Raw genomic sequence first — 70,290 nt, forward strand, 5'->3', positions numbered from 1 at the left:
AGGAAAACAGTCCCTAAACAACACAACTGTGCTGGCAGAAGACCCTGCTGTAAAAATTACATCTGCAGTGTTTTTAGTGGGTAACTTATTTTTCTCCTGAGAGGTTATTTTATTCTACCAGGGCAGAGCACACACCCCCCAGGTGCACCCAGGCCATGCTTTTCTGTTAACATCCTGTGCTGCTTATAATAGTAAAACATGTGATACATGGAGCCTAGAATTCACAAAAAATTAAAATATACATCAAGGAGCGACTCTTTCATGCCTTTAAAAGCCCAATAAATACAAAAGTATCCCATGAAAACAATCCCAGGGCCAGCTAGGACTTGGCCAAGAAAAATAATCCAAGGTTATATATTGCTGATCTGTCTGCCTCACAATAAACTTTGAACCCAAAGCTCCATAAATAATATCCACTTCAGTTCTCCACACATGAAACACTTCCAGCATGAAAACATACAACCATGCAAAGGCTGTAAGAGTTCGTTCACCACAAGTTATGCTGGTTTAGAGAGAACATGAGATGCACCCCCTGAGCAAAAGCCCAGCATTTCCCTTCCCTGTGCACCACTGAGCTACCACAGAATTATGTACAGAAATTCTTCTTAATAAAAACAGGCAGGGGTTTGGACTTATTAATCCACAGGAATTCATGCATTTATGAACACTAAGTTTGATTCAGGCAACGAACTTTTTTCACTAAACTGGGGAAAAGATCCAGATAGTAGGAAAAGACCATTCAAGAAGCATCATCAGGAGCTCGCTCCCCCATGTCACATCCCTTTTTCTGCTCTCAAAAGGGATGCAAATAATGATTACTAGAAAGGAAACACCTTGCTGTTTACTCATCATAACAAAACATATAAAACCAGAAGTTTACACTCAAATCTTAGAAGTCAACATATGAACAGAACTGAGAGAAATAATAATACAGACCGAAACCAGACAGATGTATTTTCTCTGAGAGATTTTTTTTCCCCCAAAAACAAATTATCCAACAAAAACAACATGATTTTTTCAAGGCTGACAAAGTTCAGGTGTTCCAGCATAAGAAAAGTTCCGAAACCATCCAAGAAATCATAAAGTGAATCTGAAACAGGGGACTGAGTTGAGCAGTTCCTTTGCAGAAGCCCTGCCAGTTGCACACCCTGTAAATACTATTTCATGTCGAAACGGGTGAGAGAAATTAAAAATAAAGTCGGTACTTTTGAAGAAAAATGGGCACATTTTTCAAGGAAAATTCGCCACCTAGCTCAAAAACAGAGCTGAACAATTCCTTTCTGACAGATTCAGACAAACACACATGGGGTTAGACCACCAAACTGCAGGCAATGCAGCGAAAGAGGATGAACATATTTAAGACAGTCGGACTAATATGAATAAAATCAAGTCCTCAATGGTATGTGAAGGGTCTGTTTTATTCCTCCCATATGATAAGAGTTTGCCTTAAATGAGACCATTCACTGGTCTAATTAGGATGCAGCAAATGTTACCTTCTTTGTGAAGGCTGATGAAGGCAGCCTCAGTGAAAGTGCTGTCGCCCACAAATAACCTCAGGAACTTCTGCAACTACAACAGTTCCCCATATTCTCAAAATTCTCTTCTCTGCAGGTACAGAGCAGTCAATTTTTGATTCCTTAAGAAGTAAAAACGTTTTTAATCATACTTTTCTGATCTCTCCATTGCCAACAAAGTTAGAGCATAGTGGTAAAAGCCAGCCAGCATCTCTTAGAGGCCTTAAATAGTCTTCAAAAGAAATTTAGATAAGCTTTAAAAGTTTAATTTTTCTTCTCTTACTGGTAGTAGCTTAAATAGCCATTACTTAATTGGCATAAGAAATACAACAAAGGTTAACACACCTGGCTTTATTCAGGCTCTGAAAGTAGATTCTGCTTTTTAACTACAAGAAAGATTTAGAACAATATTGATATAGGAACAAACACTACTACACAGAGAAGTGACAGCTCAGAAATAAGGAATTCAGGAATTCTGAAGCTATGCAATGTGTCATTCCCCCAGTAAACAAACTTTCATTAACTTCTGTCAGTATGAAGTACAAAAGCACAGTCTCAGCACAGCAGTCTGGCCACAAGTGTTGTATTCGTTATGGACAGGCTTACTTATTTTTTATACTGCCTTGATAAGCCTAAAAAAGTAAAAAGGTACTGAAAATAGCTTCTTAATACAATAAAAGTGATGAACAAAAAATAAAAATCTTGGACTCTTTCTGAATTAATGTAAGCACTGTATGCTTACTGCAAAGATTCCCAGCTTTCCAATATTTTAAAATTCTATTTCCACCCTGACAGTATCAGATCTTAGATGCTACTGGTAGCAGAATTAACAGAGGTAATCTCACATCCCAGACCACTAAAACTTTACTGTACTTTATCAGCAAGAGGGTCAGAAAAGTTTCCAGTATTTTGGGACCAGAAGGATTTAAGAGGGGCAGCCATTCTACACTGCTCACAGATGTAAAGTGTTCAAATAATGTCCCACATGAGAGAGATTTCGGAATGAGGTGCAGGTGATACAGTGAAAAACACAAGAGAAATTGCAGAGCTACATAGTTTGTATTTATCACAAAAGCAGCACCATGTGTGAACCAAATCTAACCATCTACCTGTTACAATAATGATTAATACTAAAGTAAATTATCAAGATACCCACTGTCAAACTGTTACCTTGCATGGTTTCGCCATGTTCAGACATGTTTGCTTATATACAAATCCTCACTGCAACTAACTACATACATTGGATACTGGGAATGCAGCTCACTAAATATACAAAGCATTTCAGAAGCTACACAGGTTCTATTCTGAGAGTTGTGCTCAAAGCAGAGCTTAAGCTTTAAGTCTTTTCCCCTGGTTTCATACAGCTGATCCTCAAGTTTATGGGGATGCAAATGAGACATGGGAGTGACAGACATCAATTTTAAAAGAAAGAATGAAAGAATACAGCTGCTAACTGTATTTTAGTAGTTAAGAGGAGAAAAGTAGGTTGCTTCACCTGCTGGTGAAGTTGGTTCACTTCCACTAGATCAGGTTGCTCAGAGAGTTATTGGGAAAAAAGTTATGAGAGAGAAGAATAAAATAGGAAAACATCTATTTATTGTTTATAAAAATTAAACGGCCAGTTATTCAAAACAACTTTTATATCACAACACAGATATTTGAGATAAATTATATCCACATTCCCCAACCTTTTGCATCAGTATGACAACAGCTGCTAATGCTGAAGTTCTGCACAAGAAATAAAAAAGAGACATGATAACTTCTCACACATAAATATATGCAGACCAAAAGCTCACTGGAGTAGTGACTCATCTTTTAAGAACTGATTAATAGTAACTAATACACAGCTTCACTCCTGGCTTAGGTTCTTCATTGCTCAGAAGTAAAAGTGCCAGGAAAATAAAAAAAGAGAAGTCCAATTAACAAAGCATTAAACAACAATTATTTCAAAGAAACAATCTAAAACATTAAAATATAAAAGTAATATACAAAGCCACATTACAGCTTCTGGATTTTCTTCAGCATTTGAAGAAAATTAAGCTGCTTGCTCTGGGCATCCCTTTCAAAAGCCTTTAACAGGCCTCTTTGGACCTTCACAGAGCAGAAAAATTAGAATCCCAGTTTGACTAATTGGTTGTGATTATCAATACAGTTTTGTGATAAGATTTTGGAAAAGCTTTAAGAAAAACTTTGCTTTGGGGAATCTGCCTGCCTGGACAGAACAAACACATTTTGCCCTTCCATGGGATACTGAAATATTACTTATACTTCACTACTCACAGTCACCACTGGTTAAATGCAACTGCACCCAATACAAAAACCAGAAAATATAGTAGTCTCAAGGTCATACAGCTACATAACCCTTAAAATCAGACAGAAATATTTATATAAGTCAGAAAAATTACACAACTGTCTCTCTGGTATTAAAACCAAGTTAAAGGAGGGGTTTTAAATGTTTTACTTGAGGAGACTGCTTTCACATACAGCTGAAAACATCACACCTCTGTATAAAATTAAAACCTAGATGAACTGCTGATACGCTTTTATAATTTCAAATTCTAGCCCTAATAATTAAGAACGCAAACAACAGAATTACAGGAGCAGTTACAAACAGTGGGGGGAAAAAAAGCACCAGGTCGCTTTTGTTAAGTATTTTCAAAGAGCAACACAGACCTCTAGTGGAAACATTAGTGAGCACAACTTCACCCATACCAGCAGCAGGCTGGGGAAGAACTTTTTGTAACCGAGATCTTTAAACAGAAAAACAACCCACAGAAGTGCCCATTATCTTCAATTCCTCAATAATAACAATAATTCCTCAATAAGTCTTACTGATTTTAAGAGAACAAACTGACACTACTCATGTTTAAATACACATGAACAACGTGATTTTAAAACCAGAGGGACTGACAGTGCAAGACTAAACTATTCAGTAAGTCTGTCTTACTCTTTTTACTACACCATCTTAGCCGTGATCAAAAGTCACCTCTAATTCAAGTGCAATATTCAGATTAAAATTCTGATTGAGTTTAAAAAAAAATACACAAGAAAAAAAACCCAAAGAATAGTTGGACTGCACAGTCAGAAGAAAAAGCTTTCAAAATAAACAAATAAGAAAATATTTTACTAATAACTCCTGATCTGCTGTGATTATATTGTAAGAAAGAAATAACTCATTAATTTTCATTAGCAACTTGGAAAAGGTTAATGAAGTGTTTATAAATCTTTTTAGTACTTTTTTTCCCCCCTCCCACTTTTCACTGCAACTTTAGGGATTAAGTTAAGAAAGTGGGTATATAATCTAGGACATTCTCACAGTCCACAGTCCTAATCAGTAATAAAAAGAACCACCACTAAGCAGCTAATTAGAATCTCTCAAATACTCACCAACTATAGAAGCAATACTATGTAGGAGATACCTGAACAAGCTGGGTGTCTGAAAAGATTTATGAACCTGGTAGACAATACAACTAACAGGGATTTCTAAGGGTCATAAATCATATTTCTTTGCCATAAAGGAGCATCGAGTAAAACATTCTGATACAAGTTCATCATCAAATTCACTTGAAAGTACCTTCAGTAATAAAAATTCCACAACCTCCTTGGAAAAATCTTTACCTGAGTTCACTTGCTGCCCGTAGGAAGTTTTTTTCAATACTTTACCTGAACTCCCCTGCAGCCTTACAAACCTTACTCCTTGTCCTAGCCACCAAGATCGTAAAAAGAAATTTCCCTCCTCTTTCACAGTCATCCTTCATACATTTACATAATGTAAAATGCCTCCCTCGATATTTTTCTAGACACAAATCAATTGTTTCAGCACTTGATGTCTTTCCTGTAGCTCTCCTGTAAGCTCCAAATTCTCCACACCTTTTTTTTTTTAAAAAAAAAAAACAGTTTTCTAACTAAGGGTTTTACATGAAAAAAAAGTGCAAATCAAGTTTGAAAACCAAAAGTACACAGATAGTTAAACAACAAAGCAGTCAGTAAGACAAAGCTTGTCATATTTTACCTTATGTGTCATGTTAACCTACCTATTCCTGAATTTGCTCCTGTGATTATAACCACTTTCCCACTCAAGTCACGACCCTGGAGTATTTCCATTGCAGTACTGTTTCCATCATATTTTTGTCTAGTAGCAGGTTTTGCTGGATTATCTTCAACTGTAAAGGCCAGTCTTGGGTCAAGGTAGGTAGTCCTTTTGTTTATGTGGCTGCAAAAGAACACAAAAATTCAACTGCTTGAACCCCTCTGTACTCTGCCTGTAGATTTTAAATGTATTTCAACCACTCTTGTGTACAATTCCAGTGGATCCTTTAAATTCAAAAAACTCAAGTTATTTTTTTCAGTTTTGTTAAAATCATCTCAATTACTTTTTTTAATCAAACATTTTTCCAGGTGTGACAACATCCATTACTAATTGTATTCACACACATCACAAGCCATTCTGAACTTCATGTGAACCCCTGACATAAAAGGCAGAATTTTGTCAGGGAAAAATAAAAAATCTCATTATATTAGGGAAGATCATGTTCTCTTAGGAGGTCTACAAAAGGGGCCTACACTACTCCTTGAAACAATACACCAAGGGCAAATGCAGCTCAGCACTTTTTGCTCAAACAACTGAAAAAAAGCAGCTCCACATCAGCTCAGCAAACAGCACAATTTGGACCAGGCTCACCTCTATAAAACCATGTTTTAGTTTTCTTCAGACAATTATCAGAAAGACACAATAAGCAACAACTTTCAGTCTTCAGCCCTGAGGTACAGGACAGAGAGGCTACACTTGCTATTTTGGCCTGGGAATATTCTTTATTCTAACAAGTCAGTTTAAGATAATTACCCCATTTTCACCCTGCCATTAAACAGACACAAACAGAAACATGCCCAGAAATATTTTTCTGCTTCTGTGAACTTCCTCCCCTCCCACTTCTCTAAAAGTCTTTGCTAGACCTGTCCTCTTCTCTGTCCGTGCTTTACATTCCAGGCGAGTCAGAGCTGCAACAATTTTGGTTTTGCCCTGTATGTTTAAAGCATTACTGCAATGTTAACAACCAGACGCAAAGTTCTGGGCATGTTTTTAAAGTTCCTGATACAGAGTTTATCCCTAAAGGTACACAAACAAAATGAGCCTACAGAAACACTGCCTGAGGGTCAGCTCACATCCTGAGATGTGGATGTGCAAGCACTTCACCCAAGTGACTATTTCTGTGCACGTGGAAGAATTCAGAAGACCAAAAATGGGTGTTTAGACACTGCTAGAACTCTAATATGTGCATGTGGATTCTGAAGCTGTACTTATTAATCTCTTTGCCTTCCCAGCTGATACTGTCACAGCATCATAACTCAAAAGGCTACTCAGCATGTAACAGTTGTCCTCCTTGAACATATTCTACAGTTTGAGATACTTACTCTACAAAATAGACTTGTCCATTTTCATCAGTCTCCTGCTCCCATCCATACGGCAGATCTAGGAAGCACATAAAATACTAACTTTATTTTCAGGCATTACACTACACTCCAATATGAAGTTTAAGTGATTTCCCAGACAGATGTGACACAATTCTGCATTATTTCTGTAGATGGTGTACTACATGCTGCACTTGAATATCAGAACTTGAAAGAAGGATTGCTTTCCTAATCACACACAACTGCTCTCTCATAAAAGTACAACATACAGGAGATCCCATACAAAAATAACAAGTAGCAGGTTAAGTATAATCTAAAAAAAAATCTTCATATAGATTATTTCGTGTTATAGCACAAACCAGCAAAATGCAGTCATGATTCCTAGTACCTACACATCTACACTGCTCACAGTTTAGTATCTATCCCTGACAAAGTAAACAGCAAAAACCATTGAACTAAATGTAGGAAAAATTGAAAGATCACAACCCTCAAGTGGGCACGAGATACATTAAATCAAACATAAATGATTCTATGATTCTATGAAGTTGGAAGGACAGATAAAAGAACAAAAATGACAAATCTTTACAAAACAAATTCTTACATAAAAGATCCTACAGAAATACTTAACAGATGGCACTCTCAGTATTCCTAACCCCGGCTGAAAAGTACTCATTTTAATTTGATCAACACAAGATCTGCTGAAAACATTCCACTTATAGTCAGACTACCAATGCCAAAAGAAATATGGTTTGCCAATAGTATAGTACCCCCAGGTGCACCACATAGAAGCTTCTGGGAAGATCTAATTCAAGGCACTGATCCAAGGCCCTTAAGAAGCCATTTTCCTCTGGAAGTGTCCTGCAACAGTGTCTGCCTCCTGTTCCGGCACAAACATTCAACTGGGTTGGGGAAAACAAGTAAAATGAAAACTAACAAGACTTCCTTCTGTGCCAGGGATATTATTTAATGAAATACAGTCTTTGAAGAATATAATTCAACTATAAATATTATCTGATAGACACCAGGAAATCAGAATCCAATCAGAGAACTCCAGACTCAGACTATATGCTTTACAAGCCACACTAAAACAAACCCTCTAACCTAGAAATGGTACTTTGACTTTATGGAGCAATCCAAGAAAGCCATAAAACTGCAAAGTGATCACCCTACTTCAATCACAGAAGCAAAACCCCACTGAAATCATCTGTATTTTGCCAGCTCAGTTTGCCTTGGTGATTAGTGTCAACTAATGATCAGCTGAAGTTTGTGGAGGAAATTATGTCTGTAACATAATTTCAGTTCATTACAAAAGCTTAACACAAACCTCCTGCAACACGTTTCCTCTTCCCAGATTTAGGATGTTCCCACTGTGTTTTTTCTTCCAGGTGGCTGCAGGAAAAGAAAAGTTCAAGATTTTAGAAAATTGCCTAATAATCTTTCAGATGGAATCCAAAATATTGCCACAGTTCTGAAAGTAACTAACCAGAAATCTATAAAAAGCACAGGAATCTATAAAAATTCAAATAAATGTTTGACTTCCAATCTAAGTTTTGTTACTTATGAGAAGAAAGAAAACCCAAAACTTATTAAAAACTAACATTAACAGACTCAGAAAAGAACTCAAAAAGATGGTGAAATTTGGCAGGAATAAGGAAAAAAAAAAGCCTAAGCTAGTAATAATAATACCAGAAAGTTTTCAAATTACAAAAGTACCTTTCTAAAACTCTTGCCTAATAATACTGATTTGCAGGCTATAAGCTAAGTAAGTCGGATTTCTACATCAGCAATTGCAGCTTTGGACAGTTAAGTTTATCCACAGGCCTTGAATAGAAGGATATTTATTTAATATACTTGATAATGGTATCACGTTACTCTCTCATAAGGTTTTGTGGACTACAGACTAATAGGCAAAGTGGTCTGCACATAAACAAGGTCTTAAGATATGCAACCTGATTTTAGCACTTTGGATATTAAAATCTTATCTTTCATTAAATATTTTTAAATAAGAACCAAGTTGTAATATTAAGAGTCAGGCAGGGATTATTTGAGTGTCCAAAATGACAGCTGCCCAAGTGTGAAATAAAGACTGACAACAGCACTGAATAATATACATAAATTACCTCTAACCCCCAGGCCTAGTACCAACAGCAAGTTACACACAACATAAGCAACTTTCCCTTCTTACAACAACCCCACAGTGTCAACATCAGGTATTACAGGAATCACAGCTGGGGATCTGAGACTAAACAATTGCACCTGTGTGACCTGCACAAGCTGCAAGATATTTAACCACATTACTGCAGCCTGACAAATAAATGACTGTCCACCTGTGTGCACACCGAACTCATCATAAACACCTTTAAAAGTCTAAAATCAAAATCATGCTATTCCAGCTAAGTTCATATTGTTGATGAGGTTTAAAACAAATGTCCAGAATATGCAGAGGTATCACAGATACAGAGCATACATTAAAGGTAGCAACATCTGTTCGTGTCAAATATATTTTTAGACACACTGGGATAGATTCTCAGGCAGTAAAGATACATTCATTTCATGTCATTAAATTGAATCTGTCCAGTTTCACAACAGTTAAGAAACTGGCCTGTTGAATTAATTGTGTAGAAATCACACCTAGTAGTATCTCATTATTTTGTAGGTATGCTACTTTCAGCAAGTGATTCCTTTGGACAAGAGCTTTTGAAATCAAAGGAAACATACAGGCACTCGGCCTAAGAAAAACAAACATCTAGAGAATTTGCAGGGTTTACAAACAAAGTGTGGATAAACAAAAACATTCTCACCAGTGTTTGTAAAGCAGAACTCAGGAGGGAGATGCCAACTCACCACAGGTGAGAATAAACTATACTTTCCCCCCTTTTTGTGGAAGGGAATAAATTTTGTAGCTCTAAACAGGCCAAAACATATCCCAAGATCAGCATGGCTACAGAAACTACACGAGAGGAGAAAGTGTATAAATATACATTCCACTGAGTTAGGTCCCTCTGTGGCACAACCCTTTGTAACCTCCGAGGACACAACCACCAGAGACAGCGGTGCTAAACGCGAAACCTTCTCTCTTGCTCAAGTTGTGACATATGAAGAGGCGAGGGACTGCACCTACAGCTCCTAACTTCCATCGGACCTGCTTCTCCTCTGCTCCTAGACGGAGGAAAACTAAGAAACCCACAACACTGTGTGAGCTCAACACGGAGAGCCCCGAGGTGCGCTGAAAACAGCTCCGCGAGGGCTCCCTCCCGCATCCAGGAGCGGCTCCAGCATCATTCCCACGCGGGGCGGGCGGCGGTGGCTCCGCATCGCTCCGCACGGACCGCCCCGGGCTCAGCAGGGGCGGCTGCCGCTGTCCCTGCGGCTGTCACAGCCCAGCCCACACACGGAAACCGAGTCCCACGGACGCCGGTCCCGCCGCCCGAGCCCCGGCAGCTCGTCCGCGCTGCACCGGGCGGGACGCGGCGGGTCCTGCCCCGCACCCGCACCCGCACCCGCACCCGCACCCGCACCCGCGCTCCGGGGCGGCAGCGCCGGCGGCTCCGGGCGGTCAGAGCGCTCCAGGCGGGCTCGCCCGCCCTGCCTCCCCTTACTTGGCGTAGTAAACCCAGCCGTCCTTGGTGGTGCGCTCCTCCCAGCCCGGCGGCAGCTCCTCCTCGCTGTCCGTGTCCTCCAGCCCCGCGTATTTCAGCGCCGCCATGGGCACGGCGCGAGCTCCCCGCGCGGCCCCCGCAGCGCCCGCGCTTCCGGCCGGCCCGGGCACCATGGGAGCTGTAGTTCCACGGCCCGGCCGTCACACCCCGGCCCAGCCGGCACACCCCGGCCGCAGAGGGGCTTGGAACATCCAGGGGGTCCCGGCCGAGCTGAGCTCTGGGAATCTCGGGGTTCTCTGCCCCTCTGCTCGGGCCGCGCCTGGAGCGCTGTGTCCAGTGCTGGGCTCTCCCCAGTACGAGAAAGACAAGGAGCTACGGGAGAGGGTCCAGCAGAGGCCACAGGGATGATGAGGAGTCTGGAGCACCTCTCTTACGTGGAGACACTGAGAGAAGAGACAGAGAGGGGATCTCATCAATGCATATAAATATCTCAAAAGCAGTGCCAAGGGTGCTGTGCCAGACTCTTCAGTGGTGCCCAGAGACAGGACAAGGAGCAATGACCATAAACTAAAACACAAGAAGTTTCACCTCAATATAAGAAAGAATTTTATGTTGAGGGTGTCAGAGCACTGGAACAGACTGCCCAGGGATTCTCCCTCTCTGGAGACATTCACAACCCTCCTGGACATGTTCCTGTGCCACACGTTCCTCTGGGTGACCCTGGCTTGGCAGGGGGGTTGGACTCGATGATCTCCAGAGGTCCCTTCCAATCCTAACAGCTCTGTGATTTTGAGGGCATTAAATGCTTCCAGCCCTCTCTTTTCAGTGGTGGGCATGAATGTAGTAAGGCCTTAGAAAACCATGGGAAATGAACTGTTCTTTAAGCTTTTTGCTTTTGGGTGTCACCACCTGATCTCGGGGATGAGACTTTTCCTCGTGGCCGTGTTAGTCAGAGCTCCCCCATGGCATTTGCTGAAGGCCTGTCTGGAGAGGAATGCCTGGCTGTGCTAACACCCACGGGGGAGGCTGTGGGCTGCCTCACCTGCCCGGCAGCACAAACACAGTAACCTTTGCCAAGCCTGGCTCACCTGGCGACACAAACACAGTCAGCTGTAAAGGCTGAAGCATTCCTGGCCAGTGAATTGGCAGGAATCTGCAGTAACTCTGTCCTGGCAGCCCCTGTGCAGCTGTGACAGATGGAGAGGGAATGACTGTTCCCATTGCTCAGCTGCTTTTGATTCCCATACTTGTATGCTGACATATTCCTATCTATTTACATAACCAGACGCAATTATCAGCATTTGTATCAGCACTGTTGTCCTTTGGCAGGTGTTTTAAACCAACGAGGCAAAGGCAGTGCTGGGTAGAGGCTGTGAGCACTGCAGACCACACCAGGTGGCAGTGCAACCCCACAGAAGCACCACAGGCTCTGACCCTTTGAGTCGCATTTTCATGCACTATTTGAGGCACTGACCTATATGGCTCCCTCACTCCTCACTAATGGCATCCATATCTGGCCAGAAAAAGCAGCCTGAACTTTTTTTTTCTGCCCTGCTGCTCCTGTCCCTTTGCAGGTTCCCCTGAGGAATTACATGTATTAAATTATCTCCTCCTGCTAGAAATAAAAACCTGTGCATCATCAAGAGCCAGTTTTCATGTGAGTATTACTGGCAGTATTAAAAAAAGCTGTGACCATACTTTCTTGGGTAAACATAAGGGAAGAGAAACTTCAGTGACGTGCTCACTTCTGGTCCAGAAAGCTGCTAAGATACTCCATAGTTGACTGAGTGGTGAGACGTGCCAGATCCCAAGAAAATAGATTATTTAAGTCAGTATTTGAAGTACAGAAGAGGAGTTTTAATCTAGCAATAGTACTGTAGGAATAGATGTTAGTTTTCTTTCTGTTGCAGTCTGTTAGCATTCAGCATCCAGTGCTCTGTGAATTGCATTCAGTCAGAATGTGGAAATCATTTGTCTGACAGTTATCCCATCCCAGCCATCTGTATAGCACAAAGTATGTCCTGAATGTGTCCAGCAGCATTACAGCATTTCAGTGATAAGGGTGTACAGTGTAACACCCCCCAACCCACAGATGAGGCTCACCCTGGCCATGGGGGGCAACCAGCAGACCCCTCCAGGCAAGCCAGCCAAGAAAGGCTCCTGGGCTGCCTGCCCAATTCTCAGCTCAGTCTTGGCAGTCTGCATTCCCTCCCCATGTGTCCAGGCTCTTCTCTGCCCACCCCAGGCAACCATGAATGTGAAGAGGCTCTGGGACCCTTTTCAGGGACTGGGACCAGTCTGGACCTGTACAAGGCAGACATTGACACACTGGAGCAGGGACAAGGACTAGGATGAAAGGAAATGATCCTTCCCAGGGAAGGCTTCATGCATTTGGAAAGGGCTATGGCCTGGAACATTCAGACCTTGATGGGGAGACAAACAGGAAGCCTGCAGTCCTGGTAGAGGACAGTGAGGCTGGATCTCCCAAGGATTCTGCTCATCCCCTGAGTTGTGCAGCCATGTGTCTTTTTCCTCCCCAGTGGGCACCCCTTGGAACCAGTCTCACTGGGCTACAGGTGGCAGCTTTCCAGCCTCCATCCACTACTGACATATGGGGCATCCCAAAGCCAAAGCACCCCACAGCTTCCCCACTGTGCACTGTGGGGTGCTGGGCTTTCCTCCATGGGCATCCCTAGTGAGGTTGGTGGACAAGGTGTCCCCTCTTCTCCTCCCTGCCTGCCAGATCTCTGCAGGCAGGCCCCAGGTGGGCTCAGACCCATTTCCCTGCAGCATGTTACAAAGAGCACAGCAGGTTCTCAACATCTTTATTAGTTTGTTGGTTTATTTCCAACACAGTAAATCCTCTCTACAGCAACAGGTTAGTTAAATCTGGTTTACATATTGCTGTCTCATGAGTGCTGCAGCCTTGATGCCGCTGTGACAAAATCAGGCTGCACTCAGACAGGAAAATGCATTAAATTCCGCTGTGACTGGGAAAAAAGGAAAACCAACAAAAATCAAAAGAACAAACCACCAGGGAAAAACAAACAAACCCACCAACAAAACCAAGGTGAGGAACTGAAGGCGAGCACAGCCACACCACCTCCAGGGAAACCACACGGCACTGCTTGGACAAGAATGCGAGGAGGAGTGAACCCAAAAACGTCAGGGACTGGGCAAACCCTTATATATATATTATGTATAGGTATTTATATATATATATCATCTGGAAAGACACGCTGAAAAAACAAGAGATCGCAGCAGTATCTACCATAAAAAGGAGCTACGCAGCTTTCAGAGTCACACCAAGGAGGAAGCACACAGCAGAACAAAGTGGGGGACAAACGGGGACACTGGTGTTTTGGGGTGGCCTTTTAATTTGTGAGGGGTCGTGTGGGGCACGGGTCTCAGGGCCAAAAGCCCTCCTACACCCGTTGGGAGCCCCAGGGCCTGTGTGTCCTTCACTGGGGAGCACAGATGGGGTCGGGGTGGGGGGGGACACGAATGCTTTTGTATGGCTGGGTGGGACCTGCTTCCAGCGGGCTGGTTCTGCTCGCCCAGATGGTGGCACCCAGTGGGTTCCCTACAGGTCCCTGCTCAGGTTCCCCATGGAACACCTACGAAGACCTGAGCACCCATCACCAGAGCCAGGGCCTTACCTGTGCCTTACACCGGGCGCAGGAGGGGCTGGGCTCTGCTGCTCTGGCAGCTCGGGCCAATGGTGGGTTATGGGATGACGTGGATCTCCGTGCCGACTGTGAGAGACCAGATCCACCCGGAGTCCGGATGGGGCCCCACGGCTCGGGGGGAGCCAAGCCCTTGAGAGACGCCTCGCTCAGCGCGCAGGCGGAGTGCCGGAGGTGGGGGGTGTGGATTTAGAGGGCCATGGTGGGTCTGGCCAGCTCTGTAGGCAAAGCCAGACACTGGTGTGCTCCCCATGTCCCATGGGTCACCCCACACTGCCAGCACCTTGCGGGGATGCACCCTGTGGGGCAGAGGGTGCTGAGGGTTCCCCAGCATGGCAGGGGGAGTGTCTCATCTTATTGCTAATGGCTCCAAGGTGGTGACACCCACAGGCTGTGGCAAAACTGGAGGTGGGATTTGCTGTGTGACATCCCCAAAACCAGTGGTCTCTGGGCCCTGGCAGCCTCAGCCCAAGAGCTGGGAGGAGAACTGACAGTGTGACAGGGACCAAGCAAGCTCACTGCCCCCTTCCCGGTGCATTTTTTGTGGCAGGCGGTGATTATCCTTCTTGTAACAAGGGACCAAGGAAGTGCCATCACAGGCAAGGGCGTGGGCAGAGGCAGGGGGACACTCATGCCACCCTCCTGCCCTGATGGCTTATGGAGCAGGGCTGACCCCTCTCCATTTGCCCTGGGGCAGCCCTCAGGGTACATGACTAGGGCAAAGAAAGTTTGGGATGTGATTTCTCACAAGGCTCAGCCAGCTCTGGGGCAGCAGGTCCTGGGTGTGTTGGGGGATCCTGTGCTAGCTCTCCCCAGAAAGGGCCATCAGGGAGAAATGGAAGCTGCACCCCTAAGAGTGGACCAGTGACCTCCCAATAATCGCTGCTCCCTGTTCCTGTCTTCCTTTTGACTTGGTCAGCCATCAGTTGACCTTGGGGGACCAACCTACCTCCTGTGTCCTCTCCACATCCTGTTCCATCCCACCATCCCGTCCCATCCCCACATCCTGTCCCCATCTCACCACCCTGACCCTGCTGTCCCATCCTGGCCCTGTCCCCCTGCCACCCACCCTCCCAAGCCGGGGCCAAGCCGATGCTAGGGAGGGTGAGGACCAATGCAGAACCATGTGTGACTGCTGGACAAAGCCCCTCTCCTTCTCCTGTACCAGACAAGGGGGTGAGGCCAGCGGCAAAGAAGACAAATTGACCCCAAAGAAGCGAGGGCCCTGGTGGAGGATGTCCACGGGGCGGGTGGGTGCTGGCGGGATGCTGACGGATGGGAGATGGCTCTGAAGGAGACGTCGGTGGCGGGCGTGGACCTCAGCACGATACCTCCATGGTGTGGTTGATCTGCCCCATGGCCTCGGTGCTCTCCGAGTGGGTGCAGGCACGTGGGCGGGTGCCATCCACAGAGCTGGCGCTGGTGAGGGAGGCCGTGCGGGAGCGTGCCAGGCGGGTCATGCTGGCAGATGGCACTGCACGGGCACAGAGAGACGGCCAGGGTGCTCAGCTCCCTCCGAAAACCACCAGCACCTGAGCCAACACTGCCACCGGTCCCGCTCCCCAGTGCGAATGAGCCCGGGCACAAGCTTGCAGCAAGCAGTGCTGTGGCAACATGAGCAGCTCCAGGCTGGTAAGGGATGGCAGGGCAGGGCCGGGTGGCCCTGGGACAGGCTGCACACCAGACCCACTCCTGGGCATGCAACCTCCAGGCATCAGGCACTGGGGACCCCCGGCTGTCACACTCCAGGGAAGGAGCGAGCTGGGATGGGAACTCCCCCGGCTCCCCAGGGTGTGCAGGGAAGGTGACACCCTCCCCCAGCCAGGATGCCCGACAGGCACAGCTCCTGGACAGCTGGAGGAGAGCACAGTGGACACGCTGCTGAGGCTGTGCCTGCATGGAGGGGGGCTTCTCCAAGTGCCATTTCTCAGCCCCCAGCCCTGGCTCAGGCAAAGCGGAGCGAGGCAGTGGGCATCTGGCTGGGAAGGGCCAGTCCTGCACCCAGGCTGCTCCCAAAGGTGCCCAGGCAGCTCGAGGGCACAGGCCAGGCAGGCACCATGCAGCAGAGGGCATGGGCTGAGCAGCTCTGAGCAGTACCTGTGCCTCCACTCAGCCTCCGATCCTTCAGGTGGGTGACTTGCAGGGGTGGAGCGGGAGAAGGGCAGGGAGGGCAGAGAGAGAGCATCAGCCCTCTCTGGGCTCCACTGAGCCAGGAGCCCCCACCCAGCCCCAAGTGTGCCTGCACATGGACCTGCACATGGGCACACAGAACTGCACACACACACACACACACACACACACACACACACACACACACACACGTGCAATGGACCTGCAAACACACACGTGTGCACATGGACTTTTGCATGCACGCACAGGTATGCACAGACCCAAACACATACACACACGTGGTCATGGACCTAAGCAAACACATGTTCACACAGACTTGTGCACACCGACTTGCTCGTCTTTGTTGCACACACACAGCCCCTGCTTGTGCTCACACAAACACACACACGTGTGCACACTTGCACAGAGACCCTGTCCACACACGTATGTACACACAGAGCCCTTGTACACACGTCTGTGTGCACACAGAGCCTGTACATCCCGTGCCCCTGCAGACACACAGACAGACATGATCCACACCTGTACATACAGAGTCACAGACACATGCAGCTCTCCATCAGGATGGACACACAGCAGTGCCAGGCTCCTCTCTGGCAGCAGGGTCAGCACACGTGCACACAGGCACACACACATGTGCACACACAGCCCCACGCCAGCCCCACGCCCAGTCCCGGCACTCACTGTAGCCCATGCCTTGCAGGAAGTACTTGAAGGCTTCGGTCAGCTTGCCTGGCTGTAGGGAGAGAGCTGGCTGAGCTGAGGCAGCACCAAGGCTGAGAGCCCCGCTCAGCCCCAGGCCACCCCTGGCAGCCCCTGCACAAGACCCCTATGCCCTCATCAGCCCGTTCCCAGCTAGCCAGGGACAGCACCAGTACATGTCTCAGAGCCCAGTATATCCAGTTAACTGGGGAAGTTGTGGGGGCTCACCTGTGTGACCTGAGGCAGCCCACCGGAGTCAGCCATCTGCAGAGAGAAGGTCCTGCTTAGTTTGGGAGGGTGTCTGTACCATCCACCATCCCCTGGCACCCACGACAGAATGCCACTGCTGGGGCCACCCTGCTCTCCCCGTACATCCCCAGCCCCAATGGCCAGGAGGGACCTGGAATGGGGAGATGGGGACATTCTGCAGCCCTGGGGCAGAGGGCAGTGGGGCACTTCATGGGCAGCAGGGACCTCCTAGCTGCCCCTTGCCACTGGCCTACCTTCAGGAAGGTGGTGTTGGTGGGATCCAGCTTGGAGTTACACTCCACCTGTGGGTGAGAGAAATGACATTAGCCCTGAGCCAAGCAGAAGTTGCCCACATGTACCCCCAATGGCCCACAGCATTCCAGCTGGCATATCCCACCCTAGCCAGGAGGAGACAGGACACTAGGCGAGCCGTGAGCCTGCAGAATGACCATCCTGTGCCATGGGACAGAGGGGACTTTCCTTCTACCAGGCAGTGTCTGGGTGAGGGCTGGAAAGGGAGCTGAGGGTGGCTGGTGAGGCATTCCGTGTGTCACACACGTGTGTACACACACACAGGGGTGCTCATGTGCACGTTCACAGAGGTTCATGTGATGGAGGAGGGGGGCGAGTGTGCAGTAACACCTCCCATACAAATGTGGCCACCTGCACACTACTGTGGCTGACTGTGCAAGGGTGGACAACCACGTGGATGTGTGGAAGGACCCCAGCAGCTGTTTGGGTGCACGAGGCCAAGCAGGGAGTGTGCCCGTGTGCCGACACATCTGAGTGGGCACACTGTGAGCACGTCTGGGCATATGAAAAAGGGGAGGTTTTCCAGGTGTGGCAACCATGCACAGATGCATGTGCACAGGTGCCCACACGAGCACGCTCCCACGCAGCTCCCATGGGAGCTGACATGTGTCTGAGCAGGCAGTGAACATGTGCGTGCCCACGCATGGGCATCATCTGTGTGCCACCCGACAGGCACTACACCATCACTCACCACCCCCTCTTCAGCAGGCGCGTTGTCTCCGACCACCAGCATCACGGGGCAGCTGGAAGTGAGAGGAGGAAGGGGCACAGTCAGGGTTTGGGCTGGGTGAACTCCACTGCCCTGGGACCCCTCCATGCCAGCACAACTCTTACCGCAGCGTCTTGGCATTGGGTACAGTCCCAGGCCGGTTGATGTCCAGGTCCCTGCGGCTGATGGAGGAAAAAGAGGGCCAGCGTGAGCCCATGGGCAGATGCCACCACCAATGCCATAGCACAAGAACTGTGGCACTGCCAGCCCTTGGAAGCAGCACCCAGCCTCGCTGTCCCAGCACCTTGTGGAAGTGTCACAGTCATCCCAAGCAGAGCCCATGCCATGGGATGCAGCACCCAGCAGAGTGGCAGGGCTCTCAACCCCCTGCACACATGGGACAGCATCTCTGCCCCCTTTCCCAGGCCTGTGCCAGCATCCAGTGCGAGAGGAGACCAGGGGATGTGCACCCATTGTGGTGGGCTCTGGGACATGGCAAGCCTCTGGCACAGGTACCACTACTCTCACATCCCCAGCCAGCAGTGGCAGACAACTTTGCACTGCTGCCTGCCTATGCTGGAGGTGACAACAGGGTGATGACAGCACCCAACACAGGTCTGGGTCCCCACAGTGACCTCAGAGCCACCCACCAGCACCGCACCCTGGCACAGACAGGGGCTGCCTGCAGCACTCACCTGTTATACATGTTGAGGAAGAGCTGGAGGTTGAACTGGTTCACTACGCTGCCAATCTGCTGCCGGTAACTCTGCACCAACTCCGTGTTGTTCATCAGCTCTTCCTGTGCCAGGAGGGAATGGAGATCAGGTGTCAGGGGCATACCCTGCTCCCCCAGTCCTGCTCATGCCATGCTGGTCAGCAGGGACAAGGAGGAGGATGCTGGGCAATGCAGCTGGGCACAGGGGTGCTGCACACCCAGGCAGGACATGGGCATGAGTCACAAATTCTTCAAGGCTAATCCCCAGGTCAGGCAGGTCTTGACTAACCCTGACCCTGAGCATGGGTCAGGTCCAGAGGCACTGCAGCACCTGGAAGGGCACAGCCCAGGTGACCCAGCCGGGTGCTGGGTAGGGGGCTGGTGGCAGGGAGCTGGCAGGATGCACAGCCCTTACCTGGCTGAACAGGTGGGACAGGACGATGTCCGGCAGTGTGCTGGTGAGGCCAGAGAGCTGTGGAGGGAGCACAGGGAGTTACAGCACTGCCATGGCTGGCTCCTGCCCCAGGGAGCCGCCAGGGCCAGCAGGAGGGGTCAGGTCCCTGCCCACCTTGGCAGCTGCCCAGTCAATCCAGCCTTTGCCATTGGGGTCGATGTTCATGAGGACCAGTCCTTCAACCAGGTCAGGGAAGATGAGCTGCAGTGAGCAAGAGAAGAAAGGCTCAGAGGGGAGGAAAGATATGCCCTGGGCAGCCCCCACCAGCGTCACTGCACAGGCATTGCACAGAGCTGATGTGGTCCTTGGAGCGATGGGAGACCTGTGGCGAGACTGCCCAGACACCACGGCCATGGCACTGCCATCCTGGCCCCACATCCCTCCACGAGCCTTTGCAGCAGCAGAGACTGCCTGGAGGTGTCAGCTCCTGCTTTTCCCCATGCCCTTGGCTGACAGCAGGTACCAGCAACTCAGGGCCAGCCCATCCCAGCCCCAGGCTCACCGCAAACTTGGCCAGCACGTAGGCTCCTGCCCCAACACCGATCCCGATCACGTACTTGAACCTGCAAATATGGAGAGGTGGGTAGGGTGGGACAGTCAGCTCCAGTACATGTTCCCTGGGACATCCCTCCACCCACAGCATTGGGCAGAAGAAGATTTGCAGGCTGCCAGCTTACAGGGACAACTCCCAACCCCAAACCCTTGCTTTCTACCCCTCTCCCTGCCCAGGACTCTCAATCAGCAGCCATGGAGGAGAGGCTGACTCACCCGAAATGCTGCACCACACTGGGTAACATGGCAGCCAGCTGGTCCATGGATGGATACTGGTACCTGGAGGCACAGAATATTGGTTATGGACCCTGTTCAGAGTGGGGTATCTGGGGCAGCTTGCCTGCCTGAAGTGGGCAGGGAAATGCCACCCACTTGCAAACCACCCCATTGCTCACCCTGGGCCAGTCGTCTGCCATGGGCTTTGACACAGTCTGGAGAGACCCACAGGCAGGGCACGACTGCCAACCCAAAGGACAGGGAGGTGACATCCTGGTGGGCACAGTGGGCCACTGAACAAACTGGCACCTACCCCTGAGGGAACTGTGAGGCTCCTGCCTGCTGGCCCGGCGCATCCACATGGCACACCACAAAGTGCTTCGTGATCTCCTGCATGTCCTCGTAGTTGAAGAAGGTGTTGAAGCAAAGCTTGTCTGTCAAAGGGCAGGCAGAGATCAGAGACCAAACACCCTGGCACTGGGGCCTGGTGGGTCAGGGGAGCATGGAGAGAGGCTGCATGCCCTCCCTCTGCCCTTCAAGCAGGAGGTGAGATGCCACCAAAGCCATCCCATCCCCTTCCCTCCACGCTCCTCATCCCTGCAGCAGAGACCACAGCTGCTGCAGCAAGGGCTGCATCCCTACAGGTGTCGGGAGGCACAGAGATGGACAGACACAGCCAGGAGGATGAGGAGTTTGGGGTGAGCCTCACTGATGAGCCTTGGAGGGATGGGACTGGGGGATTCAAAGCCCAGGGCCGCAAGACCACCCAGCAGGCAGTGGGATTAGCAGCCTGGAGTATTTTTGGCCCCATCCAAAATCCCCAGAAAGGGCTCAAGCAAACATGGGATTTAAGAAACAGTTGCAAATCTGCCTGCTTGGAAACGGTCAAAGAAACAGGCACAGTGCTGCTGTGGACAGGCCCCTGCCATTGCAGCAGGATACAGACACTGCTGGGGCTTGGAGGGGTCCTGCCCTATGGCATCAGTGCCAGGATATCCCTCCCAGAATGTGGGATGAGGCAGTTGTAGGGCCCATTGCAGCCAACGTGACGTGTACCTGGACACGACAGAGCTGCTGTGATGCTGAGGCAGCTCACGTTGTGTGTCAGTGACTCAGCCTCAGCTGCCAGCAGAGCAGGAAATGCTTCTCCCTGCTCACAGGGAATTGGGCTTCCTGGCTCAGCTGGAGGGCACAGCCCAGGGCAGGGGTCTGGGGTGCAGGACCAAGGCTGCAGGCTGATAGAAAGTACAGCGTCTCCACATCCAGAGCCTCTGCCCAGGGTCACTCCTTCCCCTCCTGACAAGGTCCCTCCTTCTCTGCCATTCCCAGTCTCTTTTGTCCCCCACTACATCCTGCTGCCAGCTGGGTCCATGCTCTGAATACCAACAGGCTGGTGGTGGTGGCAGCAGTGGGGACCAACCCTGCACCCCCCTTGTGCCATCCCTGCCTGGTGTGGGCAGGCAGACAGACAGCACCAGGGCAGCCAAGCACTCCTGGCTGTGCCTGGCCTGGGCTTTGGGCTCTGAGCATCCAAACTCTCCCCATGCTTCCAGATGCCTGGGGGGACCGAATGCAGCCGGGGAACCCTCCATGGGAGGAGGCAAAGGAGCTGAGCCAGGGGTTTTGGCCCTATGTCCTGGCACCCCATGCAGCCTTGGGCTCACTCCCACCTGCCCTTGCACCCTGGGCCCAGGGAGCAGCACTCACGGTTGAGCCCCACGTCGTGGTACGTCAGGATGGCCGGGCGGTTCCCCTTGGGAGAGCCCCGGATGACCACGTGCAGCAGCCCATAGGGGGTCTCAATGTCATGTTCCTGGGGGAAGAGGAGAGATGGGGTGATGCCCACCTGCCCTAAGACATCCTCTCCTGCCCTGCCATCACACCCTTCGCTGGGTGCATGCTTCCCCACATGGCTGGTCCCATGGGAGGACAAGGGAAAGAGGGGCAGCTGTTCCAGGGAAAAAAAAACCACCTTTGGGCATCCCAGAGGTGGTAGAAAGCAGGACAAATCACATACAAATGCTCCCAGCTTCCATCAGCTCCCAAAGGGAAGGGAAGGGATGGGAAGGGAAGACTTTGGATAAGATCATAGCATTTAGGATTGGACATGTGTATCATGGGATGGGATCGCAGGGTGGGATCAAGGGATGGGATCCAAGAGGGCTTGAGAAAGGAGGATCATGGGATGGGACAGGTGGACCACAAGACAGGACAGGAGATCTTCGAGGGCCTGGGACTGAGGAAATTTTGGCAACAGGGTGGGGCTTCACAGCATGGCCTAGCTGGGAAGTGATTCGCTGTGCCTGGGACAAACAGGCAGAGGTCAGAACCCAGACACCATTCCAGGAAACGCTGCAACCAGCTCCCAAAATTACAGCTAAAGTAACTTTAGAAACCTTTGGTCTGAAATGCCAGTGCCCTCATACAGAGAACAAGACTACCCCGTGTCTCAGTTTCCCTGTTTAGGAGGGCTCCAGCCTTGCTGCCCTGGCCCTTGTTCCCAGCCAGCAAGGGAAACCAAGGCTGTGAGCCCAGGTGCTGCCCAGGGACAAGGGACCAGAGGTCCCCTCCAGATGCTCACACCTGCCAGCCAGTCCACTGGCAGTGACCTAGAGGCTGGGATCTGGTGGGTGCAGGAGCATCATGTGCTGGGCAGGGCCAGGCAGGAGATGATGGCAGGGTGCCCAACCATCACAGACCTCACTGCTGGCACCAGCAGCCCCACGGATGGGCTGGTGGGAGGGGAGCAGGTACGTGGATGCTCACGCGGGTCACGCGCCACCAAGGACTCTGAAGGACACAGGCCTCGGGTGGGAGGAACCGCCTCAGGACAGGGTCTCCTCACTGCAGTGCCTCCCCTCACCGAGATCTGCTGTCCCTGGGGGAGCACAGCACCTGAAGGCACCTCAAGGACTGTGGAGACAACTCTCGGCCCCCAAGGGCACCTTGACCCCACCAGCCCTCATCCACAGCTGTCCTTCCACCCCCTGCAGCTGCATCGTGCAGCAGTCCATGAGCAGGGACATCCCTCTGCAAAACAGATTAGGAAACTGAGGCAGAGGAAGGGCCTGGCCCAAGGTCACAGAGCAGGAGGCATCCATGTGTTCTGATCCTGGGCACAGGGCTGCCTCCTTGCCATCACCATGCTCACGGTCCCCATCAGAGCCCAAACAGCTCAGCCTTCAATCCTACCCCAAAATCACATGCCCAAGGTAGTGGATCCATCCTCAGCACTGCTACCTCCTGCTCCCCACCCCCCGCCAAGCCAGGCACATCCTGCCCATGGTGCAGCCTCTGCAGCACCGCTGGGTACCACAGCCCTGCCCTTTGCCGCAGGGATGCTCTCTGGAGGGGAGAGGCTGGGGATGCAGGGGATGCAGGCAGCAAGGAGAGAGAGGCATAGAAAACCCACAGCCCCAGCGAGGAGGGGCGTGCAGGTCTCAGCACCAATAGGTGTCTGACAGAGCCCACCCATGTCCAGGTTACCTGCTCACCGCTGCAGTGCTCCCACCTCACTCACCAGCCTGTTGCCATCGGGTGTTGCCATCACCCAGAGGCCGGAAAGCAACCGAGGGATTGCTTCAAAACAGCAAGAGACCTTCTCCCTCTGCAACCCAGGGGGTGGGGAAGGGGCAGTGAACCCCCCCATCAGCACACAGCCCCAGCACGGGACGCAGCCACTCACCCTCAGCCTCGGCGCAGCATCTCCGCCAGGCTCGGGGAGGACACGCTCAAGGACAATGCGTCCCCAAAACCTGCGGCACGTCAGGGATGCGGCAGCAGGGCTGGGGGAAAGAAGGGCTCCCCAGCAGTGGGTCCCTCCTGCCTCAATGCCTGACTGACCCACAACGAGCCCTGCTGGGTGCAAAGGCCCAGCCTGGGCAAGCAGGAGAGACACTGGGGCAAAATTCCCTGGGAAGGGAGGGCAGCGAACACGGGGACGGCAGTACCTACCCCATCCCAGCACTCCGGCATGGTGAGGAAGTGGGTGGATGAGGATGCGCTGGCAGTGTGGGCCAAGCACGGGCTCCCGGCAGTGCAGAGGGCTGGGGCGAAGCAGAGCTCTGCGCTGGCTCAGCCTCTCGCCTCGATTTATAGCGGAGCCCCAGCCCTGCGCTAAGCCCTCCCTCTCCCTTCCCCCTCGGCAGGTTTGGCCTCCATTGCAGGCGAGCGCCGCGATGGAGCCAGCACTCAGCCATTGGCTGCCGCGGGAATTATTCATGCTCCAATTGGCCCCAAATACCCTTGTTTATGAAGAAAAAACGCCTGGCACCGTGCGGTACCTTCTCCATCTTCCCTCTTTCGGCAGACAGACACAGGCGGGGTGTCTGGACCGGGCTGCACTCGCACCTCTCACGACAGACCCAGCACGGTCAGGGAAGAGCCCATCCATGCTCCCTGCACCCACTGCACACACATGGAACCCAGCCCCACACAAACATGCACAATCATGGTCGAGCCCACAGCCAGCCAGGCAAAGGCCCTGCAGCGATGCACAGGCAGCACACACAGATGGACATGGGTACACATGAAACAAGCAGGAGGAGGATGAGGCAGGCGTGCTCCATGTGTGCACGTGACCACGCATGTACATGCACAGGAACACGTACCAACATGGGCACACAGGGACCAGGCAAAACCACATCTGTGCATGCAAACCTTGGAAAAATTGATATACCTACTGAAGCACACATACCCCACAAAATACTTGTGCACACCCCCCACGGGGCCAGGCCCAGTGTGTCTGTGTCAGCACATGTTCCTGTACACGTATGTCCATGGTCATGTGCATACTAAGAGCACGCCTGCTGCATCCTTCTCCCGTGTGCTTAGCATGTATGCCATGGCCATCACTGATGCTCAGGGATGCACAAAAACCTGCACACATGCAGAACCTCGGACATATGTGCACAGAGGGGCACACACATGTACACACGTGAACACTGCACAGACACCTCTGTTACCTTACCCAGTAGCACAGTCATCCCACCTGCTGCGGGATGATGGCAGGCAGGGGAAGTGCAGGATTTAGCCCCAACCTGGACATCGCCAGTGGCAGGTAAATAAGGCAAAGGAAAGGCAACCCAGCAGCACCAAGGGGTTGGATCCTGTCCCTGGACTGACACATGCTGTGCACACACACACACACACACATACACACACACACGTGTATCCCCATGTGTACATGCATGCAAGCAGATGGTTTCTTCCCTGATTCCAACAAGGCTTTGTGAGAGAGCAATTCCATCTGCCTGCAACTCTCACCCATGGACAGCCTCGTGCCACCACAGCCCCAAACCCCCCCAGCAATCTCTGGGTGCCATCCCCTTGCACCCTGCCTGTCCCTGCCCATCCCAGCACCACTGCCAGCTTTGCAGAACTGGCACAAAGCTGGACAATCTCAGATGGAGGAGTCCCACGGCTGTGTGAGGAAAGCCCAGCTCTCAGGTGGTTCCTGGCACAGGTACAAAGCCATTCACACCTCCAGGTGCCATTTTTGCTTTCCCCAGCCCTGCTGCCTGAGCAGCCACAGCCCGTGGGAAAAAAACAAGAGATGCAGAGGGGCAAAAAAAGACAGAAGGTGGCAAAGGAGAGGAGAGAAGGGGTGGAAGAGCCATGGTGAAGTAAAGCATGAAAGCAAAAGGGTTGCAGGGAGATGGGAGGGCTGAGCAAGGCTGACTTTGCTTGAATAGCATCAAATGGGATTGCCACCCCTTTGGCTACTAGCCCATTTGCCTGGCGGGTGGCCCAGACCTCCTGCTGGATGCAGGGCATCCAGGTCTCAGGGCACCTGCCCCTGGCACTCCTGCACCTTGGCTTATGTCAGCAGCCCCCAGAGCTTCACTTCAGCTGGCAGCAGTGGGGGCTTCCCACTCCCCACCACTGCCCCAGCCAGGCCTGAGCATCCTGCCAAGGGAGCAGTGACTGGCTCTGGGGAGGAGCAGAGGGACAGGGAAGACTTAAGCTGGGGGATAGATTGAATTATCCCAAGGAGGTGAGCCTAGAAAATAGGGTAAGATCTCCCCAAGGAATGGCAGGCAGCCCCCAGCCTCTGCACAGAGCCAACCTGCAAACGCCAGGGTGGGCAAAAGGAGGGGGTTGCCCTGGCACAGCCTGAGAAACTCATCCCATTCCTACCCTGAGGCTCTTGGATTGGAACCAAGAGGGCACAGGGCCCGGTTGGCTTGAGAAAAATTTCGTTGATCTTTGCCCAGTTCCTTTTTTAGGTCCCGAGGGGATGGAGACGCATCACTGTGGCATTTGCCGCCCATACCCATTCCACTTGGCACCACCAGGGACGTGGTTCGGCATCACCGTGGGCCTATCCCTGAAATACTGGCATGCAGATTGTCCTGGGAGGGTCACTGCTCTTTAGCATCCTGAGTGCCAACCAAACCCTGCCCCAGCACAGCTGAGCAAGAGTCATACTGGTCCTTGTGGTGCTACTGGGAGGTCTGAGCAGCCTGGCACGGCCACCTCCCTCTCCTTCCACATCTCCATCTTCCTCTTTGCCCTCATTTTGGTGATACCAGATAGTTTGGTCTCCCCTCCAGTGGCCAACAGGAACCCTGAGCAAGCAGAGGAAGGAGCAGCCCAGCCCTGCACACCCTGCCACTCACAACCCCAGCATCTCACCAGCTTTGGAGCTGCTGGAAAGGGCACCATTTCTTTTCTGACCACTGCCATTTTTTAATTATTTTATGGCTTTCAAGAGGGCCACAAGAAGTCTGCCACTCTGTGAACCACAGCAGCCACCACGCAGCATCCTGACAAAAGGTCTCATTCCCTGATCAGCATCCTGCCACCACAAGGTGACAGACACCAAGCAGAACAGCACCAGAAGTCTGGGCACTGATTTGGGGCTGCTAAAACAGGGACCTGTGCTCCCCTGTCCCTCTCCCAGGATGAATGAAATCCAGATTTATTTTACCCTTACAGGTGCTGTTATTTCAGCGCCAGACCTGTCAGGGCTCAGCCAGCACCACCCAAGCCCACCCTCCCAGTGGTCCCAGTTGCTAGCAAAGTGGCAAAATACAACCTCAAGTCAATTACTGGTGTCCCCTGGGAGAAGGGATGCTTTAGGAGAGGGACAGGCAGCAAGCTGGGGTCTGGCAGCCCAACTACCCTCCCTCCCTATCGTCCAGTCTCTGCAGAGGGAGCCTGGTGCTCGATGAGCCTGGGCAGAGGTATGACAGGGACAAAGACCAACAGAGGAGCCAGGCATGAGCTCTCCCCACCACGATCCCTGAAGCCATATTGTGGGGCTCCTCTGGAGAGGTGAAATGGAGGTACAAGGCAGGCAGGTGCTAGCCAAGGGAGCAGAGGGGCCCTGTTCTCCAAGAGAGGTGGGTGGTACAGGGGGTAATGCCCCAGCCCTCCAAAAAAGAAAGAGGCTTTCAAACATCCTTATGTAAGCAGGGAGCTGGCATTGCCCAGGAAACCATTGCCATGGCAATGGTAAAGGGGCTGGAAAAGCAGCTCTGCCTTCCTGAGAAGAAATTGCCTGTTTTAAAGGTTTTGTCCCCAGCCCATGGCCAAGTGCCCACCAGCCACATCTGAGCGCCAGCACAGAGCATGGCTGGCAGCATGTCCCCCATCCCCTCCTGACAAGGACCACGATGGATGTGCAGCCCCATGCACAGGCACCAGCCAGGCACTGCAACCCCATGGAAGGAGGGACAGCAACGCCCCCGGGTCCGCTCAGAGCCCCGCAGCCTTCCCCAGCCACAGGACGCGGTCCCACACAAGACCCAGGGTGGGGGACATCACCCATGGCTGGTCCTACCTTCCAGTCTGTGTCCACAGTGGAGAGGAAGACATCTGAGTTCTCCTGGGGTGAGAAGGAGCAGGAGAAGGAGCCATTAGGGACCTCAATTCCGCAGCACCCTCTGCCCACCCAGCTCCCAAAGCCCCCTGACAACACAGGCACCCACTCCCCAGAGCCCACGCATGTGCACACATACACCCACATCTACAACACCTGCACACAGGTGCACGCACTACCTGTGTGCACACACACGAGTGTGTATGAGCATGTATGTGCCATGTCTGCACACACACCCCCCATCCCGTCAAACCCGACCCCGCGCTCACCCACACACACTGCACACCACACATGTGCACATACGTGTGCCCAACACCAGCACACATGCACAGAGTACCACACATGCCCCATACCAGCACACAACCCCTCCCAAGCACCTGCATTGTGTGCAGGAGCTGGAGCCAGTGAGGTCACCAAACTCACCAGCTCGGCGTCCTGTCCCCGCAGTAGCGGCTTCTCCTCGGTGAAGCGCAGCTCGTGCAGCCCTGCCATGGTCATCTCCTGCAGCAGCAGCCCTGCCCAGGGCAAGGGAGGTGTCAGGGCAGGTCCTGCCTCTGTCCCCTTCGCCCCAGCCCTCTGGAGCCTTTTGGGATGGGACCCAAATCAGCTTCACTCCACCCAGCTACCATGGGAACTTGGTGCTTCAGCTTGTCCAGGGGCCGCAGAGAGCCCCTCCACTGAGAGCTGGAAGCAGGCACAGTGCCTAGATGAGCTCAGCTCCCAGCTCCTACCTGGGTCCAGTTCTCCCAGTTAAAGACAAACCTGTCTCCAGGGCACAGTTTTATGCAAAGTGAGAGACCAACCTCATCTGTCCATGCTGGTCACCTCATAAGCACCAGGGCAAGAACATCCCAATTCCCATCCCAGCCTTCAGCATCGATCAAAGAGAGAAATTCCAACTTTTTGGCTGGTTTTAGGTTGCAGATAGGTATGGATGGGACAGAGGAAGATCTCCTTGCACAGCCAGAGCAAGGGGCGATGTTTCTCAGCCATGCCGGAAAGGCAGAGGGATGTTCCAAGCAGAAAGAGAGCAGAGAGACAACCTGAAGTTTGTATAGTAATGGGAGAAAACAGAATGTGCAGCCTTTGCTCCCAAAGTCTTCTCCTTGCCCATGAAGCAGGTGCTGGCCAGCCGGCACCTCAGCCCCAGGGCTTGCAGGGACAGACTTTTCCATGGAGCTGCTGCTCAGCAGCACTGTGAGACTTCGTGCTGCTGACCAGGGACTTTGTACCCCCAGTGCTGGCACTTCCACAAACACCCCCAGGCACAAGCCCAGCTCAGAACCAGAGGGATTTAAGGAGATCAGCAGCTGGCTGCGCACAGAGGGTGACAGACATGGGGACACAGGGAACAATCCTGTGTATAGATGGGATGGGTAACTGGCAAGTCCCAGTGCAAGGGGATTATCTGCACTCAGGCAGGATCCAGACCTCAGGCATTGCCTTTGCAGCCTCTGTTTCTACCCATTTCCCAAGGCCAAGCCTTCAGACAAGTTGTTGCTGCTCCAAATCGGCCAGCATTGATCCCAGACCCTCTCCACTGGCTTCCCACCCTGTACAATCTCCCTGGACATAACAGGGATGGTATGGGCTGTGCTTGCACCACAGCAGACACAGACTCCACTCCATCTGCACAGCCTCAGCCAAGCCTGCTCCCCACTTTGTCCACCTCCAAACCTAGATCAGCCTGGGCTGACAATGTGGAAAGTCCAAGCAATGCCATGAGCATTGAAAGGGCCCCACGAATACAGGAGCTGGTCATAAACTCCCCTCTAAAGCCAGCTTTTGCTCATCTGACCGGGTTTTCTATTCAAAACTCAAGCAGGCTGTGCCACCTGCCTGCTTTCTGCAGACACGGCACTTTGCCTTGCTCCTTGGGAGCCATCCAACAATCCAGAACTGTTTGGAGGGAGAAACACCACTGTGAAGCCTCTCGGGAGTCCCAGGGCACCCAGCACCAGCAGTCTCCATGCACAGAGGGTCCCTCCAGGCCAGAGGCCACACAAAGCCCAAGGGAGGAGAAGTGCCTTCAGCCCCACAGGGAGTGTGCTCCAGGCTGGGCTGCTGCTGCTGGAGAAAGGGCTTCGTGCATGGGGAAAACCCTGGCCTGCAGCCCACCAGCACAGCTGAGACAACACAGCCTGCAGAGCCACCGACCCAGCAACCCCACAACCCTGGGGTAAAACATGGGAGAAAAATGAGCCTCACCGATAGCGGGGTCTGGAAGGGAGCAGGAGCCGTCCCGTGCTGCCTGTGCCAACAGCACTCAGTGTATGGTGAATGCCTTTATTAATTAAAGCCTCCAGCTAATATGGGCGGGAGGGTGGGTGAGCAATGAGCAAAGGCCCCGTGACCTTGCTCCCGTGGGGGGGCACAGCTGGCTCGAGAGGGACATGGCAGAGCCCCGCACTAACCAGCATCCTCAGTGCACGATGGACAGTCACCTGAAGTGGTGCTGAGTGTGGGAGCAGAGGAGGGATCAGTACATAGGGGAGTCCCATGGGTGCCAAAGGCTGTGAGCAGGGTCACAGCCACTCTGCCACCTTCCCTGTGTGCTCTGCTTCCCTTGCCAACCCTCATCCCTGCTCCTGGCAGCGCAGCAGTGGGGCTGTGGGCAGTCTCACCCAGCCCAGTTGGGCTGCTATCAGTGAGGAGTGCTGGTGAGGAAGCCAAAACAACTTGGCTCCCATCTCATGCCAAGGTAATGTGTCCAAAAACAAGCCCCTTTCCTTGCAGCTCACCCCAATCCCCTCCAACAAGCACCCATTCACAGGGTGCCACCCCAAACGCACCCATCTCTGCTCCCACTCTGCCTTCCCAGTGTGATGCCACCATTTCCTGCACACAGCTGGGATACACCTCTTCCCTAATTCCCAATTAGTCCCAAACTCAGCAGGACATAAGTGCTTTGGCCCAACAGGGCCCTGGCACTGCATATGTAGATGGGGTCAGGAACAGTCATGCTGGCTTACCTTCCCCAGGGATCTGCAGCCCACTGCTGGATTATTGGAGGAGAACCAGCTCATAGCACAAAAATATATTGTTGATGTTATTGTTATTATTATTATTAATAATAATAATTATTATTATGCTGGTTGGAGGGCAGGGGTCACTCAGATGTTGCACCAGCCTCACAGGAGTCTCCCCACTGACTACCTGTGTCCTGCCCTGGCACGGATGCGGCACCCACGGGATGTTGGCACGGATACTCCAGGCTAACTGAGCAGTGTGCAACAGACGGGGAGGCAGAGCTGGAGAAGTGAGGGCTGGCCCCTGCCAGGCAGTGAAGCCAAGGCAGCCTCCAGCAAGGCTGGGAGAGGGAAGAAGGGAACCTGCAACCCAGTCTGAGACACGGCTGCATGCCCACAGAATTGCCCCCCCCCCCCCCCCCCGAGCAGGAGCACTGTGTGGTCCCCACACTGTGGGGAAAACCCCAGTGTGACACAGCCTGGGCCACATCCCGCCCCACCAGTGCAGGGTGAACACCCACAGCTTGCTCTGCCCCCATGAGGGGCACAGGTCTTCACCCCAGCAGCCTCCACAACCCAGCCTAACAGTGTGGTGCAACTGGGGGAAGCAGAAACGGGCAGCCACACCACCAGAGCCACCAGGCCAGGGGACCCGGTGCCACTGACGCAGGGGCTGAGCATCGCAGGGTCGGGGAGGGGTGGTGGCAGCGGGGGGCTTTGTGGGGGCTCAGGCAGTCTCACAGTGGCTGTTGCTAAGAGCAGCCTCCTTCCCAGCCCAGCCCAGCCCATTCCTCGGGGCACTCAGGCAGCCAGGAGACTCCCGGGGGAGGCTGTCTGAGGAGCAGAGAGGCACCGCAGGGATGCTCCAGCAGTCCCCCGGCTGCCTGCTGTGCCGCCCCCCCTTGCCAGGGGGCTGCCGGCTCCGTCTCCCCTTCCCCCAGCGCCACCGGCCTGGGCTTTCCCCGCTGCAGCAAGGCATCAGCCCCCGTACCCCAAAAACGATCCTACGGGCGGCAGCCCATACCTGGGGGAGCAAAGGCAGCGGGCCAGAGGGGTGGGGGGGCAGCTCCATCTCCCAGGCAGGGGCTGAAGGCTCCTACTCCCCGCACCCCATCGCCCCTCCTCGCTTCTCCCCCCTCCCCGCTGCCCAGCACGGGGGGGCCGGGCCGTACCTGTCAGGAGCTCGATCTTGTGCCGAAGCACCTTCATGCCGGGGCGGCGGGTCCCGGCGGGCGGGGCGGGGCGGGAGGGGCGGCGGCGGCCCCGGCGCGGGGAGCGAGCGGAGCCGGAGCTGGTGCCGGAGCTGGTGCCGGAGCCGGTGTCGGTGTCGGTGCCGGTGCGGGCGTGTGGGGCGGCGCAGGGGCTGGGCTGGGCACGGCCCCGCCGGCCGGATCCTCCCCCCGCCGGCGCCCGAGGGGAGGGACGGGGCCGCGATCGGGAGCGGGGGCGCCCGGAGAACAGCGGGCTCGGGACGGTGCTGGGGGAGGAGGGAGCGAACGGGAGATGGAGGCACCCTGGGGGTTACACAAGGGATGGAGGCTCCCTGGGGGCTACACAAGGGATGGAGGCTGCGGGGGTTTTCACGGGAGATGCAATCATAGACGCTGGGGGGGGGGGGGGCACACGTCATCCTGTAGGGTACCATGTAGGTCCCAGAGCTGGACCGTGATGGCCAATGGGACCAATAGGTCCCTGTGGTTATAGGGTCGCAGGAGCAGGGCACAGTGGGAGCCTTGGGGAGCCCCAGGTATGGAGCCTGGGGTACAACGGGGTCTGGGTCTCCCCGAGAGCAGGGGGTGGTGATAATCAAGATGCTCGGGGAGGATCGGGGCAAGAAGGGGCCTCTGCAAAAGTGATACCTGGAACACGGCCATTATGGCTAAGGGGTCTAGGGAGTCCTAGAAAGTGGGGCCATGAAGGACAAAGGGCCTGGGAGTATCCAGGAAAAGAAACACGGATGACCTGAGGGTCCTCCGAAACATGGGAATGCAGGTTCCCCTGAGCATGGGGTGGTCATGGTCAAGGGGGTCGGTGGTCCTGGGATAAGGAGGACCTGTGCAGTGAGGGTCAGCACAGCAGGGCTGTCATGGTCTGGAGGTGCCAGGGAGTGCAGATGGTGATAGTCATGGAGTCTGAAGGAACACCCAAGAGTGAAGGCCATGACTGGGGGCATGACTGCCCCCTCATATTGATGCTGGGGGTGTTGGGTGGCAGCTGTTTGGGGCAGAGCAGGAGGTTCTGAATCACCTGAATTGTTCTGAATTGGGACAGCTGGTCCAGTGAGGATAGAGGGTCCTAGCCTGCCTCTAGAGCAAGGGCTGAATTCCACTTGTTTCTAAGCTGGGCAGACCCATTCTGCCACTGTTCCTTCCTCTGTGCCTCTTTGGTATCACATTAATTCATTTTTTTCCCCACAGTTAGGGATGTAACAGCCTCCACTCCCAAGTTGCCTGAGGAAACTGCACAGGACATGCCATCCAAAACTGGCTCTTCCTAAAACAACCCCATGGGGAGCTGCTGAGGACCCCATCACCTCCCCTCAGTGTGCCTGGTTCATCAGCACCTGGGTTGAATCAGACCTCAGCCTCATCACTCCTCAGCCACGGTGGCAACAAACCCCTCTGCTTTGGGGCACCTTTCACTGCTGGGCACCTTGAGAGAGTGGCCATGGGCAGCTCATCCTACAAACAGCTGCTGAGGGGCTGGAGGAAGGTCTGCCCATGCAGACATTCATCTCCATCCCCAGTACATCCGTTTTAACAGCTTGTCCCAGGCTTTTTGGATGGCGACCAGTTTTCAGCTGATTTCAACCTCTCCCGCTGAGTCACCAAGAGCTCTGCATCCAGGCTGCCTTCGCCCTCTCACCTCAAGGGGAGGAAAAGCCCGTGATGTCAGGGAGCTCAGGGACCCTTTAATCCCTCAACTAGGAGCCAGCCCAGCCCCCAGCACTTAAATGGGGCCAGATCTTCCCTGCATCCAGGGCTGCCTTTCACTCTCTTCTGTGGGTCCAGCAGCCAAGGCGTTTCCTCTGAACTGGTCAGGGATGAGATATGGTTGGATTCAGATCTTCCTGGCATTGGGCGAATTTAAACCTCCCTCTCTTTCAGTTGCCAGGGATCTCTATGGGAATAAACCATTTTTCATGCTTGGGATTTATCTCCTGCTCACCAGTCATGCCTGCAAGTGATGAGGCAGAGGGGCCAGAACTGCTGAACCCATTGATGCCATCGATGGCAAGAGGGAGGTGGCAGGACTCCGGAAGAAACCTGGAGAGATTTTATGAAAAAGAAGGAAAAGTCCGTAAAACTCTAACAAAAATGTTCCAGGATGATCCCATTCCTCCTCAAAGCTCCTGCTGCAAGAAGCACAGTGCTGTCTTGACCTGGCAGAAGTGAGTTGGGATGCCTAACCCCACTGCAGGTACCTCTGCACCCCTTGGCCACCCTCCCCACAGTGGCACCCAGCGCTGGCAGTGCCACAAGGACCCATCCTGTGGAGAAAGCTGGTGATGGACAGAGCACACAGCTGCCAGCAGCAGAGAGGGACCACAGACGTGACCAGCAAGGGAAGCAGAGGTCTGAATCCAAGCCCTGAGACAGGCCAGGGTTTGACACACATCTGACAGCCCCAGGCTGCATCCTGTGCCGCACACAGGACTAATTTGGGGGCAGGAGGAGAAGCAGCCTGGGGCAACTGTGCTGGCTGCCCATGTTGGCTGTGCAGGGGATCAGTGCAATCAATGGCCTGTATCGAAGGGTTTCACGGGGATTCGGTTCCTCCCCGAGGCACACACAGCCCAGTGACGATGTGCAGCAGAGTCAGAGCTAAATTTAGCCTCAGTTGTGCGTGAGTGTGATGTTTTTATTGTTGCCCTTAAATAAACACATTGTTTGGAGCATGTGGCTTCTGGTTCTGCCTTGCTCAGCTCCGGACCTTTGATGGGCTGTTTCAGTCAAGCTGCTCAAAAGAGGGAGAAACAAGGAGAATTAGCAGTTGGTGAGATATATCCCAAGGACTTATTTTCAGAAACGCCCAGGAGCCATCTCCCAGAAACCAGCAGTGTGCTGGTGTGACTTTGGTGGCTGTGGGGAGGTGCTTGTGCTGAGGAAGAGGTTTCTGCTAGTTAGAGCTGCTCCATGGGCATGGGATCACATGCTGGAGCCATGGCCATAGTGATGGAGCTACCAGGCTGGCTTGGGCTGGAGGCAGCAGTGCTGGAGTACCAGCTGTTGGTGATGGGCCCCCTCCTGCATCCCACCTAGGATGGGCATCCCACGCCTAGGGCAGGCACAGTCTGCCCCAGCTTTCCATCGGCAAGGTAGCAAAAGGCCCACAGTTTGCTGGCCCCAAAATAATCAGTCAGAATGACAGCGGGGCAACTGGACCTTGGGCACCTCAAAAGAGACACCTCAAACCCTGCCCAGAGCTCCCAGATTGGTCCCGGGACATGTTGGTCCCCCCAGAACTGCTGGGCTTCATGCAGGACAAGGGGAGGCTGCACCGTGGCACTGCCTGTGTGTGAGCTCAGGGCTCGGGCTGTGGGCAGGGACAGGGGCAGACAGGAGCCAGCCCTGCTGCTCCACAGCCTGACACCACACATTCCACTGAAGCTGCCTGGGAAGGTACAATCCTGCATGGAGCTCAGCATTGTCTCCCTGCAATGCAGCCCATGAGCCCAGGACAGGGAGCACGGCCTCCGTGACCTGGTGCAGGGCAGAGTGTGCCCTGTATGCCCCACAAAGCATGTGCTGGGGCTGGAGAGCTGCCAGTCCCCCCTGGCTGCCTCCTGCCCTCCAAACACTGGGCTACCAGTAATTTTCCATCCTGGCTGCGGGCTCTGCCCTAACGAGATGTTCTCCTATGTCCCTCTAATAGGGCTGGGCCCCATTCAAATTTCTCTGTTCATTTAAACCCTGAGTCCCCCCCCTTTTTGCTGCTTGAGCCTCCCAGCAGTTCTGCAGGATGGCTGCTCCTCCGAGCCCTGTTCCTCCCTGTGCTCACAACCCCTCTGCCTCAGGGCAATGGGATGATTTTGTCCAAAAGCCAGAAGAAAAAAAAAAGCCCAACAACCAGCCAAGAAAAATTCCCATGGCTCAGCTGCACTCGGGCCAGGAACAAGGCAGCCCTGGGGACTTCACGGTCAGCTGTTTCCAAAGCTGCCTCTGCACAGGCACCTCTGTCTGGAATTGAAGGTCTGGGTCCATCAGCTGCACTGATCAGCCAAGCATGTCAGAGCAAAGTTGATTTACAGAGGAAGGTACCTGGCCCTGGAGCACAATGTGCCCACAGCATGTGTGCAGCACTGCACTGACTTAAACTCCTTCTCTCAGTGATGAAGCTGCTCAACTCTGATTTCAGCTTAGGTGTTCCCTTTGTGGGTCTGGAGAGCCACCCACCAACAGGAGACACCTCTTCTGGAGGTCCCATTCCCATTCCCCAGAGCACACTCACAGCCCCTCTGTGACTTTCTGGGCTGCCTTTGGGCCCACGGGGCAACCTCCTGCCCATCTCTCTGGAGCAGCCCCCTCCCTCCCTTCCTGCCTCCTCCCAGCCACAGGAGCAGCAGCAGTGCCCGGTCCTGCTGTGCTGCTTCTGTCACAGCTGCATTTCAGAGCCAAGCCAGGCTTTAAATAAATACCTGTCAGCAGAGCCAAGCCCAGGGCTCAGAGTGACGGCATGTGTGTGTTTAGCAAGTTGATAGGCGTGAGACAGAGCAGAGACAGCAGGGTCTCTCTCTTCAGAGGCCAGAGGCTGGCACATTCTCAAAGGCAGCATTAATCAGCATTTTCAATTGCACAGCACCTGTCACAATGGAGCAAAGTTGCCCACCCTTTCCTTCCTCTGGAGAACGGGATAATGCCCTTTCCAAGGGCTGACTTCTCTGGCTGCAAACTGCTGTGATGGTTTAGGGGCAGGGAGATGGATTGGGAAGATTCAACTGTTCTCAAGAGTTTCCAGTTTCCCCAATCTCAAACTGTGTTTTGGGGACACAGGGGACAGGCATGCATGGGCTGCAGCTCCACTGGCTGGTTATGTGCAGCGTGGCCAGGAGTTGGGGATGGGGTCCCACTCCTGCCTGGGTACCAGGGGGTCCCACAAGCACATACCAAAGTCACCTCATGGTGACACCAGGACGTGGCAGCAGCTGAGGGCACTTGGGTCTCGGAACACATATCACTTTCCCAGGAGTGTGGAGGCCCTCAGGCTGGCCAAGGAGATTTTTTAAAGCAGATTATATTTGTCTTCTAATACTGGAAAGATAAGAAGCAAGCACAGGTGAGCTCAGCAACCCTCCCACTGAGATAGCAAAATGCTGCTGATCCCTGCACAAGGCTGGATCTGGGTTTTCCCCTCTGTGCTCTAGCTGCAGCCCATTGCCTGCAGGCTGCCCATGAAAAGAAGCTGCTCTAGCTCAAACCTCTGCCTGGCTGGACACAGATGTCCCTGAGGGGGTCTCTCAGGGAGTCTTGCAGATGGTCACAGAAGCCCTGGGTGGCTTTGGCCCTCCTGTGCTTCTGCGGGCAGAGATTGATCCAGGCAAGCAAAGCCTGCTCCGTTTGTGCTGCCCAGACTCCCAGGACCTCATCAGCACATCCAAAATAAAGCCAGGCAGGGGCCTTGGCCCAGCTTCTTGAGTGGGTGGCAGAACCAAGGAAGGTCTGTCACAGAGGAGGGACAGCAAAGCCTTGGGCAAAACCAGAGGGGGAATGAATTCCCTGTGCTTGGGTGTGGGAGGAGGACTGGAGGGCTGGGGGCTTCCTCAGGTCACAGGAGTCTGGAGCATCAGGGGTTTTCCAGGGGTGCCTGGGTCAGGAGGGGATGCAGCAGGGCAGAACAGTAGACATAGGAAGGGTTCCAGCACAGACAGTCCTTGCCCAGGCAGAAGAAGGTGTCTGGAGGGGCCCAAGCAGCCACCTGCAGTCTTTCCTCCTTGCTGGTCCCAAAAGCCTTTTCACAGGAGCAGCCACCCAGCTCCCCTTGCCTGCACCCCACCAGCTCTGCCCCCGACCTTCTCCTTGGCCCTCAGCTGATCAATACCTCTGGCTCTGGGGGGATCCATCAATCCTAACGATTTCATCCCACTTCTCACTAATGCACTCTCCCATTGCACTGCATTTGGGCCACGGAGCTGGCAGATGCTGGGAGAGAGGCTGAGGGCTGGCTAAAGGCATGTCACCACTGTCCCAGGACAGCACTTTAACCCTTTGCAACACAGCCCTCTCCACCAGAAGCAGGTCTTCATCTCTTCCTCCCACAGCTCCTGGCTCACACGACAACCATAAACCTTCCTCTCTCAGCTCTCCAGCTCCTTGGAAAGGCACGTTCAGTATGTTTTGAGTGCCCCAGCCAGGATCTTGGAGCTTTTAACCAAAACCCACTAATTTTTCTTCACAGTCTCTCATTGCTTTTTCACTCAACAATTGCTCCTCTCTGGAGAGCCTCCATCAAACTCCCTGGCAGCTTGTCCCCTCCTTCCCTTTTTATCCCTGGCCCTTGTAGGAGAAGCACAAGACAAAACTAAGATGAAGTCACCAAGCTGCTTTAGGGAGAGCTGGATGCCAGGTGCTGTCCTGGCCCCCAGCTTGGGGGTTTTACATCCAGTCCTTGTGTCCAACAGCCCTGGAAAGGGTGGGTTGCACCAGTGGGTGCCAGATACCCATCCAGACCCACTTCCCTTCCACCCTCCAGGTTCTCCCGAGTCAGGGGGTTGCACATCCCCGGGGTAAAATCACCCTTGATGTTGCTGCTGCCTGTGTGACCCTACTGCTGGTTTACAGCTGATCCTGGCAGGGCTTCTGGAGTCCCATCCCACATGCTGGGCTGGACCAGACAGGGGGCTCTGACCCAGCCTGGCACTGACCTTTGCTGTGAATCTGATCACACGCACCCCATCAATAACTGAGTGCAGGATAACGAAATGAGCTGTCACAGCCAATTAACATGCTGGGCTTAATCGGCTTGTGGGCTTTCAGGGAGGAGGTCAGGGGGCTGGCTCCAGGCTGAAGGGGCCAGGGAGAGGCAGGGTGAGGGGTTCCATGGATCATATGGCTGTGGCATCATCTCCCTGGTGTGGGGACACCCCAGCCCCGGGCAGAGCCAGCAGAGAGGGATGGGCAGCAGCGGGGTGACTGGTGTCAGACACCCCACACAGGGCTTTGGCCCCAGGGCAGACCCTCTCGCTAGGAGAGCAGCCAGCCACAATTGCCAAACCCAAAAGGGTTCCACTTAAAGCCAGGAGGGATCTCAGTGGCTGTTGCTGAGTGCCTCTCAATTAATTAGCATCCTGCTGATTCTACAATTGAGGCGATTGCTCAGGAGATTAAATCGGTCTCTGCCATGAAGCAGATGCTGTTCCCAAGGCCTGATTCGCAGTGATTTTCCTTTTCCTGTGCTGTCCTGCCCTGTTGACTCAGCTGAAGCTCCGGGGTGCTGGGCACAGCCTGGTCAGCCAGGAGGGTGGTATTGCTCAGTTAAATGCCACTGCATGCCCAGGGAGGGCTCGCTTGGAGGATGCTGGTGTGAATCCAGAGCAGTGCTCATCAGGGGAGGCCTGGCCATCCAGGGAGGCCACGATCTGTTCACCCCATTCTGCCTGCATCAGCAGGGACAGGCTCACAGCCAGGCAGCTAGAGCTGCATTTGTGCACCCGAGAGCCCAAACTGAAAGGAAAAATCACAGCTCAGCCTCCAGGCTTAGTAAGTCCACCATGACTGCAATGAACCCTGCTGATTTGGTGCAAATCTGGGGTAACACTGCTGGTCTCACTAGAGCCAGCCCAAATTCATGGGCAGTACAGTAGAGGCTTGGCTCCACTCCATCAGCACTCCTTGGGTCTCCACCAGCACAGCTGAGGGGAAGACTTTTCTCTGAAAGTCTTTGCAAAGGGGACTCCCACCAGTGACTTTGTTAACAGTGCCCAGGGGCTGTGCATGGCTCCCCTGCCATGCCCAGGAGCCCTCCACTCCCTACCCCCTGATGCAGAGCTGCCCCAACAGTAAAAGTGGCCATTCAGCCACCCATGGGCACAAAGAGCAGTTAGGAAAGAGGCTGCAGGATCCACCAGCTCCCACTCCTCCAGGGGTCAATTAAACACCCAAAACCCAGGAATTTCGTATTTGTAAGAGAGGTGAAGGGAAGAAACTCATCTTAAGTCCTTGCTGTGATGGGAGTCTGTGTGCTAAGATACACCCACCCTGCTGAAGATGATCCCACAGCAAGAGAAACAGGCACATTTGAGGACTGCTTTGATGGCACTTGATAACTGCATCTGCTTTACTGCTTCCTCCCAAGTGCACAGCTGCCAAGCTCCCCAGCCACAGGATGATGTCCTCCTGTGGTCACCTCCTCACTCCACTTTTGCCCTAATGCCTGAGAAAAAAAAAAAAAAGGCACATTGCATCCCAAGCATTTTGCAGCTTCTTGGTCTGAAGTCGGGGAAAAAACTGTCTTTTATGTCCAGCAAAGGTTTGCAAGGGTTTGTCACAATCCTCCTTGTGCTTCTGCCTTCCCTAAGGAGAACCCAGGGCCCTCAAAGGACCAACAGGACAGCTAGAGACAAGTTCAGTCTTACAAGCCACACAAGCTGAGAGAGGAGTTTTCAACCTCCATTTGCTTTTTGTCACATTTTTTGGTATCACAACATCACAACAGAGATGGAACAGCACCATCATGACCCTCAGGAGACATCTCCGTTCCTATTCCTAGGCACAGAGAAATCTGAGGGGAGTAAGCCTGGGACTGTCTTGCAGTTTCTCAAGCTCAGCTGCAGGAAAACTGGTATTTCTTAAAGCTATTTTTCACTGATTTTACAGGATCCCAGCATAAACTGAAGACAGTTTCCAAGCTTTAAAGCAATTTTCACCCTACAGGTCCCTCCTCCATTTCTTAGGCTAATTGAAGGTAACATGGTTTTAATGAGTAGCTGTCAAGAGGAACTTGAGCCTGAAACAGAGACAAGAGCAGCATGCAGAGCATTTGAGTGCCATGACTCCAGCATAGTTCTGATACCACAACATCAGGCATTAAAGACACACTAAGAAGAGAACAGCAGTATGAAACGGTCCTGGGGTGCTGCTGCACTCCTACACCTTCCAGCTAGAGATGGAGAGAAGCAGGTTCCATGGTTCATATTTCCAAGGGGGCTGAGCTGATGAGCAGAGGAACCTCCCCTTCCCTCAGGGAATGCCAGCTGCTTTCCCCGTGACTTCAGCATCCTGAATGCCACATCCTGACCCAGCAGGATGCAGTGCTGCAGATGTGGCCCTGCCCAGGAACGTGCACCAAGGCAGCCCCATCCCTCACCTGCTGCCTCAGCACAATGTGCTGCTCCCCTGAGATACCGTGCCTGGAACTCTGCACCCAGACCCAGGCCCAACCAGAGAGCACCCTGAGGTGGAACACACTGCACTCTGCAAACCCCATCTGTGTCCCTACAGGCTCCTCACACCCCAAACCCTGCTCAGCCCAGCTGCTGCTCATGCCTTGCCTCAACCCAGCAGAGGAAAAGTGGCTTCTGTCCTAAAACACAAGGGATTTCTGCCTTTACACAGGTTTAGCTGAGAAACCCGAAGAAGGTACATTTTCCCCAAGGTGTGGGGGAGCACTGCAAAGAGCTGTAAGTCCTCATAAAGGCTAACAAAAGGCAAAAGACCACTGTGTCCTGCCAATCCAGACAGAAAGGATACTAAGGCCACTGGCACTGCATGGCAGCCTGCCACGAGGAATAACTCTTCAAAAATAGAAGCATGCTAATCTCAGGAACCTGCTGGTATTGTCAATGACATTAATGAAGTGTTTTGAAAATCAGAACAAATGCCTTGGCTTTTTGGGGCTGTGCCACCCCTTGTAATCTTCCACACCAGCCGAGGAGTGGTCTGGGGGCAGCCACTGCTCCTGTGCTGCTCTGCTCCCCTGGGAGCAGCCCCCTGGGAGCAGCAGCCTGGGGTCAGCTCTGGCAGGATCCCAGCGAGCTTGGAGCCTGCACAGGGAAGCCTGGCCAGCCCTCAGGGAAGAGGCTCCCCGGAGCAATTTCCTCTGTGAAGCAAACCCAACCAAGCACACTCAGTGGAAACAGTGCCCAGGGGAGGTGGGAGCTCACTGTCTCCTCTTCCCTTCCTTTCAGTCCTTGTCTAAAGCCCCCTCTGGGTTCTTTTTCACTCTCTCCAGCTCCTGCCTCCTCCTCTCTTCTATCTGCAGTTTATCTCCTGAGATGTTACACTGTTTACAATGGTAAGTGGAGGCACTGGAGAATGGCTTCAAATGCTGGGGAACTGCACTGAATACTGACCTGCCCCCTGAGAGCCTCCCCCTCTCCCTTCCTCCCCTGCTTCCCATCCTCTCCCCTCTCATCTCCTGCCCAAGCAGACCCAAAGGGATCACTGTGGCTGACATTCCCTGCCTTGCTCCATGCAGCTGCCTGCCTCCCCAGGCACACTGCTCCTATGGCCAAATAGGGTTCTCCTTACTTACAGCCAAAAGCAGTTATGGTGGGACCTGCACAAAGCCAATGGCTTAAGCTCAGACTTGAATTAGATTGCTTCATCAGCACAAATCACAGCAGGTTACACCCACTAGAGTTCAGCTCCCAAAGCCAGTCCTGCAAAGCAAAACTATCAGACCTAAGTTGGAGCACACACAGCCTTCCCCCATCACTCATTCATGTGACAGGATGAAACCAGAGCAGTCTGTTATCCTTGCACCAGTTTTTGCCCAAAGTCCCGACAGTTCTGCTCAGGATTTTGTGCTCAGGCTCCATCAGCTCTAGGAAATGCACTGCTGTGCAGGCACGATCAGGAAAACAGAACTGTGGGCTGAGCACTGCCCACTTGGCCACCCTGCAGGGTAGGGGAGAAGAGCAGAGAGTGGGAAAAGCACTTATAAGTTATCAGATATGTGGCAGCCTTGAAGAAGCTTAGCAGTAAGGGTTTAATGGGACTGACCAAGGAAACCAGAATGATTTCTGAGATGGGGAATCTTTTAGCTCTGACAAGCACTTATCAAGTAGGCATCTGAGCTCTGGCAGATGCAGCAGAGCAGTGGAAATCTGGTTGGCATATTTGCTGTAGCACTGCCTACAAACCAGAGGACAAAACACTCTCAGTAAGGGAGTGTTACCTTCACTTGCCAAGAAACTGAGGCAAGGAACAGCTTTGGGTGGCCTCCTGCCAGGCAGAGGCAGTGCTAGATGAATAGCTAGGTTTATTTAAAAAATCATCAACTCCTGTGCCATGTGCTGTGTTCCTGGACAATGTGTTTTATAAAAGGCACATCTGGGGACAGAGGCAGCTCTGTGAGAAGAAAGCATTCACACCGTGAATTCACACTGCCTCTACTGAATTACATCACATCTCTGCTAAGTAACTGGTTCCATTAAAATATTGAATGAAGCTTTTGTAATGTCTGGTTACCAAAAAAATGGGTAGGAAATCACTGATAAAGATCAAAAAGGTTTGTGCTCCTAATTCAGCTGGGTGCCACCACTGTGCCTCTCATAAAAATAATATGTTGTGTTACAGTATGTCAGTTCTCAGAACATTTCTTCCTGCTGCTGCTCCTGGTTGCTGCTGGTGCAAATGACACCACCCATGGCTCCCAGGCTGGCAGGAGCAATCAACCTCTCCGTTCTCTGACCGAAAATAAATCAATGCCGGGGGACAAACTAAGACATTGTGCAGAGCAAAGGAGATAAAGGAAGAAACATGAGTGTTTTACAAAAAGGTATTTTAGATAGGTGAGAAACTGTGTGTGTGTGCTGGTTGCAGAGCTCTTTGTATTTAACTGGGATCAGCCCTCCACGGCTGCCACTCCGGCTTGAGAAAAACACACAGAGGAGATAAATGAGAGGAGCTGAGAGTTTTACAAGAAGTTAATGTGAAACCAATTGAAAAAAAGCTTCTTGTCACAGATGGACTTACACTTGCCTCCCTTGCAGCACTGAGCACAGCTCTGACATGGTACATGAAGTCTATTCCACAGTGCACAGCCACGTATGGATCCAGAGACAGCCAATTCCCACCTCCCACCCACCACTCTGCAACAAAGTCGAGGTAACATGGAGTCATCTCAGTCCATCTTGTGTTCCTAAAAATGCAATTTATGAAATCAATAGCATATTGACTGGCTGGCATAGTCTCTCCCACAACCTGAGCAAGGAGCCAGTACCCACATGGGATAACTCAGACAGGAATTACTTCTACCCTCACATGACTGCACAAATGTAGCTCCCCACTGCACTACCTGTAAGAGCAGGATGATAGAAGCAGGATTGCATTATGTGTCATGGCCACACTTTATAAAAGACCTGGACTTTTCAATTTGATTTTTCTGCTGCAGGACGATTAGCAACAGACTTTTCAAACTACGAGCATTTCCTTACAAAATATTTATTCAGCATAAAAATTCAGAAATGGACAACAGACAAAAGCTTCATGAAAATGCATAAGCTATTATGTGCCATTAAGTCATTAAGTGCAGCAGCATTTGACCCTGCCACATACTTAAAATAATTTTGTCAGGCACAGTTTCCAATCAGTCTCCTGTGGCAGGACAGCTGGCCTCCTGCAGCTGAGGTGGAGTCACCAAGATGTCTGTGAAGCCAGAACACTGCCCCTCTCACCACCTCCACAGGGTGAGCTTGAACTTCTCTGGCCAAGGAACGGCCACACACCTTCTGTACTTGTTTGAAGCATCCGATATCCAGGTGCATCTGCAAGTCCAGTAACAACTCCTCAGAGATCTGGATCTTGGTGTCACCTCCCAGTAACTCCCACAGAAGAGGAAGTGCTCAGTATCATCAGGATCTGGCTCCTCCACTTAGATATTCTGCAAGGTCCACCTTCTACAGAGACTTAGAAGCACCCATAAGATGTCTCATACCTGCTTCCAAAGGACAACCATCCTGATAACTGCAGGAACCAAGTCCTATGGAGATAACCATCTGTTTTCTGTCTGCAATCCAGTGAGACTTCAGATGATCTAGGTTTAAGGGCATCCACCACTGTGCTGTTTAGCAAGTTCCAAATCCAGTCACTTTTACTGGCAAGGATGACACTTAATAGGGTCATTTTGCTAGGATCATTTAGATGGATCAAAAGGAAGGAAACTCAGTTCATTTGCTCTGTCCCTTCTACTAACCAAATTTAGTAATCAAAAGAATTTCTCATGGGAAAACAGATAGCTCAGAGGTTGATAATGGGGGAGAATTTCCATTTTCTTGCCTTCTGCTGTCTCCTCTAAAATACCCCTCACAGAGACACATCCATCACAAAAGCCACTGGCATCAAACAGGAACATTCTCTACCCTGTGCAGCACCAAGGTCACAAGAGTCAAAAAGGGAGAGAGAGGACAAGGCAGCACATGAGACCTGTGCTACCACTTGTTATGTGGGTTTGAGGAGGTATTTTTCTCCCGGGCACTGTGTACAGAAGTCAGCAAAGCAAAACATTCCTGCCTCACAAAGAGTACCTGTTCCACCACAGTGTGTAAGAAATGAAAAAAAAAAATTAATGCTGCTTGCACTGCATTTTTTTCCACATCACTGGGGCTCTCCAAAGAACAGGGAACCTGGAAACAGTTGTTCAAAAAAATCAACAGCTGTTTCCAGGAGGTTGGAAGGGGAAGGGCAAGACAAGATACATAAATTACACTTTCTTCCAGATCTGGTATTGTAAACATCAATTTGGAAGAATAATAAATATTAATTACCCTTTTAGAAAATCCTCTCATAGCCTTTCAGCCACCTAGCAAACACTTTATCTGCAAATCCTCAGGAGTGCAATGAGTAAGCTGTAAAGCTATTCAGTGATGTCATGTGATCTATTTTTTATGCCCTTGCCCTCTGCCTTTAAAATTTGCACTAGTCCAATCCAAAGATGTTACAGAGAATTCCCATTAATGGACAGGGAGCCTGCCCCTCCCCAAATTGATTCACTTTTCTGTGACAGACAGGCTGCAAATCTCTCCGTGTCGCCCACTGTAGCTTCGTGTTCTTGAGGCTTTTAACCATCCACTTCCGTGAACTTTCTCTTCCCGTAGTTCTGGACCAGACTGGAAGCTGTGATTTGAGAAGCCTGTCCCTTTTCCCAGCACTGGAAATCATTCAGCCCTTTCTGGCCAACCTGAAACAAAGCTCGTTCCAGCTCATCCAGCCGGGCCACCAGCGCCGACGTGTCCTCGTTGTAGGCGTTCTGAGAGGAGTCCATGATGCGACGGAAACGGCTGATGAACGTCTGAAAGGTGATGAAACACAGTTACTGACAGCTGACACAGAGGCCCCCTCAGCCCAAATGCTGCAGGCCCGAGCTTTCAAGACTGAAAAGCCAAAGGTTCAGGCTCCAGTTCACAACCAGCCCACGGTCTGCAACCAGCACTTATTAACCTTGGATACAAAGACAAAACCACACCGTGCCTGAGCTGGGAGAGCAGGTGCCTGATATACTTGGATGGGAAGCAAACACAATTAGATTTTGGCTGCTTCAGGCTGGAGGAGACCACAGGGCACAACACACAATCCACTCCATCTCACTTCACAAGCAACTGTTGCTTTAGAGCGGGTGGAATGAATCTCATGCCACAGCAGCTGCTGCAGGAACGTACAGGCTGCAACTTGTGAACAACTTGGCAGTTCAGCCAAAATGCTACTGAAAAGTGGGTTTTTTCAGTATGCTAGAAAAATTATGCTAGAAAAACACTTAGCTGTTACAAAAGTCAAAAAAACCTCTAATCTACGACTTATAAATATCATCTTCAAAAGTTAAGCAACAAGACATATTTAAGGATTTTTACTTCCCTCTCTGTCTTTACTTTTGGGAGTAAAAAGGGTCAAAACTCTTTGAAAACTGTGCTGTGTTATTTCAGAAGCTGATTTTAGAATCATCAGAACTTAGAGGAGAAATATAAATTAATAACTCTCACTTTCACTGTGTCACCAAACAGTTATACTTTGCATTTATTGTTCCTGAATATCTCAGAGAGGTTTTTTTTTTTTCAGTTTGTTCATTTTTCAAGTCAGCAAAACTCCCCTTCTGTTTGCTTTTAACAAAGCAAAAACCTTGTGTGCTTTGATTTTTCTGCCAATAAGTAATGAGTTCTACTGTGTTGGTTTTTTTTCCCTAAAATGTCCATTAGCAGAAGGAGAAAAGACAAGGAAAGGCGTGGTCACCTCCTCAATGCACAAAGCACGTTTTCAGTGGACAGCTCCAAGAAAACAGCAGCATTTTAAAGCCTCTCTGCATCAGCCTTAATGTAAAGTACAGAGAATGAAAAAAAAAATGCAACAGCAATCATCCCCAACCCACTTAGAGACCTGGCTGAAGAGATGTCAGAGCTGTTAGTGGTTATGGTTAAAAGCTCAGGGAGCACTGAAGTCCGGAAGCTGGCAAAGACGGAATCTATCCTTCAAAAGAGAAAAGGGGAGATGGAAAGGGAGGAAGGAAGAGCCAGGGAATTATAAATCCCTCAGTATCAATTGCTGGAAACATAATGGAACGAGTAGACTATACATAAACTTCTGCAAGAGAATAAAAGAGTAACAACCAGTGTGGACTTGCCAAGAACAAACTCCGAGGGACCAGCCTTGGTTCCTGTTGTGGAAGGATGCCAGGCCCTGCACAGGGAGGAAAACAGTGGAGGGGTATCTGCCATGGAGTGTTCTTGGAAGATTTAGCCAGGCCACCTCATAGATGGTTGGGAAAGACAACCATCACCCATAGCTCCTGTCAGGAGGGAAGAACACACTGAGTGGAGTTCCACAGGGGTCTGTCTGGAACCAAGTACTGTTTGAGTTGTTAATTAATAAGCTTACTAAAGGAATAGAAGTTGTGCTTATTAAATCAGCAAATAACATGCAGGAGAAGGAGGAGGAGGAGGACTGCAGGCATGCTGTGGAGCAGAACTCTAATTCATAACGATCCTGACAAATTAGAAAAGTGTAAAAACAATAGGATGTAATTCACCCAGGACTAACATAAGGTTTTGCATTAAGGCAGAAATAGGGAATTGTACAAAGTCAGGAAGAGCAACAGTTGTCTGTGTATGACACCTGTACCATCTCACTGTGGACTGCAGACCAACCACAGAGCAGTCACTGCATCGTGACAAACAAGATACTGCACCACGATGAACAATGAGCATCACAGCCTAAAAAGTTCACAAAGTAATCCTTTTGTTTTCATCAGCACAAGTCCTGAGCACGAGACTGTGCTGCTCAGGGCACGGCAGAGCGGATGCAGATCCACTGGAAAGATCCCAGACAGAAGGACAATCAGAGATTAGAAAACACAACCCACAGACAGATATCAAATGAACTGGGGCTGCTGCAGGAAGGAAGAGAATACTCTGTCCTCAGCATTTACTTTGTGCAAGACAAACAGAACAGAGCTTTGTATTGCTGTGAAGGAGCTTTGGTTTAGACATCAGAGCAAACCTGCTATGATTAGGGTGAAGAAGCACTGAAACAGATTGCCCAGAGCAGTGTGAGGTCTCATTGTTACCCAGCTTTAAAAACAGGGTAGAAAAACTGAAACAGTGAGTGAATTCATTCTGCCTTGCAGCGCAGGCACAATTAAATGACCTCACATCTCATCTAGTCCTGTTTTATAACACTTTTTGAAACAGTGTGGAAACTCCAGGCTAAAGTTACACTCCTGGATGCACACTTGAAGCTTCCAGCAGTAGCCAAGAGGGTCATCCTACAGTTTGATCTAGAAATTCATAATCAGTCCAGAAATCATCTGGATAAAACCAGGATATTTTTCCTGAAGACTGCTGAGCAGCTGGGAAAAACAGGAAGACAGAAAAATAATGCAAAACCAGATTTCAAGCCCTAGTTCAGATACTTGCCTGCAGGATACTCTGAGCTATCTCAGGATTCTCCGGATTGTCAAAATTCAGGAGCTGTGAGCCAAATCCATAGTAGTAGGGCCCCATTTTATGCAGATCGACCACATTGGCATCAGCACTGAACACTGTCCTCCAGGCTTCCTTGTAGATCTTTGGCAGTTCCACCGAAATGATTCTCCTTTTGCTGTCATGCAGCCCTTTAGCAAGCCACAGTGGGATTTCCAGCTTCGATCCCTGGAGGAATGAGAGAAACCAAGAATGAGAGAAACCAAAAGTTGTGCTTTCCATGAAAATACACATTAAGCAGCCCCGAAGACAGACGACGAACTTCATTAATGAAGATCCAGCATTACAGAAACACAGTTTTCTTTTCGGGACAGCCTGCTGTGACCGCAGCACAAACCAGACACGCTGTAGGGGCGTTATTACTGCAAGACTCGGTAAGCGGGGGGTTTTTATCGATGCTCTACAGCCTAATGATTGTCAGATTATTAAACAGCAGAAGGGAAAAAGAATAAAAATCAAAACCAAACCAAACAAAAACAAAACAAAAACAAAACAAACAAAAAACCAAAAACAAACAAAAACAAAACAAACAAAAACAAAACAAACAAAAACAAAACAAACAAAAACAAAACAAACAAAAACCAAACAAAAAACAAAAAAACAAACAAAAAAAACAAACAAACAAAAAAAAAAAAACCAAAAAAAAACCAAAAAAACCCCAAACATACAAAGTGCATACGATAAAAGTAAAAATAACTTTTAAAAAAAGTAGCGAGAAGCATCAATTTCATTGCGGTGACCACTGGGGGGTGGGACACGAAGTGAGGGCGAGGCGGCGGTCGGAGGGCATCCCGTATCCCCCCGGGGGCTGTTCCTGTCCCCGTCCCCGTCCCCCGTTACCTCCGGGACGGACTCGGCGCCGCCGGCCCCCTGCCCCAGCGCCAGGGCCAGGCGCGGCAGAGCGCTCTCGGCGCGCCCCGGCAGCTTCTCCTGCGACATCAGGATGTCGTCCAGCGATAGGAAATTCTCCTCCAGCCCCAGCCCGGGGCCCACCGGGAAATACGCCTCGGCCATGGCCCGGAGCGGCCCCGGGAGCGGCCCCGGGATCGGGACCCGCCGGGTCGGGGCTCCCGCGCAGCCCGCCCGGCACCGCCCGCCGCCCGCACCGCGCATGCGCGGCACCGGCAATGCGCGAAACCCGGCCTGGAGCGCGCCGGGATCGGGAATGGGGGGAAACAAGGACTGGATCGCCGCTGGAATCTCTAATGGGGAAAACCCGGACGGGATCGGGGCTGAGATCCAGAATGGGGGGAAACCCGGCATGGATTGGGACTGGAATCATGAATGGGAGGAGACCCAGGCTGGATCAGGGCTAGTATCTCTAAGGGGGGAAACCCGGCCTGGATCAAGGCTGGTATCGGGAATGGGGGAAAACCAGGACTGGATTAAGGCTGCAAGCTCTGATGGGGGAAACACGGACTGGAGCAGGGGGTGTGATCAGGAATGGGGGAAAACCTGGACTGGATTAGGGATGGAATCATGAATGGGGGAAACCCAGCCTGAATTGGGGCTGGAATCCAGAATCAGGGAAAGCCAGACATGACTGAGGTTGGAATCTGGAATGGGGGGAAACCCAGACATGACTGGGGGTGGGATCCTGAATGGGGGGAAAATTGAACTGGATTAGGGCCAGGATCAGGGGAAAATCTGACAAGGAACAGGGATTGGATTGGGAATGGAGCTGGAGGTGTGGATCCGCACAGCACCGTGTCCTGGCATCCCCCCGCTCAGCACCGTGGTGGCTGCCCCTCTGCAGGCAGGCACATCCATCCTCCACACACCAACCTGCTGTGCCACAGAGCTCCAGGAAAATGGGGCCTTGGAGGTGCATCCGGGCAGGACAAGGGGGAATGGCTTCACACTGACAGAGGAAAGGATGGTACTGGGTATGAGGAAGAAATTCTTCCCTGTGAGAGTGCTGCAAAATAAATAATCAAGTCACATTTGGATGGCAGAATCAAACACCCCGTGCTAAATTCTGGGTTTGGTTGTAAAAGGATAAAAAAAATGTGGTTATCCTCCATTCTCATCTGAATTTCACTTCATATTAGAACATGACCTTGTGCTTTTTTCTTTTTTTTTGTCCTTGTTTTGTTGCTTCAAAATTAGTTCATTTTTCAACACTTTAAAGTTTTCTTGCTATTCCCTAAGCTATATATGCTGAAAACATTACTTTTTCTGTAGACAGTGGCCTATAAAAGAACGTTGAAATAATCTATAAAATAACATTTAAATAAGATTTAAATAATCTAGTGAGCATTTCAGTCTTTCTTCTGCTGAGGAAGGAAAACAGACAATTGAGCAGAGTTGAAACACCTGACAATTTCCCTGAAAAATAATCAGAGAGTTATTTATAGGTGGTTTGATGATTTCTTTAATGACATTTTCAGTCCATGACTAAGGTGTAAGCCAATGCATCTTTAATTATCTTTTAATTCTTACGACCTCAGCATTCTTCCTGCTGCTGTTTCCTCAAGCTGGATCCACTGTGATTTGTTATTGTTTTGTCATCATTAATTAGCATGCTGGTACTTTAATACCTTCATCAAAGTCAAATCCATGCAAAATAATAAAATTTGAACCAGTTTATTAAATCTTGTGCTATTTTATTTCATTCCAAGAAAAACAGGGCACAGACAGTGCAGACTGAGGCCTCAGGATGATGTGCTTCCGTCACATATGTGTCCCTTAGGTACAGTATGTGCTATAAAAGTCCAGCCAGCAAAGAAATGCTGAGCTTTTTGTGAACAGTGGTGTGCTGGGTTTGCAAAAATCTAAATGCCTTTAATTTGTTAGACGAGTAGCTCTGAAGGGGCTTCAGTCCCAGCAGGGACAGTGTGGGGTGATGTGAGTGGGATTCCCAAAGTGGCTCCTGAATGGTTGGACAGGAAAATTTCCTTAACAGAGGCTCAGGAACAGAAGAAATTTATGCACATGTTTGTCAGTGTGACACCCCCACACTGCTGATTCCAGTGTCCTCTTTTCCCACTAGTCAGGAACATTAAATACTGACAACACTGGTAAGGGCAAGGAGTGCTCCTGCAGAGAGATTTAATGTAAAGGTCGTTTCTTGTAAGATACTGAATTTTTATCAACAGAACAGAAAACAAGCATTATATTAAAGTCAGCAACATTAAGTATTGTTCTGTGTTTGTTTTGTGGTTTTTTAAATGAGAGAATGAATCTTTCTGTCTGGAAAATAAATCCTTCTATCTGTGCACATTTTCCAGATGAGTTGCAGGGCAATTTCCAAAAGCTCTTTCTAAAGGACAGTTCTGATAAAATTATAATTTGCTGAATTGGATTAGTAAAAATATTCCCTGCTTAATGAGGTTTAGGAAACAAATCTCTGTGCTGAATATGAAAGTGTGCACTGGGAGTGAGGAGAACTATGCAAGTGGAATATGCCTTTTCTAGGGTGCAGAACTAAGACATCTGGAAAAAGAAGAAAGAAAAGCACTATTTCCCTGTGTCCCAAGATGCCTCAGCCTGTGGTGTGTGATAGGGAAATGAGCACAGAGGTGTGGAAAGCCTGAGGCACTCTGTAAAGCTGAAAGAACACAGAAGGAAAGATGTTTACATTCCCTACAAAATCAGTTCAAGAATTGTTCTTTTGTGAGAATTTTAAAGAATAATGAGTTTGATTGACAAAATTGTGTCACCTCTCTTTGTAGTATGTTTGCCTTCTCATCCTGAGGAAGGTACCAGACAGGTTCTTATTCTTGAACACTTGTGTGTAAATCTTAGTATAAAAATGTGCATGATGACCCCAGCATCCTAAATCATATTATATTTTCATAAATATGATTTCAAGACCTTCCTGAAGGAAATGGAATGCCCTGTATCATAACTGATATATGCCAAAAACTGAGTAATGAAAGTCCAAAGTGCTACAGAATTAAGTTTGAGCTGTGATGAATAAAACCCAAATTACTTCAAGGTATAGTAGATAAATTAGAGGGTTGCAAAATATGGGAAAGAGTAAAGTCTTAGAAACTGAGGAACAGCTGTTGTGTCTCATTTATGTACTTCTTAAATCCTCAATACCACAAAATTCAGCCAATTTAACATCAGATAAATTCGGGGAAGCATAATTATGTTCCCTGCTCCATCTAGGGATTTCCATTAGAGCAGGCTGATGTCTGTGTGTACTGCACAGTTGCTGAGCTGTGTCACATCAGTTTGTGCAGCTGATGGTGCCATCGTGGATAATCTAAATAATATTAAATATGTGAAGTAAGTCAACTGAAAGCTGCAGGATGTTGATGGGAGAAGGAAGCACCACTCCCTGTGACTTCTCCTTACCTTAGGTCAAAGTGAGGGAGGAATCATCAGTCTCTACATATTGGATTAAATCACAGCACAAACTAAGGTTGATCTTGAGCCCTTGTCCCCTCTCAGGTAGAGATGATTATAGCATGATTTGCTTTTCTTGTTTGCATTTGTTACCAAGCAATCAGGAATGCTGTCAGGGGCTTTAACACCCCTAGATGAGACAACGGACTGCAGCAGGGCCAGGATCCCACTGTGTGATCCTGGCTGGAGGATCCTGAGTGCACACACAGAACTCAGGCGTGTGGTGTTCACACTGCTGAGAGCAGGGCTGATGGAGCACACATCCTTCCCCCACATCCCCGGGCTTTCCTGATGCTACTTGGCAGTTCCTTTCCCTCCTGGAGCTTACACTCGGCAAATTTGCATTTCCTAATCGGTTAACTTGCCTGTGGCAGTGGGAGTTCTTATTTGTAAATCGTCCTCTGTCTGTGCTACAAGCCTTTGCAACCCCTTTGTTGTGCAAATACGGGCGTATAACTCGAGTAAACCAATTGGCTTCAGCGGGATTATCCTGGGGGAGTTAAATGCTACCTCATATACGTAAATACTGCTCTCCAAGAGGCAGATTCTGCAATCCAGTACAATTTTATTTTTTGAAGAAAAAGGCATAGCAGCACAAACCAGTAGTTAAACCAAGGAGATAATAACTTTCCTCTTCAATTTATCTGCAAATGTGAGAGGTTCAGCAATGGAGTTAATGATACACCATATTCATATTTACATTTCAGAGTGTCATTGCTTTCCACCTGGAGGAACTGTGGATTGTCACATTTTGCAGATAGGAGAACAGCCACAGATGAAATGTAGGAGTTTAGGATAACCAAACATGCCGAGGGTCTCTCAGCCAGAGGGCAGCAATGGCAGCAGGGTCTCTGGCCAGCTTGTACAGTGGCTTTCAAAATCTTTTAAGCACTTTCTAAAAAGGAAGGTTGAAGTCATAAGATAAACCAGATGCTGCAGCTGGTATTGCAGACAAAATTTTTGACAGAACAGAAGCATTTCTAGAACTCCAAAATTTTTCCCAGCTGTCCTTCACTCTTATTATGTGGGAGTGGATTCAGCAATTTCCAGGACTTTTTTAACCGTTGTGTAGTTTTTCTGGTAAGTGGAAAATCACAGTTAAATCAGCAGCTGGCATTTGAAGAAGATTTCTTTTTTTAAGGAGTGGTGCCATGTTGCTAAAACTTTTTATGCTTTAGCTGGGAGGGCTGCCAAAGTTGTTGGTGCTTCTTGCATTTGGAGTTCCCTAGATGACAATTTATTATTGTTTTCGTTTAGAAGTCTGGGAAAATTATAATTGTGATAACTGCCTTCAGCGAGAAATTAAAGAAAATTGCTGGTTACTGTGCAGAATTGTGTATCTGCAATAAATTCTAAAGTGCTGAGATTTCTCAAACTTTTGGTGTCTCAAGGTGACTGTGATGATGTGAGTAGAAAACTCATATGTATTTTAGTTTCTTTCACATCCACTCACATGACGAGGGTGAAAGAAAAGTACTGTGTTCATTCTGGACAGGGAGACCCTCTCCCACCTGTAAAGTGCTCAAGCTGCTGAGCAAAACAATGAGTGCTTTCCATGGCACAAAATACTAAACATCAGCAATTTCTTTTTCTTGTGTCTCACCATTCATATTAAATATCCTAGGGAGATGTTGGAAATGATGCTCCTCCAATTAAGTTGCATGAACTCCAACTCTATTCAGCTAAAGGCTGCTCAATGCCCAGAGACAAAAACATCTAATGAATCAATCTTTGTGCACAGAAGAAAGCTTTATTTTGGGAAATTACATAAAAACTAGAAACTGATGACCTGTCTGAAAGGAAGAGACAGGGGTGGGTTGCTATATAAGCTTCACTTTCTAAATTTTGGGAGAGGGGGGGATTTCTGAGCTATCCAGGATATTTCCAGTAAAAACAAACTAAAATCTGCAAATTTTTCCCCTGTAAAGAAAAGATTATTCTTTGTCTTTCAGACTCAGATAAGCAACTGTAAATCTGACTAGAGATTTTTTTCATCTTTTTCTCTTTATATCCTGTTACTCCGTTTTCATTCTAGGTTCTCACCCTCATTCACATAATTCTGGAGAGCTTTATTAAGTGAGTTACTGAAAAAAAAGGCAGGCAACATCACATGTTTTTCAAGATCTGGAGTAAGAGGTTGAATTATCTGCCATGCTGTCTATACACTGACCCAGGATCACAAGCTGGAGAGGATTCAGTCATCTGCATTTCATGTGCTCTTTGAACCACGGTTTCAGCATCACCAGCATTACTCCAGCCCTTCATCCACCAGCACTAGATGAGCAGAATGCTGATATCCCGTGGCTTTGTCAGAGTGTGAATGCTCCTTTTTTGGCCCAGGGTTTGCTCTCTTTGGCCAGCAGAATCTCTGAATGCCTTAAATCTGATTGCCTCTTGGCTGCTGCTTTTCGTTTCTGGGCTGTGGGTAAGAGGTCAGGCTATCCCATGTTTTTTTTGAGGCTTAGTAGAATAGGGAAAGATCCAAACTTTTTCTTTTCTGATCCCATGCAGGAAGGGAAATCTAACAGCACCTCTGTGGGGCACACTGCACCGTGTCAACAAGAATCTTGTTCATAACTTGTGAAGAAGTTTTTTTATCCTTCAGTATAAAAAACGCAGTTGAAATGTCAGGTTACACTGAATACATACTGAGAATTTGGCTAATATAATATGATTATAGTCAGAATGAGCACATCAGAAATTCTATGCCCCAGTAGGAAAGGCTATTAGTATAATAACAGGTAGGAGGTCCACGAGGAGCAGAGAAATCCAGAGTTTCCTGCTTGTGTTCCTCATGTCATGGGGAGACAGAGAGGTGGCTGCTGGGAATGACAGGAAATTTTCCAAAGGTGGGCTGAGAGCAGTAATTTCTGAGCTCCTGAAGGACATCCTGGGCAGAATGGAAGCTTCAGACCAGGTTTTACCAGGTGGATCCTCCCACTGAGTCACGAGGAGAAGAAAGGACCCCCTTGCTTTCTAAACTCCTTCTCAGAGAGATGTGGCTTGTTTCAACTCTAGGCCCAGGCTTGGCCAATGGTATTTGTCTAAAGGATTATATAGGTGTAATTGAGCCTTTGTATGACTTTGCTCCCAAAAGTGGGACTGGGCTGTTACATTATAAAGTGATGGACTGACAGTCAGATGTCTCCAGGCTGTGTCAGCTCAGCAGCTCTACATAAGTTATCAGCACCATCACCTGTTGGTTCCTTTATCAGGAACTTTGTCTGCCACTTCCTCACAGGTGCCAGTTTCTGTCAGGAAACATTGTTCCTGACAGAACATCAGTGAAACATCCTGTGGTGGTTAACTTTGGGACTGATGAGTCAGGCCGGGCTCAGAATTCTTCAACACCAAAAACAGCTGACCCCCCTTCTGCATCCAGCACTGATCACTTTTGCACACAGGGTGAATTTTGAGCTGGTTTATCCACACTTAAGCAGAACATCCTGCTACAAATGGATGCCTGTGGGGTCCTGCAGCTTCCTCTCTACCCACTATCACTTGCCAGAGCAGGCAGGTGATCCCGGGTGTCAGGGAGCTTGGGAAGCGTGTGGGGAGAGTTTGAGATGTTAAACACTGGAGTCCAGGGATTAGGGGGATGATGCAGTTCATTTTGAGCATCCTATCTGGAAGAATTCCAGTGATTCACAGTGTGTGGGAATGTGAAGAGGAGACAAGACAGGCAGCTTGCATTGTCTGCCAGCCGAGTGGCTCTGTAGTTCTGAGAACAGCCTGTCTCGGTGCATCCTCAGATCTGACAGCTTCGCTCTGTCAGGCATGGACTGCTCTGTGATCTTATAAAGTTTATCTTGGTTTTCATGAAACACCCCTGTACGTGCCCAGCAATATATCTCACTGCCAGCAAGTCAGCGGGGTGCAAGTGCCACCAGCTAAATATCCAGGAATTTCATATTGAGAAGTGACAAAGCCTCATGAGATGTTTTAAAAGCAAATGCGTTTTCTCTGGACTTTGTGGCTTGTACTCAGTGGCAGGCTTTATCACACAAATCCAGATGAAGATTTTTGACAGGGTTTTAACCTCTTCTAGGAGAAGCTGCATATCTTTTGATTTTCTCTTTTTTTCCTTATAATCCCGTATTTACAAGCAGAGCGAGTAAAATAACAGAAAAGCATATTAAGTGGGGAAGGTTTGGCAAACCCAGCATAATCTCATTGAGATGACTGATGGGTTTAGATCTTGTTTTCAAAATATGGAGTTCAAAAACCTATCTCCTCAGAGAATTTAGGGCCAAAATATCTCCATGGTATAAATAGAGGTAAAAACCACTACAGAAAGCGGAGCTATATTCATTCACCAGGGGTGACTTTTTGTTTTGTTGATAATATCTTTCAATATTACAATTAGCAGTCCTTAAAGACATTGATAGTTCTTTTAATTGGTGTTTCAGTGCAAATGCTCTGATTTTCTTCTCTTTTTGACTCCTTCCATGAGTGTTGTGTCATTACATTTTCGTCTTTCCCTTATGTACAGATTTTTTTCTGTGCTCCATTTCTAAATGCCCACAATTCTAGGGCTTTCTGGTAGAGATGTCAGACTGGATGACAGTTGTTTTTTACTCCAGGTGAAACATGATAGGGTTTGTGGTTCCTAATGAGCTGGTTTTACAGACCAAGGCTCAGCTCTCAGACAGCAAAATGTGTGAGTCAGACCTTGAAGATAAAGGTCTTATGCAAATTGCTTAAAATTGCAGCAGGTTGTTTATAACATCCTTTGCATGCAAGCCTACTTGGGCTTTAAACATTAGGAATAATTTTGTGACAGAGCACTGCACTAGATCTGTCTAGGTTGGAGTTAACTTTCTTCACAGCAGCCTGTGTGGTGCTCTGCTCTGCTTTTACGTTTTCCCCTACTTTTACATTTTCCCTTGCATTTAATTTCCTTCCAAATAATTAGTGGTGGATGCAATGGCGTCATCTCAATTCACTCTGACTGTCCCCACCAAAACAGTTGGCTGTTTCTGAAAAGCTGATGAGTAATGACACCCTTAAAAACAACAAATTTTAATCAGCATTTAGTTTTCAGAGTTAATGTCTCACAGAAACCCAGCCTTCTGAGATGCCAGGGGCTGGTATTGATTCCCTTCCCTAATTCAGCAAGTTGGCACAAAAATGTTTGAAAAGCCACTCTTGGACTACACAGCTTCAAAAGGAGCAGTTTAAAACTAGATTCATACAGAGTCTCTGCCCAGCTTTTTAATCTTGATGCCATTGCAAGGTCCCTCATCTGTGGAAGGTTCCTCACGAGGGAGGTCTGACCTTCACAGGAGGATGGATGAGCAGCTGGCTGGGAATGTGCTTTGTCTTATTTGCAGTCTCATCATTTCACTGCGTCAGCTCCAGATAACCTCTGCTGAGCCCATGGGCTCAGAAGCTTCAGCTCCATAAATGCAACTCCTGACTTGCAGCTGCCTGATTGATGATCCCCAAAGAAGTTTTAGTTTGCCTTTGCTACCAGCAAGTTCAGCCCAGCCTCTGACCACACACACCAACCATGTTATCACATCAGTGGAGAATACAGTTATTTCTTCAAGTTTTATTGTTTCCTTCTTTTCAGCTTCTCTTTTGCTTGTGCTTACTGCAGTTTTTATAGGAAGGTATATGAAAAAGGTAGGTGAACTGGTTCCTTATTAATTGTGCTTGCTCTGTGTAATGATGGGTATTTCTAGCAAAATCCATCCTTTTAATCCAATTCTTTGCCACAGATACACTGAGGGAAACAAAATGCCTTTAAGGCATCATATATTTGTAAAGAACATTAGTAATGCAGTGAGGTAGATCAGCTTCCTGCTTTCATTTGAAGATTAGAGTCTAAATTTAGAATTATTCCCAAATGAAGAGGGGCTTGTGGCCTCAATTCCAATAGCTGTTTCAATCCAAAGCTACCACAGGAGTTAGTGCAATGAGAAGTCTTTGATTTGGAGTCTGGGATGGAATGATAGATTAGAAGCTAGACCTCCAGCTTTCAGTGGAAATGCATGGCAGGAATTCCTTTTCCTTTGATCATTGCCTAGCCCTCTGTGAGCTCTTGATTTCGCCAAATTCCCCTTGATTTCTGGCAGGTTACTTATAAGACCAAGCCATCCCTGGATCTTATAATAACAAACCATTTCTGTCCTTTGCAGGTTCCTGATGCTGAAAGCACAGGTTTGGCGTTGCAGCCTCTTAACTTGCTTTCAGTGTAACATTCCCTGCCGTGATGGTCTGTACAGGGAAAGCCACAGCTCCAGGTGAGAGGTTTGTTTTTGGGCTAGAAGTGTTACCCTGCTTTACCATCAGCACAGCAGTACAATGGCAACACGTCCCGGAGCTTCCACTGTAGAAGAGCTGCATTTAAAATACATTTTAAATACAAAGCATTTAAAAGTAGATGGGGCAGACTCACCAAGTTACTCTTGTGTAGCTTACGAGTGGATCTTACACAGCATGCAAAGCTGGGGTCAATTCTGTCGGGCATTTTCTCTTTCTATATTAAGTGTCATAATCTCTGCCCCTTGAATATCTGTGTAGCCTCCATCAGGGAAAATGGTAATGAGTTTGCATACCAAGGAGATATTAAATCCCCATTCCCCTTCAGTAATGTATAATGTCAACAGCAGCCTTTGATGAATACAGCTTCCTCTTAATTAGATGCTTGAGCAGGAGATTATTAATCCATTTATCTCAAATTCTAATTGTACCGTGAATTGCTCGGCGTTTCATGCCCAAGTTTATGATCATAGTTATCTTCTTACAACCTTTAAGGGGTCATACTCATAAGTGAACATGTTTCTGGAAACTTGAATTGTTGCATTCTTACTTGCATTACTTTCCTCACTGTAAATACTCTGAAAGCCTGACTCCATCAGTCGGGGTTATCCTGCAACACAACAGTCCAGCAATTGCAGCTTAGATGCTTTTTCCATGGTGGTGACATCGGGCCTCTAAAAAAACAAATTGTGGCACCAGTAAGGGGTACCAGGTGGTTATCATGGCAGAGGCTGGGGTTTATATACCAGAATTACTGAGTGGGTTTGATCTGGGGACCAGCCAGCTTTTAAATGCACGTTAAAACCATGAACTTCAGTTGTGATACAAATGTATAATTACTAACGATCCTATAGATCTAAAAATCAGTCCTAGGACATTCGGGGCAAGCCAGTCCACTTGTTAAAAGAGCATGCAGTTGCCTAAGTGACACACACTTGCCTGGATACAGCCAAGGATTCTTTTGAAAATGTCCTCACAACAGGCAGAAGGTTTTTTCCCTTTGAACAGGCTGAACTGGCCTAGTTTTCAATCCATGGTGTATATACTGCAATGGCTCCATCTGCTGAAACAACTAAATCACTGGGAACTTCAGAAAGATGCAGCAGATGAGATATTTTCTCCTGTGGTCTGTGCTGCTCATGCCCTCTGTGTTTCTGTGTCTGGGGTGGGCTCCTTCAGAGGAGACTCAGAACATGTTGTAGCTTCTCTGTGTGTGTGTGTGAGCCCACACAGAGTGGTGGGATCAAGAGGCCTGTGGCTGACATTCAGTCAAGTGGAATGTTAAAGGACAGTGGGTGGTCACTTTCTCAGTGTCCCTGTTTTTACAGGGGCTGTTTTTATAGGGCTTGCTGTGTGCAAAAAAGAGCTTTAACGGCACCTTCTGAATGGTACAGCGGTATCTGGGAAGAGAGAAAGGTATTAGAGTGAGGGTTGGGGTTTTTTTCTGTTGTGTTCTATGGTTTTAACTATCTACACTGGCTGCTGTTAGGAACACAAACAAACCCTCCCACAGTTCCTTCCTATCCTAAATACTGTGGCAGATGACAGCCCTTCTGGCACCTCTGGGCTCACGTGTTGCCAAACGATTGCTTTTCGGTGGTGTTGCTGATGTCCTCACTGACAGCACGACCTGGTTGTCCTTTCCAGTGCAGAACATGTTTCTCATTAGGGTCCCCGTATCTCACTGCTGAACAAATTCCAGCCAGGATGAGGCTGGCTGCTCCCATCCTTTCAGTTCTAGGAGGCCCCTCATGGCAGAAGCTGTGTCTGCGTTGACAATGCAGCTGGGCTGAGTTTAGTTCCAAGCATGTACAAAATAAAATTATACCTGCACAGCTGAGTGTCACTCTCTCTCATTTTAGACAGGAGAAGGCATCTGTCAGACTGTAGGAACAGAGATATCTGCAGTCAGATGAGCAAACATAGGGGAGTTTCTTGCACGGTCTGCACTTGGGAAGCTGTGGTTGGTTGGTGTGTGAGCTCCTGCTTCACTTTAATTGTTTTTCTCTTCTTTCTCTTAGTTGGAGGGCTGCTGACTCTTTTTGTGTATCTCATCATTACCCTGAAACTGTTCTACTACTACCAGGTGAATGGATGGCATAGGGAGGGGAGCAGGGAGCCTGCAAGAGGAACTGCCAGGAACTGAGCCAGTCCCAGAACCCTCCTGTCAGTGTGGTTGGCAGCAGCCATCAGAAACTGTGATCTGTTTGTGCCTGGGCTGAGCTCAGAACTGGGATTTCTGCACCCTACAGTTTTCTGAGCCCCTCCCAGCTCTGCCAAGGATGTACTTTGTGACTTGGAGAAAGTCAGATCTCTCTTTTTTAGTTTCCATGTAGAGAGAGAGGTTTTGGGCCACGTCAACATCTCTTGCCTCACCAAGACTGGAAGGATTAATTGGCTTGTACCTTTCAAGGTATAAATTGCTGTGCAGGGCCAGACCCTGCCCTGCTGCATCAAGGGAGGTTTTATCACTGATTTTGAGGGGAGGAGGACTGTGGTCAAAGTGCCTACAAATGGGTAAACCCCACAGTGACATGGCAAGTTAATGCATAAATTCCTTCCCCTCTCTCCCTCAAACCTCTCTGTTGGCTTTTCTTATTGACTTAATAATGTTCCAGCTCAATCTTCAGGCTCAGCTTTCTCCTGAGCTTTGTTCGTTCCCATTGCTCTTTCTGGCAAAGCTCTTCTGCTTGAAAAAGTCACTTTGATTCATTCTGTGCTCTTGACTTGAAACTAATGGGACTCATCTGATCTGATGAGTCAGAGTAAGTTCCTTTGCATCTCTGTCTTGTGGACTGAATGAAACAGAGCCTGTGTGAAGACAGACATGGGATCACACAAGTAAATTGCATGCACAGGATACCTGATTCAAGCTGGTAGCTAACTCAGTGTAAAACATGCCTTTTTGTGCCATGAAGGCTATTCCAAAATGGCTAAAATTATTTCAGTCCCTCTCTGCCTTTAACAAATTTGAAAGCAGTGTTAGCAGATGCTGAGGGGGATAAAATTAATTAGTAACTTTTTAAAAGCCCCCTTCACTTGGACTCTTTGGGTGTGGTGGAGCTTTTTGTGTTCTGAAGGTCAGGGTGTTCATTTAGGTTCCTAAACGGCAGTCTGACATTAGATACCTGTTTATTGGAAATCCTCAAGCTCATCATCACGAGTTTCACGTGTGATGCATGTCTCACAGGCCTGCAAGTCATCAAGCAAGCCAGCCTGTTTTGCAGAGGACTGGTGATAACGCCTGCACGCTGGGGAGCTGAGCAGGAGCGCTCTTTGATCCGCTGGGCAGAGATAAGGCCCTGCTGAGAGGATGTATTTACCTTAGAAGCTCTCTTTGATGAGTTCTTTCATTTAGGAGAGCTCTGTGTCTGCTAAATTTCTCTGAACAAACACCACACCAGCTTTTTAGCAGAAGCTTTGGGGCGCTGTACCTGTGCAGCTTGCAGAAGGTTCTGTACCAGTCGTGACAGGGCAGCAGCCAGGCAGCCCAAGGGACAAATGCAGTGGGTTTTATGTGCCATCCAGTGCAAACTGGGGCTCATGTGGCTCTTTCAGCTTTGTCCTCAGATCAGTGTTAAAAGTCTGATGAATGCTTGGTCACTTAGGATATGCAAAAATAAATAGAGAACAGATTTTTCACTGCCCCACCCTTCATTCAGTGTGATCCCATCAGTGTTGTGATCCCATCAGTGTTGTGATCCCACACTTGGCATCATCTGCATCTCATTCTGGTTTTTACCACATTGTTAGTTCTGAAGGGAAGCTTAAAGTCCCCGTTCTTCCTTTTGCAGGAGGTTAACTTGTGGCAGGGATTCAGTGTTGTGCCAGTTGTGGTTCTCTGCAGTCACAAGAGAATGTACATTCCCCATTCCCGGGGCTGGGAATGGTCTTCCTAGAGCCTGAGGCTCTGCTTAGGATTTCTGTATCTACATGGGTTTCAACAACAGGGTGATTCCCATCTATTTCCCAGCTACAACTAGTGAAGCCATGGCAAGATTTGCACTGATACAGCACCCAGAGCTCCACAGAACAAGAGGGGTCTGATTGTTAGGTCAGATTGACTTTTCACTAGATTTTTCACAAGGAAACAATGTAGTGTTTCCTGTCTTTCTTTCCAGACTCATACTACTTTCTGCTGCTTTCAGACACCACAAAGTGATATTTTGCTAATCATAGGGATTTTACTCAGCCTTTTCTAATCCCTCTCCCCTTTTTTTAGGATATTTGAATCAAAGTTACTATTTGATCACCACGGATTAAAAGAACTCTTGAAAGATCTGCGGATTTCACAGAGGTGATATGAACTGTGTGGGACTTCCACCTCCTGCCAGTGTACCAGCCCAAATTAAGCCCTCTAGCAGCAAATCCCAGACCCATTGGCCCAGCCAGGCCAGGCTGAGCGTGGTCCACTGCCAGTGCAGGGAACGTGCACGGTGAATGCTCTGAAACACTGACAGTGAGAAGAGTCCTTGCTCTGATGTGTTGACATCTTGTGTTAGAGTGAGTAATGTGCTGGGATGTGTGCCAGCCCCCAAGACCTTCCTGGGATGGCAGCAGCATAAGCAATTTCAGTGTCAGTTAATTACACTTGAAGACACTGTGGTGGTTGTGGTATCTAAACACAAAATAGATGGAAAAGCAGAGCGAAGTCTCAGGACTTGGTGACTTTAGTGTGAGGGAGTCAATGAAGGGCTTTGAAGTCGTGTCTTGTTTTCTTTGCAGATGTTTCTCTTTGATCTCATGCTGGTGCTACTTCAGCAGGTATTGCATCTTCTTTATGGGTAGATTAATTCATTATATACTTTAGCCTGTAAAACCCCCTTAATACATGTTAATTCCAACAGCACATATATGTATAGATATATGGATTTATATGTATATATATATTTACTATATATATCACTAATTATTCTATTGAAAAAAATATATTGAAAAGTTAAATGTTGAATGCATGGAAGTTCTGGCACAGGTTTCCAAACAGAACAGGAACATGTGTTGACTTAAAAGGGAAACAGGATCTGCAATGCCTTAAAGGAATAGGGTTTGATCTGAGACATAGGTAGGTAGATAGATAGACAGATTTATGTAAGATCTGATGTTAATAAAGTTGATTTTGGTCTCTCAAGTAGTGTCATATTTGTCAAGGACAGAGCCCTTTGCTTCCAAACATCATAAAAAAAATTAAATGCATTCAAGCTTGTGAATACTTAATGTAGATATTGTAGTATTAATTTATATGAAAAATAAAAATCAGCTACACGTGCAGCAGGTGCTACATCAGGGCAGGGTGCAGGTCAGACCTGCCCTGCTCCCTGGTCGTGGTGGCAGTGGGATGGAGCAGGCACAGGATAAGGGAAACCCTGTGCCAAGGCATCCCTGGTCAGTGAGATGCTGCCCAGCACGTTTCAGGCTGTGTCATTGCTTTTCTTTCATTTTCCAAGGTGCTGTGAGGAGCTTTGTGTCCTTGCCATATCCTCTAAGCCAAAAAGATATCAAGTGTCGCAGTGTCTGCTCTCTGGGGATGCTGGCTAATAAAGTGCTCTCCAGCTGGCTGCCAGTGCCTGATTCTTAAAAATAACCAGAGCAGAGGAGGTTACAGAATCCATTAACCCCAGGATGTGTTATTATCCCTAAACAACAAGGATTTTATGAGCTAAATCACAGCTTTGACAACAATATATTTTAGAAAAATAATTATGTGGGATCTAAAAGTCATGAAGTTTTCTTAGAAGTCATAGGTTTGGGGTTTTTTTCAGCAGGTCTGAGATTTATTTTTTAAAAATATTATCACTATTATGATGCCTACTTCTCAACAACTTTTAAGTTTTCAAAAAGTACTGAATTCTTTTCCCCCTGATGAAATGTGGCTCCGGACCTTGGGCTCTGAGAAAACTGGTAAATATTGCAACATGAAAACATGCCACGGTCTTCTAAATCCTAACTGTTAATTTTTAAGACAGTGTAAATTAAATGTAACTCTTTGACACAGACACAGCACCAAAGAGAACTGCAAGACTGCAGTCCCCAGAGCATAATCAGAAGATGCTTTCTTAGGATGCTTCGTCCTTTTCACCGCCGAAAGCATTGTCAGGGAGACAAAAATTTAGTATTTTGGCAGAGTCAGTGACAAGGCAGTGTGTGCTGGTACCTCTCATCTAGCAGATGTTTGTCACCCTGACTGACCAACCATTCCAGTTCTCCCTGACTGCCACAGCCTCAAAAGGGAAACTGGGACTGGTGCTGTTTAAATTACAGGCTCAGACACCTTCAGCCCAACATTGCAGCAGCAGCAGCACTGAACATGCCTCACAGGTCAGGTGCAGAGTCTGCAGAGAGATGTTTTCTTTTCTCCTCCTGGGAAATACCTACGACTGGCAGCTAATCTCTGGAACACCTTCCAGCACCTGATTTTGCTGAAATCTGAAGCTGCTTAGTTTTAGAGGCTTTCTCTTGGTACCCAGGACTTCAGACATGCGTTCACAACTAAGCCTGATAAACCTTTCTGGCTGCCAAGGGCCAAAAAGTGTCTATCAGCTTTAAGTTAGGTGATTTACCACACCAGCTCTGCAGCTGTTACCTTGTGTTTGAGATCATGGTCTCTAAACTCTAAATCTGGAAAATAAAATGGGATGCTGTCATAGGGAACACCAACATTCAAACTGGTGTGGTTCACAGCAAACAGCAAGTGCTGCCTTCATTTCTGGCTTCAAGGGTGGAGGGGAATCCAGCTGCTCACAGGAAGGTTTCAGCTGTGCTGTGATAACCAGCCCACATGGAATTTGCTTTTTAATGCCCTTTACCTCACCCATGAGGAAGAATGCTCATCCAGGGTGTGTGTTTTCTCTGGAGCTGTGTAATGAAGCCTGGTTTAACTCTTCTTCTCATAGGAATGTAGATTCTCCCTTGTAGCTGTGGTCCAGGTGGAGCACCCCAGCCCAGAGATAGCTAGACAAGTACAACACCAGCTTCTGCATGCTCCAGTTAACATGATCTGTGCTTGACAGAGGAAATACTGGTGCTGGGAAATAAGTAACATTGACTATCTTCATTTTTTTTTGAAGGATGAACTCGCTATGGATAATGGATATGTCTGTCTGTCTCCTGTATGGCTCTGAAAGTTTGGCTGGCTTGAAATTTAACTTGGAGGCATTGTGATTAAACCTTGGCATTTGAAGTAATTAACGAGCAATTTTTGCATTTTCACATAATCCCAAAGGAACAGCAGGGTGCTGACAGAAATGAAATAACTTTGTTAATTTAAAAGCATCAAAGTTTCTGTAAGCATGTGGTCTGTACTGTTGGTAACAAGCTCTCCAGAAATGGCACTGTCGCCCCAGTAATCTAAATCCCAGCCTTTCCCTGAGGAAAGATTGAAGAGAGGGGTCCCACTGCAGCAAACTGATGGCCAGAGTTAGTATTCCCCATCAGGCAATATGTCCTATATCACCACTTCTGCTCCTTCACCCCAAAATCTTGGGAAAATCCAGGAAGCCCAGGCTGTGAGCATCTCCAGGAGTTGTGTAGGAAGGGGGCAGATTCCAAACCACTGCTTAATATTTCAGCCAGAAAATGGATCTTACTTACATCTATAAATAGCCAGAATATATTTCTTTCCATCAGTGCCTCTGGGAGGCTGTTCACTGTCACATGCAGATTCAGAAAAGTAAAAAATAATGATGTCTTTTAGCCCAGAAGCCTCTAGGAGAGAGACTCGGTCACCTCTCACCCAGTGCCAGCCAGCAAGTGGGCACTCAAATCAGGATTGCAGCCGTTTTGCTGCTTGAGGAGTGTTGAAAAGGCAGCAGTGCAAATACCAAGCCTTTTCAGTGAAGAGGTCAGGACTGGCAGCATCTGTGAGGATGACTCACCCCCTACGAAAGAAGTCACAAGCATTTTGTGGAGTACCCTTGTGTCAATCTCTTGTCGATAAGAGGTTTTGCCAAGCTCAAAAAGGTAGTTCATAAATTCAGGCTCCTGAGGCCAATGAACCAGAAGCCAAATAAAGGGCCTCAGATGTGTTCATGGCATTCAACAAGTACTGAACACTCACGAAAACCAGACGCAGGTTGCATGTTTTCAGTGCCCTCAGTGTTAAGAAAACTTCCCATTCTGACCATTCACGAGACTCTTTGGCAGTCACACTCCCAACTTCACTGCTGGGACCAAAGTCCTTCACAGTGAGTGGCTCCAGTGAGGCAACAGGTGCCCCACTTGACTCCCTACACACCCACCCATACATTTGGACCAGGTTTACTTGCTGGTTTGAACCCAGGTCTCCCACAGCAGCATCTCAGATGTCTAGTTCTATAAAGCCATTTATTTATGGCACGATAACACCAAAACAGCCCGAGGTGGGTGCCTCCGAGGAGGGACTCCAGCAAAGAACCTCTGGACTTCTACTCCTGTCCCCCTCTCTGTGTCCATGCACCTGGCTGGTGTCACCTCTTCATCTCTTTTGTTATCCAAAAGCTTGGCAATTCCCAGCTCCTGCTGTGTCAGTCAGTGTCCATTCACCTGGCTGGCAGTCACCCATCCTGGTGCCCTTTGTTATCCCAAAAGTTGGCAGTTCATGGAATCTTGTCTCAGGCTCTCACCCAGAACTCAATCTGCATTTCAAACTTCATCTCAGCCTGCAGTTTGCAAGCCAAGCCAAGCTACCTGGACCACATGTGTTCCTCAACACTCAGTACAGGCAGAGAGCCTAACTTTGGAAACCCATTTTTTAAGTTCTCCTTCTCCTGTATCAGTAGATTTCTGATGTCTGCAAAGTAAAAGATGCAAAGGAGGGGTTAAAATAGATCCTGTATCAAAGGACATGGGGCTGGGCAGCGTGTGAAGGTTTAGACCACATCAGGCAGAAGTTCAGGGCAGCCTCTTGCCGAGTTCCATCACTCAATGCCGAGCTCTTACAAACCAACCACATTTCCAGCAGTCACTTTAGCTGTTGTATGAGATCCTCCATCATTTGGATACAAACCACATTATCCTCTGTGTGATTAATTATGCTCTGTGTGATTAATTCTGGTGTTAGTGACTAACAGTGCACTGGGAACAGTTTATCAAGTTTCTTCCCATTTTTCTGTGCTCTTTAAACAGACACGTCTACAGGCCCTTCCTGCACCATGGTTATGACAAGTGGCAGCCCCAGCTGGCTGCATTCCTTCCCTCTGTGTATTCCTGCAAGGCAGGTCACAGCAGCAGCCATCCTGGTCCAGCCACAGCCTCTCACTCACAAAACTCCCAGCTCTATGTGTCGCAGCTCAGACTGGGTGATTTGCTCTGGTTGCCGGCAGACCCCAAACCCAGCTGGGTGCCTTGTGCTGCACCTAGACCAAAGGAATAAGGCTTGGGGTTGGGACTTAGCTAGGAAATGGTTTTAAACACTGATGGGAGTTCTGATGAGAGGAATCACATTGCAAAATAACACTCGAACTTGGCGAACTGACGAGATTAGCACTCCAGCATGCTCCTACTGGCAGTGCTCAGTGGCCAGGTCCCCACTGCATTAGCAGCTTGAGTGCTTGCAGTTCCTGACCTTCTGCTCATGCTGACAAGCTGCTAGCTTGGGTTCAGAGTAAGCTTTGGATTAAGCTATAAAAATCAGTGGTTAGAGGAGAGATCTTTAGCCGGCCTTTGAAGAAAATTTTTAGTTTCCCAGGACCTACAAAACAGTGGCTGGGAAAAAGAGTAGGGTCAGGTAAAAGGAAAGTATGCCTGGAGGAAAATGACAGTGTGGCAATTCAGCAAACGTGGACAGGCTGTGCCAAGTTCTGCCTCCCATTGCAAAGGATCCAGTACCCAACTGGCAGAAATGTCCATGAAAGATCTGTGCACTGCATCTTGGCCCTGACCAGCTTTCTGTCACAGACCATTAAGTCTGACCCTGTTCCTCAGTGCAAACCATTTCATTAATCACTGGGTGCTCCATCAGTCACTCATGTCTTTGGGCATCCTGCACAGCTTTGCAGGTGTTAGAACAGCCCAGTTCCACAGGGATTAGGGATAGGTCACCCAAGAAAATTTAGGGAATTTTCATACCCTTACACTTATGAGGCAAGACAGCCTTCAAAAATAATTCCATAGCCTTTCCATTCACATGATGTCTGTAAATTTGGCAGCTCTTGGTTGTGGGAAGGAAAAGACCCTTTCTGTGCTAGCCTGGTAAGATTTTAGCATTAATGGAGTTTTTAATTGTTTTATTATGAACTACACAGGCACAGAGCCCTTTGGCAAGGGCACCCTGTAGAAATAAATTGAGTCATCATCCTTATAATAGAAAAGTTAATTCGGTATGGATCTGTCCTCCAGTTAAGGGCATGCAGATCCCTTAGAGAATAGTATTACCAACTGACCAGACTTCTGCTAGTAACTGCTGTTTGCTTTTCCTGACAGATCCTACTGTCCTGCCTATGGAAATGGTTTATTGGTGGCTGCCACAATAATGTGTGGGATCAGCCTGGTCCTGGGCCCTCCTCTAACGGTGCTGCTCTTTTTCCAGGTCTACCACATCATCCACTGCAGGCAGCACCCTCAAGAGTCTCCATGTGTGCTTTCATAAAAAAGCAAGGTTCCCATCCAGAGGTGTATTCCAGGAGCTGGCTAAGTAAGCTGTACAGCAGATCTCCTGTGCAACAGCTCTACCTGCCTGGTGTCATTCACTGCTGGCCACACAGTCCCAGGCCACCTTCTCTGAGGGTGGCAAACACCATTGTCTCTGGGTG

General features: G+C 49.4%; 3 protein-coding genes across 8 annotated transcripts in view; all 3 read right to left on the bottom strand.

Moving 5' to 3' along the window:
- WWOX (WW domain containing oxidoreductase) overlaps positions 1 to 10,657 on the bottom strand; it is a 490,348-nt gene extending 479,691 nt beyond the window's left edge. For all 3 annotated transcript variants that reach the window (XM_051801776.1, XM_051801778.1, XM_051801777.1), the window contains exons 1-4: positions 10,523 to 10,657; positions 8,248 to 8,312; positions 6,927 to 6,984; positions 5,549 to 5,727 (exon numbers count right to left, since the gene is read on the bottom strand). In XM_051801776.1, the coding sequence (XP_051657736.1) occupies positions 5,549 to 5,727; positions 6,927 to 6,984; positions 8,248 to 8,312; positions 10,523 to 10,629 (409 nt within the window). In that variant the 5' untranslated portion in view covers positions 10,630 to 10,657. The remainder of the gene's footprint in view (positions 1 to 5,548; positions 5,728 to 6,926; positions 6,985 to 8,247; positions 8,313 to 10,522) is intronic.
- A 2,673-nt stretch (positions 10,658 to 13,330) lies between these two features.
- On the bottom strand, positions 13,331 to 32,371 carry NDRG4 (NDRG family member 4). Of its 4 annotated transcripts, XM_051801781.1 has the most exons (17): positions 32,211 to 32,371; positions 28,493 to 28,584; positions 28,031 to 28,075; positions 21,952 to 22,057; positions 20,558 to 20,678; positions 20,245 to 20,307; positions 19,979 to 20,039; positions 19,591 to 19,677; positions 19,438 to 19,494; positions 19,003 to 19,106; positions 18,433 to 18,489; positions 18,290 to 18,341; positions 17,541 to 17,588; positions 17,266 to 17,301; positions 17,020 to 17,071; positions 16,306 to 16,344; positions 13,331 to 15,682 (listed from the first exon to the last, which is right to left on the bottom strand). In XM_051801781.1, exons 1-17 carry the CDS (start codon positions 32,245 to 32,247, stop codon positions 15,528 to 15,530), a joined length of 1,212 nt encoding a protein of 403 aa, XP_051657741.1. In that variant the 5' UTR covers positions 32,248 to 32,371; the 3' UTR covers positions 13,331 to 15,527. The 4 variants fall into 4 exon arrangements, with proteins under 4 accessions (XP_051657741.1, XP_051657742.1, XP_051657743.1 ...); XM_051801782.1 differs by lacking the exon at positions 16,306 to 16,344; XM_051801783.1 differs by lacking the exons at positions 28,031 to 28,075; positions 28,493 to 28,584; positions 32,211 to 32,371 and adding an exon at positions 24,199 to 24,374.
- A 12,033-nt stretch (positions 32,372 to 44,404) lies between these two features.
- Positions 44,405 to 50,031, bottom strand: GINS3 (GINS complex subunit 3). The gene is made up of 3 exons (XM_051801812.1): positions 49,784 to 50,031; positions 48,878 to 49,111; positions 44,405 to 46,266 (listed from the first exon to the last, which is right to left on the bottom strand). The coding sequence occupies exons 1-3, from the start codon at positions 49,955 to 49,957 to the stop codon at positions 46,036 to 46,038; spliced, it is 639 nt and encodes a 212-aa protein (XP_051657772.1). The 5' UTR covers positions 49,958 to 50,031; the 3' UTR covers positions 44,405 to 46,035.
- Positions 50,032 to 70,290: the final 20,259 nt, after the last annotated feature.

The sequence above is a fragment of the Manacus candei genome, unplaced genomic scaffold (genome assembly GCF_025592945.1).
Source record: "Manacus candei isolate 608988 ecotype Guabito, Panama unplaced genomic scaffold, ASM2559294v1 h1tg000053l, whole genome shotgun sequence".
Classification (NCBI taxonomy): Eukaryota; Metazoa; Chordata; class Aves; order Passeriformes; family Pipridae; genus Manacus; species Manacus candei.

What these genes read in the sequence shown, in the direction of transcription:
- NDRG4 (XM_051801781.1), bottom strand. Translation starts at nt 32,247, where the DNA reads ATGAAGGTGCTTCGGCACAAGATCGAGCTCCTGACAG. An exon ending in AGTGTGGTGCAGCATTTCGG is followed by an intron (nt 20,040 to 20,244) that starts GTGAGTCAGCCT and finishes CCATATTTGCAG; the next exon opens with GTTCAAGTACGTGATCGGGA. An exon ending in TTGACTGGGCAGCTGCCAAG is followed by an intron (nt 19,495 to 19,590) that starts GTGGGCAGGGAC and finishes CTCCCTCCACAG; the next exon opens with CTCTCTGGCCTCACCAGCAC.
- GINS3 (XM_051801812.1), bottom strand. Translation starts at nt 49,957, where the DNA reads ATGGCCGAGGCGTATTTCCCGGTGGGCCCCGGGCTGGGGCTGGAGGAG. An exon ending in GCGCCGAGTCCGTCCCGGAG is followed by an intron (nt 49,112 to 49,783) that starts GTAACGGGGGAC and finishes TCATTCCTCCAG; the next exon opens with GGATCGAAGCTGGAAATCCC. An exon ending in TAGCTCAGAGTATCCTGCAG is followed by an intron (nt 46,267 to 48,877) that starts GCAAGTATCTGA and finishes ATCACCTTTCAG; the next exon opens with ACGTTCATCAGCCGTTTCCG.